Raw genomic sequence first — 72,089 nt, 5'->3', positions numbered from 1 at the left:
CACCCAGGCCAACCCTCCTAGAGATTCAGAGAGGCCTAACATTTTCAGTTTTTGAGACACCTTATCATAATACGTCATATCTTCAATGTAAGTCATGGTAACAAGATTTAACTCCATACACATTTCCTCTTCCTGAATTACCTTTGTTGATGTCATTCCTTAAGTCTTCCATAGTGGATCTGCCCATCAATTGGTAATGTCCATCGAGGTTTTTCACATTCCTTGGGTACTATTGCAGCATTCAGGCTATTTATCTATTCATCCTCATTCTGATTACTTGATTGGCCAACTCTTGTTCTCTGATAATGAATTTCCTAGATAAAATCTCTCTCATAGAAGTCTTTTTCTTTTAAATATAAAGCAGCTTATCGGTACCCCTCACTCATCTATTTAATGTCTTCTGGATGACGTACAATTTCAGATTTTTTGAGATTGCAGTCTTCTATGATTGGTATGCATGTAGCATCATAAAGAAATTGTTTTCCCTCATCTTGGCATCTTCTCTCCTGAAAAATTTCAGTGCATCCCTCAATGATTTCAAAATTGTGTTATATCCAGCGGGAATTTCCTCTACAGTATTTGGTCTGGTCTGGCAGCTCTTAGTATCATTGATTCAGAGGTACAATGTATTTTAAAATGTTATCAGGTCCAACACATACATTTTACAGATAAGAAAACTGAGTCTTATAGGTGTGACATGATTAACCCAGTTACTCAATGTTTGAGATGAGATTTGAACCCAAGACCTCTGATTCCACTAAAGGTCCTGACTGTTTTTGTAAAGACTACTTCTGTCTTGTCATGTGATGCTTTGAGTGCTGCAGTGTTAATATCCAAATGTAGTCATTCATATATGTCACTTCTTATGACATGATAATAGGTCATCACATTAATATATTACATTAATATTAATCATGACTGAATAAAAATAATAACAGCATCACTCAAGGTCTCCAGAGATTGTGCAAATAGTTGAGCCAAGGGAAACAATAAGTAGGTACAAATTGTCCAGAGTGGAACACTCCTCTCTGCACTACAGTTCCCTGAAACTTTGAGTACAGAGCCCGTAGACTTTCACACTGGAGATGAATCGACTATGAACAAGCCTCAAGAAGTCAATGGGATTTTGAAGGTGTTCAGAGTTTGAGCAAACTGAAGAGGAAAATAATGATAGATAATATGTAATGATAGTATGTATGTGTCATTTTTGTCATTTAGCTTTACAATTAACATTTTTAGCTTTGATTCATTACCAAAGTCATTTTTCAAAGCCTTTACATAAATGAGTAACTCCAATAGTCCCACACAAATTGACCCAGATTTATGCAGTACTTTGAATGTTTTCCAAAGCCCATCTGTTGTTCTTCAAGACTCAGCTCAGTATGATTTTCCTTCTTGAAGCCTTCCACAACTATTCTGGTCCACACTAAACTCTTCCTACTCTGAGATTTTCCAGTATTTATTATTTCTATCACACATGCTGTCTAAACATTGTTATGGTCAAGGATCTGTGCTTTCATTGATGTGCGTTTTCCTTTCACCAGTGTAGATCACAATGCTTGTGTGCTTTAATGGATGGTCTGCTGTTTGTCCCACCTCTTTCTCCCTTCTTCTAACAACAAAAAAATCTGTTATCTGATGGTCAATCTTCTGGTGATGTGCATTTCCAGTTTTACCTGGATTGGTCTTTGGATGATAGATGTACTTCAGTAGATACCTTTTGAACTTGGTGGGACCTGCCATGGCTTATAAACTATTAGCATTGCCTACAAGAACCAAAAGACAACTCTACACAAAAATTGGGCAAGCTTTTTTCTACAATGTCTGACAAATAATTGGTGAACACGTGTTCCAGCATTTCAGGAGGAAGTGATTATGTTGGACTGAAGTTATCATCTTGAGCTTCATGGAGGAGATGATTGAACTTGGACTTGAAGCATCAAGGAAGGGGAGGATTCCATAGGCAGGAAGAGTAACAGCATGGAAAAATACTGGAAGGCAGGAAATATAAGACAAGCTTAGAGGGCAGAAAGTAAACTTTCTATTATAGGGGTTCTTACCATTTTTTGTGTCATGGATTCTTTTGGCTTCTCATGATGCATATTGATCCCTTCTCATTTGATTCTTACAATAACCCTCTAAAGGAGGTGCTGTTATCATCCCCATTTTACAGCTGAAGAAACTGAGGAAAACAGAGGTGAAATGACTTGTCCAGGATCATATAGCTAGTAAGTGTCTAAGAATAGATTTACACTCAGGACCTCCTTATTATAGGTCGAGTGCTCTATCAACTGGACCTCTTAGCTGCCAGTCATAATCATTGTGGAAGAAGATAGAATGGATTTGGAATCAGTAAGATATAGGCTCATTTCTTGCCTCTGAATCTTAGCAGCTGTTTGTCCACAAGCAAACCATTTATTCTCTCTGAGTCTCAGGCAACTCCCTAAGACTCGTCTACTAAGTCATAAATAGGTTGCATAAATGGGTACTTTGGTTGTCAGAATTCCACTATTACTACCACTACTATTACTATAGTACTTATTATCCATATTTTCATCATATATTAGGGTATCATTGTACTTCCATATTACCATAGTAATAAAAGCACTCCATTAGTAGTAATTGCTATTATTATTATATAGTACTTAAAGTTTGCAATACACCTTACAAACATGATCTCATTTTATCCTCACAACTACCCTGGAAGGCAGATATAACAATGGAGAAAATACTCCTGCCAGTAATATTATTGACCATGAAGGTATTGAATAAGTAATTGAGAAACAATATACAGGATGGATAGGAATAAGAAGATGTAGGAGGCAGAGATATTGGTCATGAATGCTATGGAAATAAACGGTCCAGCTACAACGTAACAAGGTCTAGATAATGATTGTTGGGTGATGGGAATGGATATTAGCAATATTGAAAAAAGGGACAATTAGGGGTAAATAGTTAGATACTCGGGTACAAGAGAGATGAAAATAGCAAAGGTAACCTTAAAAATATATAACCATCATAATAATAACAATACATTGGGGGAAGAACTTATATAGTCTATAAGAAGATTAGTTATGTTTAAGGTATGTTGAATGTTCCAGTGACAGCAAGCTATGAAAGTAAAAATGGTTAGTGAGGCAGTTGGAGATGAGGAAGTAGAAAGGATGATAACTGTTTTTGCTTTTTTCTTGGAACCTCTACACTCAGCACAGTACCATAACTTGCTTGAAATTTTAGAGGCTGCTAGAATGAACCTCTTCTGAGTAAGTGTTCTTTCTCTCCTGCTGTGGATAAAGTCACTTACCTTGGCAGTATACTTTCCAGGGAGATACATATGGATGATGAGGTTGACATATGCATTGCCAGAGCTAGCACGGTATTTGGGAGGCTCCAAAACAAGCTGTGGGAGAGAAAAGCTATTAGGCTGTGTACTGATGTTGTGGTTCAGTTAAGTCTACTTGTATCAGAACCATTATGCTGACCTCATTGTTGTATGCCTGTGAAACCTGAACAGTCTACCAGTAGCATGCCAGAAAATTGAACTGCTTCCATTTGAATTGTCTTAGGGAGATTCTGAAGATCACCTGGCAGGATTAGGTACTGGACAATGAGATTCTTTATCGAGCTGAAGTGCCAAGCTTTCACTTGAGAGGGTGAGCACAATTCAGATGGGTTGGCTGTGTAGTTCAAATGCTGTATATACATTTGCCTACAAGACTATTTTATGGAGAACTTACACATGGAGAAAGATCACATGATGGTCAGAAGAAGTTATACAAGGACATTCTCAAGGTCTCTCTGAAGAACTTTGGTATTAATTGGGAGACGTGGGAGACACTGGCACAAGGCCACCTAGCAGGGCAATCACATCAAAGACAGAGCTGTGCTCTATGAACAAGGCAGAATTACAGTAACACAAAAGAAACATGAGATGTACAAATTTAGAGACATCTCCCTCCCAAATGGTCATATGGATTATTTATGCCCAAACTGTGGTGGAGCCTTCCAAATTTGTGTTGGTATGATCAATCATCGCTGGACACACCATGCATTGACCCTAACATCGTGATGTCATTTTGGTCCTCTTCAAGCATGAAGGACAAACAAAAATTCTCAAATACAATGTTATCTGTATAAAGTCTCTAATTTTGATTTGCTGCTTGATTGGATAAATGGGTTTGCTCACTTTTTTGCTATTTGTCATAGCCTTTTATATAATCAGCATTTTGGTAGAAAGGAACTAGGCTAGCCAGTGTAAGTTAAGGACTTCTTTCCCCTTTAAGAGTGACAAGGGAAGTGACCATTTCTGAACCCCAACGCAGACCCCTAGACCAGAGATATCTGAGGGATGGCATATAGATATAAATCTAACCTGATGCCCTTCTTGGAGACGGGAGGAGAGATTATCTAACCTTGGCTGTCTGGGACTTTGCCTAGTCCTCCCTTCCAACTGCAATGCAGGAATGTGCCTTGGCTTTCCTCCTCCCTACAGAGGCAGGCCAGGCCTCAGATCATATCCATTCCGCTTTTAAGTCAAGTCTCTACATTTAGATAATCCACATAATGTCTTATTTGTCACCAAATAAATTATATCTGTATGACCTTAGTCAATCACTGGGCTTCAGTTTTCTCATCTCTAATATGAAAGGTTAGCCCAGGGGTGGGGAAGCTGTGGCTTTGTGGCCACATGTGACCCTCTAGGTCCTCAAGTGCTGCCGTTTGACTGAATTCAAACTTCACAGAACAAATCCCCTTAATAAAAGGATTTGTTCTGTAAAACCAGGCTAAACTTTAGCCTAATTGCTCTCTAAAGTACTTTCCAGCTCTAATTCTATGATCTGCTTTATATCTGATCAATTCAACAATTCAGCAAATTCTTATTAAGCAGCTACCATGTACGAGGAGCTCTACTAAGGTTTAGAGGTGCACATACATATATGTAAGGGAGACTGCTTACATTCTACCAGGGCGATACAACATATATCCAGATGAGCAAATGCAAATGAGTTTCAGGGGCAGGTGGGAACAGGAGAGCCTTGTGAAGCATTTGAGCCTGAAGGAAGCTTAGGTATTCCAAGAGGCAGAGAGGGAAGAGAAACGGACTCTGGGGATAGCCTGTCCCATGCAAAAGGCACTGAGGCAGAAGGCAATATGTAAAAACTAGTAAGCCACTTTGACTGGAAAGTGGAATGAGCGAAAGGGAGTGATGGGAAACATCTGCATTTCATTTTCAGACATGTACAGGAATGAGCCAGAGTGTGGAGGGCAATTATACCAGGCTGAGACCGGCAATAACATCGGACTGTCAGTGAAGTTCGTCAGTCAATAGATCATGATGACAGTGACAAATGAATACGTTAAAACTATGATTTGGAAGAAAACTTCCTAATCTAATTAAATTGTTATACCATTAGGACCAAAATTCTGTAACGTTATTTATAGCTGTTTGTTAACATTTCAGTAGTACCCATTCTCATTTCTGCTCCTGCTAGTTTGCCACAATCTTTTATCTAATCATCTCATAGTACGTTCAGAAATGACCTACATATATTGTGTTCCTTCATCAGGCACCTTAACACTGTGTCAGCTACACTCGTTCAGAATAGGTGAACGTTTTATGCCATCTAGTGGTTGCTGACTTAAAAACAAGGGGTTTTTTTAAGTATCAGTATTGGTATTGAGTTACATCACCATAAAAGTGCCACAACTAAGGCTTTGAATTAAAATATATATACACATAGTATATATACATTATATATATAACATATACATATATATATAACTTCAACTAGTCTCCAATTAACAATTGTACCTTAAATGTACAACCGAGCCAAACCAGGTTATTTCATTCCTGCACCCCATTTCCTAGTTTCCCAATCCTATGTACTATCTACCAATAGTATTATGTATAACGCTATTATGTATACTTATGTATATAAGGCTTCCAAGAACCCTGGTTCATGCTGACAGAGGCTGTTGTGTCAAACTTGAGCCTCTAAATTTCCTATATAACAAAAGAGAGGAAGTATACTCTAGAGTTCAAAATCCATGTTGAATGAATGAATGAATCACATCCTCTGTAAGAGAAGATAGAGGTAAATGATTCTACATACACAGGCATAATAATGAATGAGTGACTAAAGAAGACAGCCCTATCCCCTTCCTAGAAAAGGAATTGTTCTTTTTCATAGGATCATCCATCTAAGGCTAAGAAGAACCTTAGGTATTACTGACTCCAACTCCCTCATTTTAGACATAAAGGGCAAATCTGTAAGATATTTCCCACATTCCTTAGGACTGAGACCATGATTAGTTGGGAGGGGATCTCTTCCACCATGCTTGTACTCCATGTAAACCCATGACATAAAGCTATATGACCACATAGGTGGCCATAGTACTTATAAACCCTGGTAGTTACATATAGACCATAATGATATTAAAGACAAGATAAGACCTCTCAGATATCCTTCAGCCTGTCCTTAAGGGAGTCCCTATGTGGCATAGTGCATCTGAGTACACATCCAGCCCCAGACACTAATTATACTTACTAATTTTGTGACCCTGAGCAAGTCATTTAACTGCCCTCAGTTCCAGTTTCCTCACGTAAAACAGAGATAACAGCACCTACCTCCTGGGGTTGTTATTAGGATAAAATGAGATAATATTTGTAAAGGGCTTCTCAAACCTTAAAGTTCTATGTAAATGCTAATGGGGGAGAAGACAAACCTCAGACAAAGATCCCAAGTGAAGCTGGAAGCAGGAATTAGTGAGCTCTACAACCTCGTGCCTGGCAGCAGCCATAAAGAATCAAAACCAGGCATAGTCTGACACATTTAGGTAGGATCCACTAGATTCAAATTCTACCAGAAAAGTCATCGTAGGAGAGACAAAAGAAGTTCTGAAGGTACAGGAAATTCTCAAGGTACAGAAAGAAGCAATTCCAATAGGGAGGAAAAAGGAGAATTGTTTAAAGAGAAGAATATGAATGCACAAAGAATTCATGGCCCAGCTTACATTTTCAAAAGGCACGTACAGAAGATAAGGCGAGGTAATAAAGGAAGAATGAGATCTTGGTCCTCTAAGAAGTATCAGAAGTGCTCAAATTTTCAGTGTGCTTAGTCTGGTGAGGAATGCCTTACGTTCTTTGGTCTTGCTTTCTAAGAATCAGACCAGTTTTATTTTCTCTCCAGGGCTCTAGGGGTACCCCTAAGGGACAGAGGTATCTTTTCTATTGCTATCAGCTCGTCAAACCCTAATTATAGGTGTGATCCTCTCACTATTAGCTGCTTGTGGCAAGGGCTCCATTTAACCAATTAACATCAATTACCTTTTATAAGAGGATATTTATTTCAAGTATATAGCAAGAAAAGAAATACAGTATCACCCCAATACCTTAAAGGCATGTTTTCCTCTATACTACTTCAGTCTCTGGAAACAGTTAATTCACACTTAGCATGGTCTCTACATAGCATTGGTCCCACTCAGTTCACATCCAAATGTGGCATTCTTGATGGATGGGTCCTCCCAACTATTGTTAGACCCAGTCCTAAAGATTACTCTTTACTCCTTGGATAATCAATGCAGTGATAGCTGCAAAACCCAGCACAGACTGGACTCCTGGACTCCTGGATGGCTTCTGCTCCTAACCTTTGGAAACTCCCAAAGTTACAGTTTTTAATCCCTTTACTTAAAATGAAAGAACAAAATCCAAGGCCAGAAAAGAATCAATGGCTGTATTCACATAGTATCATGTTAACCTTGGACAGGGGAAAGGCCTGAGGATTCTTCCCTTACAGCATTATCTCCCTGGATGCCATGAGCAAAGGAGTGAAACTAAGAGAGGAGACCCAACCCAGAAAGAGCAAAGGCCAACTAATGCATTTTGAAGGGACCCCCTCAATTCTAGTTCCTCAACTGTAGCCAATCAAATAGGCTGCTATTCCAGACATGATTAGCAGACCAGAACCAGTTTCAGAATGTCTGCAAATGCTCCAAAAATCTTTCCAAGATAATTCTATTACAGTTACTCTCTCAGAATCAGGCTCCCCATCCTCTTCTACATGGGGAATTACATCAGCTAAGCACACTGGTGCACTCTGTACAGGTTCATAAAGACTTATCTCTTTGGATAATCCCCTATTAAAAAAAACTAAAGGTAATAAAAAAAGGAGTGTTTTAGCTATATTCAAGAATAAAAGGTCAAAGAAGGAATTGGACCACTGTTTGAGCAGATGGGATGATGGCAACTAAAGACAGACCTGCTCAACTCGTATTTTGCTTCTGTTTTATCTGCAAAGTGTTGGAATGATTTTTGGACTGGAAAAATCCGAAGCAAAATATGGCTAATAATGAGTGGGCTTCCAAAATAAATAGATAGCACCTATATACTCTTGGTGAGTATGAGTTACCAGGTTCAAATGACATATATTTCCAGGCACAAAAATGTGATTGCTGAGCTGTTGTTAATATTTGAAAGATCTCAGGGAACAGGATTAGAGAAGGGAAAATGTCCATGTTTTCCAAAAGAAAGAGCAGGAGGGTGAAGAGAATGTTCTTTTCAAGCTATAGGACAGAGAGCACCATTGATTCCTAATAGGATCCTAAAGTCTATTATTAAAGGAATGATTGGTGACCATCTAAAAGAAGTCTTAAAGAACTAGCATATCTTCATTTAAAAACAGCTCAACCAGTCTAACCCCATTTCCCTCCTTTTTTACTGAGTTACTAGACTATAAATCAAGGGGTTGTCACAGATATGATTTATCTAGATTTTTAGGAAAATGTCTTACAAAGTGCCTCATGTTGCAGGATCAGTGCAGTGCAATAGAAAGAAGTGCTGAGCTTGGAATCAAAGGATCTGAGTTCAACTTATAATTCTTCCACTTCCTTCTTGTGTGAAATTAACCTCTCTGGGGCACGGCTAGGTGGTCCAGTGGATAGAGCACTGGGCTTGGAATCAGGAATACTTATCTTCATGAGTTCAAATCTGGCCTCAGACACTTACTAGCTGTGTGACCTTGGGCAAGTCACTTAACCCTGCTTCAGTTTCTTCATCTCTAAAATGAGCTGGAGAAGGAAAAGGCAAACCGTTCCAGTATCTTTGCCAAGAAAACCCCAAAATGAGGTCACAAAGAGTCAAACATAACTGAAACGACTCAGTAAGAAAAACAAAAGAAGAGCATGGCACAGTGGATAGAGCACCAAGCTGGGAGTCAAGAAGACTTGAGTTCAAATACAGCCTCAGACACTTACTAGCTGCGTGACCCTGGGCAAGTCACTTAACCCTATTTGACTCAGTTTCCTCATCTGTAAAATGGGGGTATTAATGGCACCTACCTCCCAGAGTTGTTGTGAGGATCAAGTGAGATAATAATTGTAAAGTACTTAGCATAGTGCCTGGCACATAGTAAGTACTATACAAATATTAGTTGTAGTAGCTGCAGCAGCAACACAGTGTCAGGGCTTAGCACATATCAGATGCTTAATGAATGTTTATTGGCTAACTGACAAAAAACTCTTAGTATGAGGGCTTGGGAACTTGGCCTTCTGGAGACAGAAGTGGGTTTAGGAACAGGTAGACTCTGAGAGAGAAAAGATCAATCCATCATGTTGCCCCAGAAATTGGAGGAGCAGCAGTAAAGGAGCTAACGTCACACCCTGGTCAGAGCTCAGGACCCAGACACCACCCCTGCTGGTACCATTAGTTACTCATCTAGTGTAGGGACTAGTGTATTCAACAGAAAGGAAATCGCCTCTCCAACAGCCCCAAAGTGTTTTTACTTTCCAGAATGCACCCTAAACATAGAGGGACACAAAAGTCTGAGAGGTGGTATAGGGCCCTATGGAGAGGTAGGGATACCCTCAAATGTGAATCCACACCTTCTGGTGGCACTAAAATGGAAAGACTTTAGAACTCAAGTGGAGGGGCCATGCCAGTGAGGGAGGAAAACCCTATCATTTGTTTATGAACTCCTGTGAGACCTTGGTGACTTCTGCAGTTTCTAAGAGGTAAAATAAAAGTTGTCCTGTATCTAAAATATATTTTTAACCTTGGGATCTCATCTGGGAGTTGGTAACATAAAAGCCACATTTGTGGAAACTTAGAAATAAATTACTGCTTTTTATATTTGAGGACTTTCCCTCAGTAAACTCTTGGGTGGGGACAATACAGCAAAAAGGGTGTTTGTGGGGTCAACCCTCAGTATCAGACCAGGTTCGTATGAACCCAGAGTCTTGGGGACTTTGGACCAAAGGTTACATACAAAATTTTCTAGTATAAAACTTTTGAGTGTAGCTTACTGCTGTACCAGACTGTCAAATTGGTCAAAGCAGCACCCTGAGAGATATAGATATAGATGCAAATACAGATGCGTGCATGTGTATATATATATATGTATATAATCACATACATAGTTTTGTGTTGCTTTTGTGAGACAGTTTCATTCATGAGACTCAATTTTATTTTGAGATATAATTCTCAAATTTTATTATGAGACATAGTTCTCATGAAGATTAGATGTTTTTGTCCAAGTTAGGGTGATATAATTAGAAAGGATTTATTCAAGGATACCATCTCAAGAAGTTATGGAACCTTCAAAGGGCCTGGCCGGCTTTGACATCTAGGTAGACTGATTGTTTACACTTATGGTGTTTTTCGCCTAAAGTCATCCCCCTTTTTGTGGAGAGAATCTACTGATTCTCTTCCTGAAAATTCAATCAATATGTGAAGGAGGTAAGAGTGAAGGAAAAGGATGGAGAGATGCAGGAAAGTTGGAGAGGAGAAGAGGAAAAAACATTGCTTGCTCTCCAACCATTGGGATAGGCTTGGTTTCATATTAAGCCTCAGATGCTGACTAGCTGTTTGACCCTCAGCCAGCAGTGTGATGGTAAATGTTTAACCATTGGCTCTCTAGAGAGAAAAAATCTATACCACAACATTTTTATGTTTAATTTGTATTACTCACATTTTCTCCATCACTTGTAAGTCTAGACAATCAATAAAACAATAAATTGAGCCCTAATTTAAAGCTTTTGCTGATTTAGGAGATGCAAATGCTCACACTGAACATTCCCCTGAGGAAGTATGAGCTGGTTCCAGCATATTCTTGGTACAGGTACCCTCTCTCTGACTTAGTTTCCTGATCTGTAAAGTGAGTACAATAATGGTGAGTATAATAATGTAAAGCACTTTGCAAACTTTAAAGTACAATAGAACTGTTAGTTATTAACATTCATTACACCAATGATGTTCAGGTATTCTCCCTCCCCAGAAACGTATGCAGGCTTTAGCTGGGGTTCCTGTTGGAAGTCACTGCCCTGTAGGAATCCAGGTTGAGCTATTTAATAATAGGTTGATTGGGAATCCCCGACTACAATATCACCATCCCTGTTAATAAATATTTCCATCAGCTTAATCCTGAGAAAGATATCCGGAATAAAGTCAAGTGCCTGTGTTTGAAAAAGAAAGTTCAACACTATTCACTTCCACATTTTTTTTTAACTTTCATTATATTTGTACAACTTTGAAAGTCTTCAAAGTCGTTCACAGCCTCTGGCCTTAAATGTTATTGACCAATATCTCTGTCCCAGAAACTCAGGCTTAGAAACTTAGAGTGCTTAGCAATTCAGTTCAACTAATCTTTATTAGGTCCTTACAAAGTAAAAAGCCTTGAAAATTGGCATGCGGACTCTCAGTAAGGAAAGCAATGAGGATTGTTCTAGGAAACCAATTGATCCTTAGACCATTTTAGAATAGAGCTACTGAGACACAGACACTTCACCACAACAGTCAGTCAATAAGCATTTATTACAGGGCCTGATATGTGCTAGCCAGAAATGGGGAACCTGCAGCCTCAAGTCCACATGTGACCCTCTGGGTCCTTAAGTGCAGCCCTTTGATAGAATCCAAACTTCACAGAACAAATCCCCACCTTGAGGCCACATGTGGTCCCCTAGGTCCTCAAGTATGGCCCTTTGACTGAATCCAAGCTTGTATATACACATATACACATACATGTGGCCCTGAGGCTGCAGGTTCCCTCCCCATGTGCCAGGCACTTTGCTAAGCACTGGAATATATAATACATGTATATATGTACATGTATAAGTATGTATATATGCACATGTAAGTATGTATGTATGTACATGTATGTATATATGCATATAGAGAGAGAAATATATACATGTTATATGTCACTATGCTTGTTGGAGATAAAAAGTGGTACTTTCACGTATAAGTATGTGTGTTTATAGATATATATTTGGCTTTATATATGTGTGTGTATATGTATATACATATCTAAATATATATATATAAAGGAAACTCTTTGTGTATATGTATATCTCTGCTTGTCTGAGTTAAGAAGTGATATTTTCACATATATATGTATATATAATCATATATGTATACATACATATATGTATGTGTATATATGTATATATAATTTTTATATATGTATGTGTATTTATGTATTCAATTATACATACACATATATATTTATATATATAGATATATATAAAGGAAACTGTGTGTATATGTGTATCTGTTTATCTGAGGTAAGAAGTGGTATTTTCACGTATATATTGTGTGTATATATGTATATATAATTTTTATGTATGTATGTGTATATCTATGTTTACATATACAATCATACACATACATATTTATGTATATAAAGGAGACTGTGTGCATACGTATATCTATTTATCTGAGGTAAGAAGTATTTTCACATATATATTATGTATGTGTGTATATATGCATATATGCATGTATGTATAATTTTTATATATTTATGTGTATGTATTTATGTTTATATATACAATTACATACACACAAAAAGAGAACACTAAAGGAAAGTGCTACTCCTGACTTCAAGCAAGTAGGAGATGGGTTAGGTCTAATACAAGTACAAGATGGAAAAGGAGAAAGCAAGGCAGTTCGGTGGCTCACAGTGAGTGGATGGAGGGCCAGGCCTGGAGTCAGGAAGACTCATCTTCCTGAGTTCCAATCTGGCCTCAGACAATTCCTAGCTGTGTGACCCTGGGCAAGTCAGTTAACCCTGTTGGCCTCAGTTTCCTCATCTGTCAAAGGAGCTGGAGAAAGAAATGGTGAACAACTCCAGTGTCTTTGCCAAGAAAACCCCAAACGGGCTCATGAAGAGTCAGACACAACTGACACAACCCAACAACAACAACATATGCCAGACATGTGCTAAGTGTTTCACAACCATTATCTCATTTGATGCTTACAACTCTAGGTGATAGGCTTGATTATTATCTCTATTTGGTCTGAGGCCAAATTTTAACTCATGTTCAAATGGACTTTCTGACACCAGAGCCAGTACTCTAGCCATTGCATATGGGTAAGGTATAGCTAGTCATCCACTTGAAAAAGATCTGAGGGGGCCTAAAGTTCTGTAAACTCAATAAAAGTTAATACTGTGGAATGGCAACCCCCAAAATTCATTCAACATTTTAAAAACCTCTTAAAAACTTTGGGTTCAATCATCATATTTTTCTCTGATAGAGGACCTGCCAAGATCTTGAAGAATATCCAGACCCCATCTAAAGTTAATATGGATATGTCCAACAAAAGGGAGTACTACACACTTTGTCCAATCCTTACAACCTCTCCAACTTGTCCAAAATTGGAAGTATGCTGAAAAGAGAAGCGATGTCAGCTATCTCCATGGTCCAAGAAACTGAGGACTCTAATGAGATAAAGAAATGTAGAGGCCGCCCAAAGAAACTGAATGCATTCCATTCATTGAGCAAGGCTGGTCACGAAAGGGCACAGACCTGGCTTTTGAGACCTTTCTTGATTCCATTTCCTATTTTAATGTTATTCCCCTCTAAGTTAGCCTTGAAGCCTGAAAAACAGGTGAAAATCTCACTTCAGATACATCCTAGCTACATAACTCTGGGCAAGTCACTTATATCTCAATGTTCATACCGACTCTCTAAGACTGTAAATTGCAGAAAAGGTGCCAGTCTACTTCAGGTAAGGGCATTTCCTCACCTGGAAGTTATCTATACTAATAAAATCACAGGCCTAGTCCCTACCAATATCCATTGAAAACTATAGATTTATGTAAAAATTTTTATTACAAAAAAAAAAGAGATGTCCATAGCTGCAGTGTAAGCTAAACCCCAGCTCTGCCAAATCTCAGGTTTGTTTGAATAACTTTCTTAGTATTTTTCAGATTTGCTCTTAGAGTAAGGGATACATAACCATCATAGCAAAGAAACAGTAAGTTACAATGTATTTCCTTTTGTGGATTGCCCACTACCCTATCTGCTTACATGAAGAAAGTGAATAGTTAACCAAGTTTCTTTACTGTGTTAGCAGGGAGTTTCATCTTAACTCAAAAGTAAACAGCAGAAGATACTTGCAATGTATCAAAGAGTAGACATGTAGAAGGATGGCCAAGTACAAAATCCTCTGACCTAAATACACAACTGAAAGGGCACAACTGGACCTTTTGAACAGAGGTCAAATCAGACCATTTTCCAAGGCCCCAGGAATGTAAGATCACATGCTAACTAAATGAATAGAGAAGAGCAGTCTTCTGTTCCATTTTGTTCAGTGTTCATTCAGAAGAGAGACAACAGGGATCCTTCCTTATTTTATGCTCTGGCAATGACTTCAGCACCTCAGATAATCTACTGAAAACATTAACAAGCATGCTTGACGATCCAATATAAGCAAGCTTCAGGGCCTTCAGAGAACAGACATAACAATTCTCTGCATTTGGTCTCAAACAAAGGATACTTGGACTGTACCAAAGATACAGTTATGGAGAAAATGGTTATGAGGTGCCTGTGTACCTAATTACAATCAATCAACAAGCATTTATTAAGTACTTACTTAATCTTGTTTGCCTCAGTTTCCTCATCTATCAAATGATCTGGAGAAGGAAACGGCAAACCACTCCTGTATCTTTGCCAAGAAAACCCCAAATGAGGTCACAGAAAGTCAGACACAACTGAAATGATTGAACAATAAAATGTACCCGTGATGCACAGTGGTGTAGTGGACAGAAAACTGGCCTTCAGGTGAGAAAGACTTGAGTTCAAGTCCTGCCTCTGACCCAGACTGATTATGTAACCATGAACAATTTCCTCTACATTGCAGAGAAGGCACCAACTTGTATTGTAGAGGAAGTTCCTTGCCTGGAAATTCCCTGTACCAAAGAAATCACAGATTCAGTCTCTATCCCTATTACTATGTGCCCGGTATTGAGCTAAACTTTGAGGTATGCAAAGTAAGGCAAAAGTAGTCTTTGTGCTCAAAGAGTTTACATCCTAATGGGGGAAAATATGTACATAAATAGATATATAGAAGATGCATACAAAGCTAGTAGATCATCTGAAGCAGGATTTGAACTCAGGACTTGGGGACTCCAAGTGCAAAGCCTTATCCACTTTTCCAATAAGGTGCCATTTCTTCTGGAGGAGTCACTTTCTTGCCCCCTAGTTGCTAGGGCCTTCCCCCTGAGATTGCTTTCCATCTACTTTGTACGCATTTTTTATGTACCTATTTAAATACATATTTTCTCCCCCTATGAGAATGTAAACTCTGTGAGGACAGAGACTGTTGGAAGGAAGGAAGGAAGGAAGGAAGGAAGGAAGGAAGGAAGGAAGGAAGGAAGGAAGGAAGGAAGGAAGGAAGGAAGGAAGGAAGGAAGGAAGGAAAGAAGAATTAGACATAAAAAGGACTATTCAGGTGGTGGATAATTCTTAAAAATAGGCTCTGCCACAGAAGAACAATTTATACAATGATACCAATATTGTAAAAAAAACAACTTTCAAAGCCTTAACAAATCTAATTGATACAAATACCAACAGTGATTTCAGAGCCTTGATAATAAAGAGGCCATATACCTCCTGAAATAGGTACATCAGTGCGTCAAAGTCCATCAGTGCAGATTGAGCCTTTTTTTTAAGTGGACAATGTGGAAATGTGTTTTGTTTGATTACACATATTTGTTACAAGGGCTTTATTTTCCTATCATTGTCATTTGGCCAGGGGAGATGAAAAGGAGAGAAGGCAGATTTTGGTTAATTTCTTTAAAATAAAATTTTAAATTTTGAAAAAATTAATTTTAAAACTAAATCATATTAAAAAATTTTTTAAAGAATGGGTTCTATCTGGAATGAAAATTAATAACAAGTCAAGTATCAAAGGGAGAGATGACCACCCTTTTTGATGGTGTTGTCACTAATCTCTTTAACATCTGGAATGCATTATACTGTCTTTCAGAATCTTTATTTTGATGTATTGCCATTATTCTAAGTTATGTTGCCTGTAAGTTTCTTCTGGATTTTATAGAAATATTCATGATTTAGGGTTATTTTATGATCTGCTATTTTGCTAAAACTATTGATTATCTAAAGTAATTGTTTTGTTAACGCTCTTGTATTTTCTACAAAAATTGTATCATCTGGAAAAAAATAGATTCTCATGTAGTTGAAGACAGTGCTGCCTGGGGACAAAAGAAGAGTACAGGACTTGATTATCTCTCAAAGTCTATGGTAGTTTTATTTAATCAATCATCGAAGTATTTATTAGTGCTAGGCACTGTTCTAGGTGCTGGGGACAATTGGAAGTCACCAAAGTTGGAAAACAAGAGGAGTCACATGGCCACATTTGTGCTTAAGGAAAATTACTTTGACAGCTGCTAGAGGATGGACTGAGATGGCAAAAGAATGGAAGACGGGAAGCCCATTAGAAGTCTGTTCCATCTAATCCAGGGGAGATGTAAAGAGGATCTGAACCAAAGAGGTAGCTCTGTTAATGGAGAAAGAGGGTCTCGTGCAAAAGAGTTGTGAAGGTAGAAAAGGCAAGATTTAGCAGCTGATTGAATATATGAGGTTGAGGGAAGGAAGGTGACAAGTCCAGGATAATGCTGAGATAACCTAGGAGATTAAAAGAATTGTGTACCTTCAACAGAAACAGACAAGTTTAGAAGAAGAGAAGGTTAGGGGAAAAAGAAAATGAATTCTGTTTTTTGATAACTGAGTTTGTCATGCCTCCAGGAAATCCAATCTGAAATGTTTGATAGGCAATTCAACTTTTACCCAGGCTCCTACAGCCAGTACCAGAGCAGAGGTAGGACTTGAATCCATGTCTACCTGAATGAAAGGCCTGTTCTGTCTGCTGTACCATGCTGCTGAAGAGGTATTGAGGGGTCGGAATGGGAGTGCAGGTAGGGGGAAAGAGCAGAGTCTAGTCCTTTGCTCAGTACTCTGTTTCCAACTAGATTTGTTTTCAAGCTCCATTTTAAGGAGCATGGCCAAGTTAGTCGGGTCTTCATTCCTCTGCAGGCTGCACTCCAGACTCTGGATTTTCGTTGCCATGCCCCAGAAACCTCTTCACCCTGGAAGTTACTCTTTGGACAATACTCATTGAAAGGATCCTCCTCCTCTGAAATCTCTCCCTCTAACTGGTAGTTTCCTCTCAGAACCTCCATTTTAAGGAGGACCCTGGTCAGCTATGTCTTTATTCCTCTCCAGGCTGCTCTCCTGACTCTCTGGACTTCTTCTACCATGTCCCTACACCAGGTACTTTCCTCACCTCTTGTCTCTCCAAGTTGCTTTTCATCTTTCTTTTATATGTTGTTTTCCCTTCTTAGACTATAAACTTCCTGAAGACAGGCTCTTTCTGCTTGTGCTAGCACAGTCCCTGGATCATAGGAAATGCTTAATAAATGCTTGTTTCCTTGACTTCATTTAGCGTAAATGAATTTTATCCCCGTTAACTTTTCACTTTGCTCTCCTCCTTTTCCCTGGGTCCTTTACCCTGCACCAAGTTTTCAAAAGATATGGACAGGGGTTCCAAAGGATTCCTGCCTAAAATCAACAAAGATGTGCAGCGATAAGAACACCCATTCAAGGCTGACTTGTTATCACAGGACGCAGGGCAGAATTTGGCTGTTTGAACAACCCCTGGGTGTCTCCTCTACCCCCACAGGTCAGGTTTCAGCTCTAGAACAAATATTTGTTCCAACTCTGAACAAAGTTTGAATTTTGCCCCTTTCTTCTTTTTGATTTTTTTGAATGGAACGCGACCTCCCTGTCTCTCCTTTGAACTTGGCATAGCACATCGGAGTGCAGTCCTTTCCACACTGGCTGCTCTGGGCGAAGCAGGTGAACAAAATGAAACGGCTCATGGGCTTCCTCCTCTTTTTATTACTTTCCCAAGCACGAAGCCTGGATCTCCCTACAAATGGACTCCCTGAAGTGAGTATTTCCACAGAGCGCCTTTCTGAACATCTGAGGCTCTGCTCTCCAAAATGCCTCCTGCATTTGCTATTTATTAACTGAATTCTGTGTGGAATGAAGCTTTCTCATAAAATTTAGTCCACGTTCTCAGACTGTCTCATGTTATGATTACTATAGAGAATTTTATATCTCTTAGAACATTAAAATACTTTGCATGAGAGGTAACGCATTGTTCTCATTCATACATTAAGCGATGAAAGAGAAGTGTGCCAGGAAAATCCATTTTCAAAGCACCAGTGTTTTTCATCTCTAAGGAAAAGCTGTGGTCCAAAGTTCCAGGACCTATGCACCCTCACTGGCATTTGAGGACAGGGAGCAGGGGGAACCGGCTGGCAGAGGACAGAAACTAATTCTCAGTCAGCTGAGGTTCTCTCCCCTACTTTCTGCACTGGCAGGGTACACTAGCTGCAAAAATTTTTAAATGCTAAAAAGAATATTCTGGCAGTTTTTCAATTAATTCACTACTTGCTTAGAAATGATGTATTTGTCAAGCACTTTGTACTTGGAAAATGTGCCAGTTAAGGATTTTTAAACGGATTTTTTTCAGTTAAAAGCATTTATCTTCTCTCCTTTTGACCTTCCTACCCTCCCACCAGAGGAAAAAGAAAAGAAAAACAAAACCTTTGTAACAGATATGCATAGTCAAGCAAAACAAATTTCCAAATTGGAGGGATAGATCCAAAAATGTGTATCACTGTCTGCAAATGTAGACCATCACCTCACTGTCAGGAGATAGATAGCACTCCATCGCTGGTCCCCTGGAATCATTGTTGGTCATTGCATTGATCAGAGTTTTCAAGTCTTCCAGAGTTGTTCATTTTTATGTTATTGTGACAGTGAAAATATTAATATCAATTAATACTATTATAAAATATATCATGTATTAATAATGTATTGTTATAATAATATTAATAATTGTCCTGGTTCTGACCATTTCATTTTGCATCATTTTATTAACATTTGCCTAGGTTTCTCTGAAACTCACCCATTTTTCATTTCTTTTAGCATATAGCCTTTTGATTCAGCAATACCTCTACTAGGCCTATAACCGAAGGAGATCAAAGGAAAAAAAGAGAAAAGGACCTATAAGTACAAAAATATTTGTATCTTGGGTAGAGAAGTCAGGATTCCCAATTAATCCTCTTCCCATTCCCTCCTATTGGTGGGACACAATGCCATTTTAAACTTCTTGGAGACTCATTGTTCAGGTCAATAAAGTATATTTGATTTGGAGTCAGTTCACAGACGGTATATACAGTTTAGACACAATTAAAAATATCTAATGTTCCTGAGATCCACCCCCTAAGGTTTTAGAAGATTTTGGCTCCAACTGATCTTCTAGCAAACTTGGCAGTAAATCTTGTAGGCAGCCAACTAAGACAATTGCCATGTCTACGTATTTCCCTTAAGGAAATCTTCCTAGAAGACCTAAGATCTTGTTCCAGTTTTGCCACTCCCTTGCTAAGTGATCATGGAAAAGCCAGACTTTCTTGCAAAATGAGGATACAGGACTAGTCCCAGGGTGGAGAACCTGAAGCCTTAAGGTCATGTGTGGCCTTCTAAGTCCTTAAGTGCAGCCTTTTGACAGAATCCAAATTTTATGGAACAAATCCATGTAAAATTTGGATTCAGTCAAAAGGCCACAATTAAGGATTTAGAAGGCCACATGTGGACCTTAAGGCTGCAGGTTCCCTACCCCTGGACTAGAAGCTTTCCAAGGCTACTTTCAATTCTAACATTATATGAACTTCCTCTAATATAGCTTTCAGTTATTCCTAGGCTTTCATAGGGAATTACGATGTCATTAAAGATTATTCTTTGATATTTGACCAAGGATGAACCACTTGAAGCCTTCTAATAATAATATCTAATATTTATATAGCACTTTAAAGATTGCAAAACTCTTTACACAGACCAGTGATGGCTTGGAAGATCCTCGTAATGTTAGGATGGTGGAATTCCTTTTTTTTTTTAATGTATCTCAAGAAGTCAGTTAGTGCAGACTGACGCTACGCAATCTCATAATTACAACACTGAAGAAGAATTGTCTTTTATTTTATTCTTAAGAGTCCAAAACCTTCTCAGCAGTCTAGCCCAGAAGCTATTTTCCCCCTTAGTCCCCTATCAGAAGTGCCTTATCTGTTGTCAGTGGCTTAACCTTTGGAATATTTCTTAAAATCTCTTCCAGTTCATGGACTATGAAGATTTGGTGGAGCTGGATCCTGGAAAGTCTCCTTTTGCTCATGAAAATAGAAGGTACCAGGTACAGTAAATGTGAGGTCAAAAAAAGAAAAGCGGTGATCGAGATAATCATCACCTTTTGACTGTCTAGAGAAGTCTGAGTCAGATTGTAGGCTCCTTGGGGGTATATACTCTAGCACCCATCATAATCATTGTTTTTGAGTTATTTTCAACCATGTTTGATTCTTTGTGACCCCATTTGGATTTTTCTTGACAGATACTGGAGTGGTTTGCTGTTTCCTTCTCCAGCTCATTTTACAGATGAGGAAAGTGAGGCAAACAGGGTTAAAGGATTTGCCCAGGGTTACACAGCTAGTAAGTGTCCGAGGCTGGATTTGAACTCAAGATGAGTCTTCCTGATGCCAGGCCTGGCTCTATCTGCTGTACCACCTAGCTGCCCATCTATAACCATACTTTACACATAATTGGTGTTTAATACATGCTTGCTGAATTGCATTATTGGATTCCTAATGCTGGCATCCACTCTATTTCCATTTGCCCTCTGCCGTCACAAACTCTAGATTCCGGTACTCTATGTCTAGTATTTATATATAAGGTAAAAAAGAAGATCCAATTCTAAACCTATACAGCATGTTGAAGTCATTAAATCATCAGTTTGAAACTGGAAGAGATTTTTGAAATTCATTGAATCTACTCCATACATTTTACAGATGAAGAAGAGAGGTTAAATAACTTATCCAGAGTCAGTATCTAAAATAGGTTTCAAGACCAGGGTTTCCTGACTCTGAGTCCAGGGATCAAAACACTTCATCTCCCAGATTCTCAAAAAAAAAAAAAAGGCAGTACATGCGCTGGAAATTTAACCCTGTACCTCCACCTGGGCCATGAGGATTAGACTACTCTACCACCCATGGGCATAATCTGAAGTCCCACATAAAAGAAAATTACCTAGTCTCAGCCTCAGGAGTAATTTAAACTTCTAAGACATTTTATCTGGCTTTGGATCTTTAGGCTTAGCTCAGCCCATAGAACTTTTTAGATCAGGAGTTCCATGCCACAGTTTTGGGCTCTCTCATGGTCCCAAGGAAGAATTGTGTCTCCTACTCTAGACTATCATCTGCTATGGTATGATGGTATTCACCCACCTCTGCACTGGGTTCATTCATTTGTTTCAGAATCCCAGATTGAGTCTTAGCTGCTCAGTAAGCCTCCTGAATCCATAGTAGGTTACAATAATAACAACAATTTTTACTAACAATCACTTAGCTAACCAGCTTTCTCTCTCTGTCTCCACTTCAAGAGGAAAGCAGATAAAAAGACGTATCCTATACAATTACATTTTTCCCAATCATCTCAAAAAATAGAACATAATATTCTCCTGCACTTGCATAGCAATAAACCTGTCTGACATAGGCATACAACTGTGCTACTTCTTAGGTCCATCAAAATGCCTTTCATTGCTAAAAAAAAAAAAAAAACAAAACAAACCACAAAAGTATATTCCACTAATGTACTATTTGTGGGGTATATAAGCTCTTAAAGACTATTTTCTGGCCTTAAAATAAATAATTCCTAACAGTTAGAATGAAGGGTCACCCTCTTCCATTTCTACTGGTCACAGAAGCACTATAGTAACAGGCACCCCCTGTCATTCTCAAAGCTTTCCCATAATACCATTCTCTTACCATTCCTACTATACCACTAGGGCTAGAAATAGGAATGACCTGATTGGCAGCCAGTGGCAGAAAGAAGACATCCATAATAGTGCATAGAAGGTGGGGAGGAGTAGGAAAGGAAAGGGGCAAAGGAAATACTTGCCCCAGAATGTTTCATCATAGCTAGGTATACCCAACACATGCTCTGTGCATTTCCATGAAGCCACCCCAATGGGAGCTGTAGGTCTGAAGCAAATGACACCATCATAGAAGGTTCCTTCATGTCAGTCAGTCAGTCAACAAACCCTTAGTAAGTACCTACTATATGTCAGGCAGGCACATAGTAAGTAGGGATATAAATAAAGGCAAAAGCATATGCCCTCAAGGAGCTCATACTCAAATGGGGAGGAAACATGTAAATAATTATTTACATAAAAGGTCTATACAGTGTAAATGGAAGGCAATCACAGCAAGAAGAGGCTAGCAGAAGGATGGATCAAGAAAGGACTTGGTGAAATTTGAATCTGAAATTGAAATTTGAGCTGAGTCCTGAAAGAAGTCAAGGAAGCTAAAAGAGAGAGGTGGAGAGGAAGAGCATTTCAGGTACAAAATCAGGAGACAGAGTGTCTTGTGTGAAAAATAGCAAGTTAGGTCAGTGTCGTCGGATCATGGAGTAGGTAGAAGGAAGCACAATATTAGAAGACTTGAAAGATAATAAGGGACCAGATTGTGAAGGGCTTTCTTTAAATGCCAAACAGAGGAATTTATATTTGATTGGTCAAGTAACAGGGAGATTCTAGAGTTAATTGAGTGGGGAGTGGGAGGGGAGTACGGGCTATATAGTCAGACAAGCTTTAGGCAAATCGTTTTGGCCACTGAGTGGTAGATGGATTCCTGGAGTTGGAAGAGACTTGGAACAGGGAGTCTATTGCAATAGTTCAGGCAAGAGGTGATAAGGGTCTGAGCTATGGTTGTGGATGTGTAAGTAGAGATAAGTGGCTACAAACAAGAGATGATGTGAAAGGAGAAACACTAAGATTTGTTTCAGCCCCAGGGATCAGGCTGCAGTGGATGCTGGAAGATACAAGATAACATGGTTCTCTCAAAAATGACAGATTGAGTAGCAAATAACTAAAAATGGATTGTCCAAAATCCTGCACACTGAGGCAAGGAAGACTAAGAGTTTGGCAGATCATGTTCACTACCTGGGGATGTGATGGAACAAATTAGATTCCTCACTCGACTTCCATGATCTGACATGCTAAACATGGCCATTAGTCAACCATTACACCTGACCCACTGACCCATTTCCACAGGTGAGTGAACTGAGGCACTGTCTGGGTCTAGGATCAAAGGGTCATAGATTTAGAGCTGGAAAAGAGATCATCTAGTATAAGTCCATTTTACAGGCATGGAAACTGAAACCCAAAGAGTTTAAGTGATTTGCTCAAGGTCACATAGATTTAAAGTGTCAGAGATGGCATGTGAAACCTGGTCCTGCAAATCAACCACTCAAATCAGAAAGAGGTGGGAAGAGAAATTAGTAAAGTCCATGGTCAGGCTAGCTGTTTGGCATCAATTTGTTCTACTGTATTTACATTTTTCAACCATTAGTTTTGGGATCATGAGCAAATAATCACAGAGAGATTGAGGAATATATCCAGAGTTCATACATCTACTGCTTGGCTGACAATGAGTGAGTTTTTTCTACTAATTGTACCTGAGAATTTTATCAGAGCAATCAGTTTTTATCCTCAGAGCTCTAGTTAATTAACATACTATTGAAATATAACTTCTTTTCTAACTTCTTTTCCCAGAGAAGCACAATCAGTGATCATGAATCTGATGAAGTAACGGTAAGTTCACCTTAATTCCATAATTGGGGACAGAATGACCTTTCTAGAAATCATTATCTGAAAATCAAGGGGCAGCTAGGTGGTGCAGTGGATAGAGTACCAGTACAGGAGTCAGGAGGACCTGAGTTCAAATCTCACCTCAGACACTTGACACTCACTAACTGTGTGACCTTGGGCAAGTCACTTAACCCCAATTGCCTCATCCTGGGTCATCTCCAGTCATCTTGATGAATATCTGGTCACTGGATTCATATGGCTGTGGAGGAGAAGTGAGGCTGTTGACCTGCACAGCCCTCTCTCACTCAAAACAAAGTCAAGTGCAAGTCATGTCAATATTTCTCTGATGGCATGGTCCTCTTCGGCAACAAGGGATGAACACACATCTGAAAATCAATTCTGCCATTTTATTTGTCTTGGTTACTGAGAAGGTATTTACTGACTTGAAATATTTCCTTGCATGACCTGGGAGAGACATTATAAGATGTAGTGCTGAAGTATATGGTGTATTTGTAAGTGTGAGAAATGCTGACAGTATGTTTAATATCCTCAAGTTTTGCCAATGACCATGGAAATTCTATGAATATATTTGTGCTTGTTTTCAGACTTGACTGCTGGGTTTTTATTTAAATAAAAACAGCACCAGCTACCTGGGAGGATAAGAGAGGTTCATGTGGGAATAGTACTTTTTAATATTAAGTAGCCTAGCACACTAAAATGATAAGAAAACATCAAAAATTATTTCAGTTATGTTCAGAACTCCATCTAGAAGGGTGCATAGACAAGCCATTTATAGAATGTGAAACAAAAATTAAAATCCTGAAGGTTTTTTTTTCCAGAACTTTCAGTCTTGGGGCCACTGCTGGTAGTAATCAAATGACTGAAAGATGTCACCAATCAATCAACAAGTATTCATTAAGAGGCTATTATGTGCCAGTTTTACTCACATTAATTTCTCCATGTGAGTAAACCTTAACTGTGACTATGATTTCCTATTTCCTATACTCAACAGCTACATGTTGAATAAGGTTGAAGGATTGTTTACTTCCTCTCTATTCTGGTCAAAGGTAGTTCTCTCATACAACAAGATTATCGATCATGAAAGGAAGAGTATGTGGGGGAAAAAAACATTACCATAGAATCTGTGGCCTATAAGCATTTACTGAGTGCCTACTATGTGTGATAAGCTGCAAATATGAAAATAAAATAGTCCTTGCCCTCAAGAAGCTTATGGTCTGCCACACCATGGGCAAGAACTCTGTGGTGAGAACTGACCAGCCATTCCTACACAGTTACACTTTTATTCCTCTCTAATTAAGTCTCTATTTTATCCATCCACCCAGAGCTGATGTTCACAACCTTCTCAAGTGGGTTTCCCCCTCACTTGAGATCAGACCTACATGATCTCTTCTAACTCTAACACTATATAATTCTTCTCTCTTTAGTCACCAACCACTTGTACCACCCCTCAGTAAAAGGACTTGCCTTCTTCGTTGAGAAAATCAAGGCAAACTGTCATGAGCTCCCTTATCTCCTCTATTTTGTGTATGGCTTCACTTGTCCTGTCTGTCTTGACTCCAGTCTCAGAGGATAAGGTTCCCATTCTCTTGCCAAAGCTAACCACTTTCAATTTGTGCCCTTGATCCTATCCTTTTTCAACTGCTTGAGAACTTTCTCCTTCAATAATTCTCTTTTTCTCTCTCATCATCAATTTTCCCCTATCTACTGCCTCCTTTTCCACTGCCTACAAACTTGCTCTATCTTTAAAAAAAATTTCTTAAAACTTCCCTTTAACTAAAAGATCTCTTCAAGTTATCCTTTGGTAGCTCTCCTCCATGTCACAGGTAAACTTCTCATAGGGCTTCTTATCATGGGGTCCATGAACTTGTTTTTTAAATATTTTGATAGTCATATTTTAACATAATCCTATACATTTTATGCATTTAAAATGATTCTGAAAAGAAGTCTGTAGGCTTCATCAGATTATCAAAGGAGTCTGCACACACACACACACACACACGTGCACACACACACACACACACACACACACACATCCACGCTCTTGAAAGAATAGCTTATGCTTGCTGTCTTCATTTCCCACCCATCTAAAGTGAACCCCTGCAATCTGACTTTCAAAGATCCGACACACTATTAAACTATACTCACTAGGTATTTTATTGATTGTTGAACCTGATGACATTTTCTTGCCTTGTCTTCCTTGACTTCTCTACAGCTTTTCAATACAGTTGAGCTCCTACTTCTCCAGAACTATCTCCCTTCGTTTGTTTCCTGTGACACTGATTTCTCTTAATTCTCCTCTTTCACATCCAAACATTCCTTCCTCTTCTCTTTTGTTGATGCATTCCTCATCTTCCTAAGTATGGGTACCCCACAATGCTCTATCCTAGGCTCACTTCTCTTTTCTCTTTACATTCTCACTTCCTCATCTGCTCCCATAGGTTCAATTATTACCTCCACACAGTTGACCACCAAATTTATATATCTAACCCTCATCTCTCCTGAATTCCAATCCAACATCTCCAACTTCTTGCTGGTCATCTCCATTCAGATGAACTACCAGCATCTCAAAATCAGCAATCCTTCTTGTTAGCTTTATCTCACATTATTCTCCTCACTCTGTGTTCCAACAAAACTGTGATACTGTTTCCTGAATTTGACAAACATCTCCCATCTCCATTGCATGCACATGCAATCCTTTATGTGTATGATGTACTTCTTCCTGCTAAATATGCCCTCTCCTTCCTTAAATACCTCCTGTCTTCTATTTCTTGTCTCTTTCAGTTCTTACGTTAGATCATACTTTTCTATATATGCACTGTGTCCTAGTAGAACATGAGCTCCTTGATGGCAGGGACTGGGGCGTTATTATTATTGTATCCCCAGTACCTAGCACCATACCTGGAACATAGTATTTGCTTAATAAATTTTTGTCAAATTGAATTAGGTATCAAGATACAAATATAGGCAGGGAAACTGAACACTAGAAGTTCCATCCAGCCCTTTTTACCTCACCTTTGGGATATGTACCTGAGCCAATCCCCTCTCATATTCCTACCCCCTGCATTCTTCCCTGAGTTACCCCCCTTCTTTTACAGATTATCTCCTGTTTTCTTACTTCTGACCTTAATCTCCAAGTTTATTTCTATATTTGTCCTCTATTAATAAATCTAGAAAGATCCCAAGAAATCTTAAATTAAAAGCCACCTTCTAACACTACATGTAGAAAAGTAATATTTTTAAAAGCACAAAAAAACATTTTTATACTACCCTATAATTTATGAAGTGTTTACCTATGGCTTATTAAGATAAAGTCTTAAATAATTATAGTAACACTATGTACTTTTCCTTTATGTATGGTTATTTCACTTCCTAATCACCTCAGGTATTTATAATCCTTTTTTCTCAACCACAGGAAAATGTTGATGACCAAATAACTCTTTACAGTTATAAAGTCCAGTCTACAATTACATCCCGAGTGGCCAATACTGTTGTCCAAAGCAAAGTGGTGAATAACTCTCCATATCCACAGAATGTAGAGTTAGATGTTCAGATACCCAAAGGAGCCTTTGTTACCAACTTCTCCATGTGAGTAAGCCTTAACTATGACCAGAACTTCCCGTTTCCTCTGTTCTGTGACTTCACATTGAATAAGACAGAAGGATGGTTTACTTTCCATATGCTTTAGTTAAACTTAGTTCTCTCATAACAAGGTGACCAATGATGAGAAAAAGAAAATGTAAAAAAAATCAATTACCATAGATACATAGTATTTTATAACTGGAAGGGACCTTAGTGATCATATAATTCAATCCCTTCACTTATCAGAGGATGACTGAGTCTAAGAGAGATTAAAGTAGCTTACCCAGGGTCAAACAGTGACCTAATAGCAAAGCTTGGATTTGAATCAATTTCTCTTGTCTCATATAGCCTTCCTTTCCCTACTTCATTATATTGACTCTCACCATAAATTCCCATGTCAATAAAATGTGGCTTCATATAAGATGCATTCCCCTCATACAAGTTCCAAAATCATTTCATAGTTCATAAATGACCCATGAAACTCTTTAAATTATTTTAGTATTGCCATAACTACAGTGTTTTTTTTTCAAAATGGAAAAAAACTTTTAAAGTTAAGTATATAATAGAAACCACATGGCTGATTAAGCCATTGGTCCATTTAATTAGATAAAGAAAGAAATAATGAGTGTTGTTGTTGTGCAGTCATTTTCAGTCTTGTCTGACTCTTCATGACCCCATTTGGGATTTTCTTGGCAAAGATACTGAGGTGATTTGCCATTTCCTTCTCTAGATCATTTTACAGATGAGGAAACAGAGGCAAATAGGGTTAAGTGTTTTGCCCAGGGTCACATAGCTAGTAAGTGTCTGAGACCAGATTTGACTAACTCCAGGGCTGGCACTGTATTCACTGAGCCACCTAGTTACCCAGTAGAGTGTAAAATGATCAATTCTTACGTGTACTAGACCTGTGCTCATATCCTGACAAGTAGGGAAAAATTCTAACATGATTATGCACCTTTAAAAAATTCACACTTTTTCGAAGGGATGACTCTAGGACAAATTGTGAAATAGATAAATTCATTTTGAACACAAGGCTGGCTTTACAAAGTTGTCTACCTATATAGTGAGGTTAAAGGGATACTGGCAAGGCCCCCAGCTAATAATATCTCCCTTGCCCAACAAGGTGTCTGATTTCACCATTAAAGTTTCATTCCTTTGGGTTTTGAAGACTTCTTAATTTTAAGAGTTCTCTAATAAAATATAACGTCTCTAAGAAGGGGAGAAACATTGTTATTTTCTAATATCTTAGTAAGGATTGAATATCAGCTGAGCTTAGAGCAAAACAGATTCAGAAGGTGGTAGTGGAGAAGGCTTTTGCAGTCACAAAGGGCTCAGTGAGGGCAGAGACATAAGGTTAAAAAGGAAGACAGGCAGAGACAAACTTGCTGAGATATTTTTACACACGTTTTCTGCACCAATTCCCCATACAATCCCTCCAAAACCCTCTTCCCGCTATCCTAGGCAAACCAATGTGCCTGTGCTACTCTGAGTCCCTCTAGACCTTCAGGGAATCTAATTAATTCACAATGAGTAGTTAAGGTTTTAATGTACTAATCCTCCCAGGCTCATTCACATTTTATAAAACAGCAAGAAATCCAGTAGCTAGCTTTCAGACATCTTCAGTAAGACAATGAATTGGACAGTGCAATAAGATAGGGCATTATAGGGTCTGGGATTTTTAAAAGGGGACCATCCAGCGTCCCTAAAATCACACAAGACTTAAGATGTTCACCCCCAACCTTGGCTCTCATGGTTTGTTGTGTACTTGTTTGTCCAGCCAGACTGACCCTTTTACTATTTTTTACCCACTGCTCTCTGTCTCCTAACACCATACCTTTATATAGTCTGTCCCCTATGTCTGAAATGCACTACCTGCTCACCATTACTTCCTAAAATGCTTAGTTTCCTTCCAAGTTCAACTCAAGCTACAACTTCTATATTAGGCCTTTTTGGATTCCCCCAGCTTCTCTTACCATCTCCTCACAAAACTATCTGCACATATTTTGTATATGCTTAGGTATATACATGTTCTTTCCCCCTTCTATAATGTAAGCTCTTTTGAGCGCAGGATGTGGTTTCTTTTTTTTTTTCTTTGTCTCCAGAACCTGGGACAGCACCTGCTAGGTAAACGATCATGCCTTAGGGACAGAAAAAAATAAGGTAGCTATTAGTTGGTCTCATTGCGTCTGTTTCCTAAGAAGATCTTCTCACTTACAACTGGATATTTCCTCTTCTTTTCTAGGATTGTGAATGGGGTACCATTTATCAGCACAATTAGAGAGAGGACTGTGGCTCGTGGGCTCTATGCACAAGCAAGGGCCAAAGGCAAAACTGCTGGATGGGTGAGGTAAGAGCAGGGCAAGGATCCATTATCTTTTTCTTTTTCCCCATTATTAAACTCTTTCTGTTATCCTTTTCCTACGATTACCCTCTTCTCCAGTTACAAATTATTTGGCCCTTAAAAGGCTATGATACTGTTCTACTTCTCATATAAGACACTAAATCTCTCCATGGTCTTCTCCAAAAGTGGCCACATGAGTAACTATAACTAACTCTATCACTAGAGGCAAGTAGCATAAAAAGTGCCCCATAATCAACTTTCTAAGATAAATGCAATTGATGTGAAAAATGCCTCAGAGATCTTGGGCATCAGAGTTTGGGGCACAGGCCCATGGCAGAAGACATATACCACTGTCTTAATGGAGTTTTGAGTGAATTTTGGCATTCCAGGATATAGTACAAGGAAGGGTCAGCAATTTTCCTTATTTTCCACTTAGGATATCAGGAGGAAAAGCCCAAGCAACCACATGATTCAGGAGAGGCCCCTACTCACAGCTCTGGTATCCAGAATGAGGAAGGTCCTACAGTTGGGACACTGGGTTCTTGATCCTAGCTTTTGCATTCTATATCACTTAGGTCATGGCTTAGAATACAAGGGCAGCCCTTAGTCCCAGCTTCAATCAATGGATCATGCTTCTAAAAGAGAATACTGATGTCCCTTAGAGGCAGAACATCACAAGACAAAATACAGCACAATACAGAAGCTAGCACAGGAAAAATAAGTCAAACAAACCTTATTGTGAGACAATACTCTCAATATGGGACAACTACGTGGTGCAGTGGATAGAACACCAGACCTGGAGTCAGGAAGATTCCTTTTCTTAAGTTCAAATCCAACCTTAGACACTTACCGTGTGACCCTGAACAAGTCACTTCACCTTGTTTGCCTCAGTTTCCTCATCTGTAAAATGAGTTGAAGAAGGTAATGGCAAATTACTCCAGTATCTTTGCCAAGAAAATCCCAAATGGGGTCATGAAGAGTTGGACATAACTGAAATGACTAAACAATAACAATGACACAGACTACACGAGGCAGCCAGGGAGGATGGAAACAAAATCACTGAGATGCCCAGTGATATAAGGCACCAAAACTAGGAAAGCCTGGTGACTTTTCATAAGATTCTTATCTGAGTGAAACAGAAGGCAGGGTCAACTGGGATAGAATTCAACTGGGTTCCAGTCCTAGGTGTCGGAAAAACCATCTGTGAAGTTCCTATTTTAATAAATTATTGTTGCTAACCACAAGCTGAGCTTAACAGCTCCTGAAGGAGCAAAGTACTGTCAGCCCCCTCTATATTTCGGGGCCCAAGATGCTCTACTTTTGACTGAGAGATCTCAAAGATGTCTGGATTGCTCTATCACTAATAGATTATGCCTCTCTGTTAAGCTTGTGATTAGTTTTCCCAGGTTCCTCATCTATTTCCTTTTTCTGTCTTAAGTAATGTACTTGGAGGAAGGATGAAGGAAGGAAACATGAACTTTTTAAGTACCTATTATGTGCCAGACATTGTACTGCTAAGCATTTTATAAATGTTATCTCATTTGATCCTCAGAACAACTATAGGAAAGAGGTGCTATTATTATCCCCATTTTGCAGATGAAGAAACTGAGTCAAATAGAAATTAAGTGACCTCCCCAGAGTCATATAGCTAGTAAGTATTTGAGACCAGATTTGAAATCAAGTCTCCCTGACTCTAGGCCCAGCACTCTATGCACTATGCCATCTAGCTGAAGAATCATTCTATGTTGTTGTATTTGGAATAACGTCTATTTTTATGGATAACACTTTCAGCAGCAACTCTCTTGATATGGAGAATTTCAAAATTGAAGTAAATGTCCTCCCAGGATCTAATGTACAGTTTGAGCTTCATTACCAAGAAGTGAAATGGAGGAAATTGGGATCCTATGAACATAAACTCTATCTGAAGCCTGGTCGATTAGCCAAACACTTAGAGGTAAGAGCTTACTCACGTAATATAGAGTATCCAAAAAGTCTTAGTGAAATTTTAAAAGATTTAATATTTTAAACTTCAATCATCTTAAAGCTTGAGTGCTTTTTCAAAGAGTATGATTGAGAAATGTGAGTTAGGAATCCAAGAAAAGAACCACAAGAGGATTGGATCATCATACCTTGAGAGTGTTCTTGTTTGTCCTTCATCCTGGAAGAGGATCATGGCATCAGAGAGGTAATGCCATGACTTGCAAGTGAATTGGATTTAAGGGAGAGAGGGCTATGCAAAGTCACCAACCTCACTCTATCCTCTGGAGCCATCTGGGTCCAGTGGCAAGATATAGATCAGGATGACTAGAGATGACCTTGAATGCAGTGGGAGATCTTAACTTTTTTAAACTAAGGTCTTTCCCAGGTCTCATTTTGACTGAAGAAATGCCCAGTCATGATTATGGCTAGGTAAGAAATGAGACAAAGAATGGCCTCTTTAACCTAGTCAAAAAAATCAGTCTGGGAGGGGAAGACTTCTATTTACACTCACTCAGCCATCAGCGCCCAAACAAGGACCAGGTGAGGTTTGGGCTGGGACCTATTGTCAGCTAATCCTTGAGAGCCAGAGTGAATTGGGTTTAAGGAATGTCCTTAAGAAAGAAATCTAGCCCACAAACCCCAAGATATCCTGAGAGACATCAGTAATGAAAATTTACATTCCTTTGGGCAGAACACCCACAGGTAAAGGTATGACACCCTATGTGGACACAGGGAGAGGAAGGACGAAGGAAAGAAAGAAGGAAAATAAAAAGGAAGGGAGGGAGGAGCTGCATTGCCCAATTGGAACTGGCCAGTTAGGTCCCCCATGGGGCAGCCAGTAGGACTCATTAGTTGTTGTGTGTCCTTGGTTCTCAAAGAGGACCATGGCATCAGGAAGGTGAATTGGATTTTAAGTGAGGGAGGGCTGTGCAAAGTCACCCAGTCTCACTTTCTCCTCCAGAGCCATCTCAGACCATAGCAAGATATAAATCAGGACGACTGGAGATGATCCCCAGCTTCCCTTTAATAGAGAATTCTAAACCCTAGTCATCTCTGGCACGCACACACACTCTTTGCACCTTCCTGTTAGATTGTGATCTCCTTGAAGGCAGAGACTTTCTTAATCTATTTATATTCTCAATGCTTTTCCCATGGTAAGCACTTAAAAAAGGTTTCATTCATTCAAATCACACAATTTTGCGAACAAGATGGAGAGAGGCAAGTAGACTAGACAGAGACTAGACCGATGTCTTTGGAGCCATTGGGATGGACCCAAAGAATAGTCATTAATGTACATGACCACTTGGAAGGAGGTCTATATTGCAGAACTCCAGGTGTCCTCTTGAAGGCAAGGGCTGTCTTTTGCTGCTTTTTATTTCCTCAGTTTTTAGCACAGTTCCTGATACACAGTAGGCATTTAGTAAATACTTATTGACTAACTGTCCTTGACCCTGTGTGTTCTAACATTTTTATCAGCAAGTTGGATAAAGGCAGAGATGGCATGCTTATCAAATCTGTAAGTTAAACAAAGCTGGGAGAAGTAACCAACACATTGAAACAGAATATAAAATATTCTGACACAGAATAGAAAAAGCTCTCAGTGGGCTAGAATAGTGAAACACATCTAAGAAGAAGTATTATAAGGTCCTTGAGATTATGTCATAAGAGATTATGTCACTTGATGGAGCCGGGCATACTTAGCCTTGAGAAGTAAAGGTAGTTGTTTTCAAACATTTGAAGGGCTGCCATGTGAAAGACAGACTTGCCAGCCACATTAGATTTATTCTACTTGGTCTCTGGGAGTAAAACTAAGAGCAAAGAGGCAGGCTTAGGCTTAATACAAGGATAAACTTCCTAAAAATCAGAGCTGACCAAAAATAGAAGGAACTACTTCAGGAAATAATGAGTCCCTCTTTACCAAAGGTCTTTAGGTAAATGCTAAATGACCATAAGAGGCAAGTAAGGATTGGTATGGACTGGACTAAATGACCTACAGGATATCTTCTACTTCTGAGATTCAATTATTCTATGATAATGTGATGAACTGAATCTAGGGTTCATGCCTGTTAGTGTACTGTGAATTCTACCTATCTGCAGTTTTTCACTGATTTATTTTTCTAAGTAATTTTTTTACATGATTTCCTAATATAGAGTAGTCAGATAGTTTCTCTGCATTCTTAGGAGAATTAGACAGCCTTTAGATTATCTCCCTCAGTTCTGTCCTCCCAACCCATCAGCTTTATTTGCAAAGCTTTCAAACATTCTTCCATCTGGGTAATTTTTTCACTTGTTTTGCCATTTCTCCAATTATTTCCACAATTTTGCTCTCTAGCACAAAAATATTCAGTGAGGTTATTGTTTTATGTATATTATCCATGACTTCCAGATTAAGTTTTGTCATCATTTTGTCTTGGTCCTTATTTGGTTCCTTGGTTTTTTGCTTATTCATGTTGACGTGTCTTGTTCCAGCCTTACTTCTGATGCCATTGTTTGTTTTAATTCCTAATATTTTGCTTTTGTCTTTTTGCTTCAGTTTCAATTCATTGTACTTGAACTTTTACTTTTTTTACTCTTTTCTCAGATTATTCCTCTTCATTTTCTGAGAGCCAATTTACTTTTGAAATTTAATACCTCTGGGTTTTTTGTTTTTGTTTTTTGAGTTTTGGAGGGCATGTCCATTGCCATTTTGTAGAGGGATTTTGAGAAATAGCGCTCTCTTCCAACTTATTCTGCCATCTTCTGAAAATTCTCTTAAAAGTTTTATTTTAAAAAGGACTGTTAATGTTGTAAATGCCCTTTCTTCCTGCTTCTAGGTAGATGTATGGATCGTTGAGCCACAAGGGATTCGTTTTCTTCATGTTCCAGAAAATCTTGGAGACCATTTTGATGGAGTTCCACTTATAACAAAAGGCAAACAAAAGGTAAAATAAACGTTACATTGGTACTAAATAACCTAAGTGCCTATTAGTTTATAGTATCTTCTTCTTGTGTCCTGCAAAAAAAAGGAGAAAGGTTCAAGGCAAGGTAAGATAATATTTAAATGTCATTTTTCCCCTTCTAAGCACTGTGAACTGCCTAATGTGAATTAGTGGAGTATAACTGTAGTCAAGTCCAGATCACAATGGTAAATTAAGAACAGAATTCCCAGAAATCTATTTCCAATCTGGCTCTATTTGGGGATCTCAGTTTCCCCCAACAGGATTTCCCTCCATCAGTGGACTGAGTATAGCTTTAATAAAACCTAAAATTGTCTTGAAATTGTGGTTGATTTTCAACTACCATAGCAGTCATTCAGCTTGTTTCTCCCCCAGTAGGATCAGCAGAGAAAACATCTCTCAGAAAGGCAATATAGCCACTAGTAAAAATAGTTTTCTTATACCCTTTAGAAGGACGATAGAGCAAACTGGAATATGTTTGTATAAACTCCCTATACACAGCACCTTTTAGAAATTTATGCTGGGGCTTATTACCATGATACTAACTAACTTCTGTTTACTGCTTTAAGTTTTACAAAGTGCTTTCCCTACGAGTGAGCTCAGGGTTTGTTGCCTTATGAAATAGGCAGTGTAAATATTTTCACATTCTACAGATGAGGAAACTGAACCTCAGAGAGGTTAAGTAGTTTACTCATAGTCATTCAGCTAAAAAGTGTCAGAACTGAGATTCAAATTCAGAGCTTCTGACTCCAAGTTCAACATTATTTCCACTTCATCTGTGGAATAGTCACTAAGTAGAACCATTCCATCTATGCAAGCTAGAAGGAGTGATCCTCCATCAACCCCATCAATCAAACCAGCATGACTTAACATGAGTTTGTTCAATCTTCTTGAACTAGAGGAAGTTCATATATTAAGCATCTATCATCAGGCATTGTACTAAGTGCTGAGAATACAAAGAAAGGGAAAAAACAGTCTTTGTTCTCAAGGAGCTCATGCTGTAATGAAGGAGACAACATGCAAACAACTATGTACAAACAAGATATATACGAAAATAAATTGGAGATAATCTTAGAGGGAAGGCATGAAGATTAAGGAAGACTGGGAACAACTTCTTGCAAAAAGTGGGACTTCAGGTGAGTTTTGAAGGAAACCAGGAAAGCCAAGAGGTAGAGATGATGAGAAAGAACATTCCAGACATGATGGACAACCAAAGAAAATGCTCAGAATCAGGAGATGGAATGTCATCTGAGGAGAACAGTAAGTAGGATAGTATCACTAGAATGCAGAGTACATAGAAGAGAGTGGGAAGAAGGGAGTCCTCAGATCACTGGTAAGGTAGGAAAAGGTTCGGTTATGAAAGACTTTACATTCATGTTGCTGTTTTTTTCTAGGCACATGTTTCCTTTAAACCAACAGTAGCTCAACAAAGAAAATGCCCCAGCTGTTCTGAGACTGCAGTAGATGGACAGTTGGTCATCAAGTATGATGTGACTAGAGAAAAGAAAGCCGGTGAACTTGAGGTAAGTATGTAAGAACTCTATCTTGGGGAGTCTCCAGAAACACCAAGTCAAGACCTTTCTTGCAACAGAAAAAGACCATGGATTTGGTGGCCTAAAACTCCATTTCAAAGAATTACCAGGTCCAGAGTCTTTAGAGAAAGGTCTAAAATTGCATTTCTCTATTTTGGTTCCTAAATAAGATTCTTCAGATTAAGAGGATTTGCTGATATGGCATCTCAAGGAAATACAATAGAGACAGAAGGTTGTCACTGAGGATAACAAGGGTCTTTAAATTCTCTATAGAATGTTATAAAGATGAAGGAACCAAGCTATGGAGCATAAGGGTCAAATCAGATAGCAAAATTAAAAAATGATAATTCATCAAATCAAATTCAGCTGAATAAAGAAAGTTTTACTAAATGCCTGGTTTTATGCATACAGTCTATGATCTATACATACAGTCACTGTTGATTAAGCACTAGGGATGGTAGAAAGTTTAGATAAAGCATGGGATCTGTTCTCATAGAGTTCACATTCTAAGAGGGAGACATATAAATCAGGATAATACACAATGCAAGATAAGTGAATGAAGAAATCACAAAATTTCAGAATTTGAGAGTTGGAAGGGACCTCAGCAGCCATTTAGTCCAACACATACATGAAAGGAATTCCCACTATGACATTCCCAACAAATGACTCTCTAATCTCTGATTGAGAATTTCCAAAGAGGAGGAACCCTATCACCTCTCAAGATAGACTATTCCATTTTTGATGCCTCTTCTTGTTAACAAATTGTTTTCCTGACATCAAGCCTAAATTTGCTTCTTGGATATTTCTACTCATTGCTTTTGGTTGTGCCCTGTGGGTCCAAACAGAAAAAAAACCTACTTCTTCATCCAAATGACATCCTTTCAAATGCTTGAAGAAAGCAATGATACCACCCCTTCACTACCACCCCAGCTAAAATTACCCAGTTCTTTCCGCTGATCTTCATATATCACCATCCTGGTTGTCCTCCTCTGGACACACTCTTATCAGTATCCTTCTTTAACTGTGACCCCAAGAACTAAACACAGACTCTATATGCTACTTTTTTTTGAGGCAATCAGGGTTGAATGACTTGCCCAGGGTCACACAGCTAGCATGGTGTCTAGGGCCAGGTGCTAGGGCCAGATTTGAACTCAGCTCCTCCTGACTCTAGGGCCACTGCTCTATGCACTAGGGACACCTAGCTGCTCCCCAGATGCTGCTTAATGAAGTCAGAGTACAATGTGAATATCTCCTTCCTATTCCTGGGAGCTACACTCCTGTAATCCAGCCCAAGACTGCATTAGCTTTGGTGGACTGCCGTATCAGATTGCTTGACTCATACTGAGCTTGTAGTTCACTAAAATCCATGTATTTTTTTTTTTTAAGAAACATTGTCTAGACATACCTACCTTACCTCAAACTTGTAAAGTTGACTTTGTACCCAAGTGAAAGACATTGCATTTGTCCTTAGTGAATTTCATCTTATTAGATTCAGCCCAGTTCAAGGGGCTGTCAAGTTCCTTTGGAATCCAGCCTCTGTCATCCATTGGGGGGCAGGAGGCTGACTTCCCACTAATGACCTCTCAATCCTCAAGATTCAAAGTGGTGTTCAGTGAAGCCTTAGAATGGAAAAGTCATTGCTGACAATGGGGATCAGGAAAGGTTCCAGGAAAGAAGTGGCTTCTGGCTTGGGCTTTAAAGAATGGTCAAGAATTTTGAGTAGGGATTTAATGAATCTTTGTTGTGTAGAAAGGAATGGGATGGAACTGAATCTGATGAACTCATTCTAAAGTGGAGTCAATGGCCTTTGCAATTAAGTCACGCAAAAAGTTTCAGAAAACTGGTGGGGTGGGAGGCACATTCACAAAATAATACTTGGCAGACAATGTTTAGGATTTCCCAAAGAATCTTTTGGGTAGCAAGAGGCTTAATGTAGAAGAAATGGCATGGCTACTGTGGAGGTTGCTTGTGAAAATGTAGAATTTGGTTAACTTCAGGATTTTTTTTCTTTTTTACTAGGGTAAGTAATAATGAAAAAGGTTCCTTGGATACTAGATCAAAACAGAATGGCTGGCGCCTATCATAAAGGAGATTTATATTAAATCTAAAGCAATAAAGATTATGATAAGTATGCAGTATATTACCATTTTAAGTAATACTTCAGAGAAATTGCTGAGAAGATTAATGAGTAGTGGTCCATTTCTTTCAATATGTCCATTTCTGATACGTAAGCTTTTTTTAATTTCAAAAGGAAGCAATAGACATTTATCTGAAAAACAGAATGCAATACAATTATGCAGATTTTATCTTTATAGAGTGATCTGACCCACATAAAGATTCAAGATTATTTCTCATTCTATTATTTTTTATATTTATGGCCCCTTAAGAAAAAACAACCCATTGGCCTCTGACCAGAATACAGCAGAACTTGGGAGTAAATTATTCTGGAGGAGTATGGCTTTTCTGTCTAAAGACTGTTTCATGCTGAACTGAGTTTTTCATAATTGTCGATATGATCATTATTTATCCCTGGAAACAGGCCTAGTGACTGGAACTTCATTCTTTTACAGGTCTTTAATGGTTATTTTGTACACTTCTTTGCTCCTGAAAGCTTGGATCCAATTCCTAAAAACATCCTTTTTGTCATTGATGTCAGTGGGTCAATGTGGGGAATTAAAATGAAACAAGTGAGTATTCTATAGGTCATGACTAGAAGGCCAATCATGGGTGCAACGGGCAAGGATACATCTCCTCCCTTCTTTGCCCCATCTCTACAAGGACTGCCTTACACACACACACGCACACACACACACACACACACACAGGGTCATGCAAAATGGCTATTGGACACTGAGAGTCAATCATTGCAAATATGTGAATGTGCAAATCTGGTGCCTTGAAGAACTTTAAGAGTGAAATGAATTGTTTTCTTGGGATTATATGCTTCTATAGAACACTTCAGTTGCAGCCAAGCCAATCTTCAATAATTCCCCTCACCTAAAATATTTTTTCCTTTTCACTAATCCATGTCCATATTTTCCAAAGCTCAAAATCCTTCTCCAAAAAGCCATCCCAAAATAACTCCATCTAATTTATCCCTCCTTTATTCCACATCCCCTCAACATTTAAGAATGCAAACTTATAGAATTTCAATGTTAGAACAAACCTCCAAGGCCATTTTGTTCAATTCATAACCCCACAAAGAATTCCCACCACAACACATTGGATAAGTGGTCATCCAGTCTCTGCTTGATGACTTTAAGTGATGGGGAAGTCATTACCTCCCAAAGCAATTGATCCTAGTTTTGAATACATTATATTTTTAGGAAGATTTCCTTACAACAAGCCTACTATGGCAAACCTTAAAGTGCTATATGAAGCCTAGTTGTTATTATTGTTTATAACTAGCTTTTGTAAAGCGATTTATGTACATTACTTTATTTGAGCTCCATTCCAACTCTGTGAGTTAAGTAATGCAAATATTTTCCCCATTTTACAAAAGGGAAAGTTAAGACTCAGAGTGGATATATCATTTCCTTAAGGTCACCTTGTAGATTGATGGTAAAACTGAGACAGGATCCTAGGAGATCTTCTGTCTCCAAATCTAGGGCTCTTGCTCTCATATTGCCTCTCAAAGATTACAATTTAACTGGAGGGAGAGAAAAAAGACACATATATACCAGAAAGAACTAAAAAATAATTATTTAACAATATGAACAAGTGCAAGCTGACCGTCTGAGAAACGCATGAAAATCAAAAAGATTAGTCTTGTTGCCAAATTCATTTATGTATTTATCCATTTATTGTTCATGTATCGTATGCTTAACACTAAGCTTGGCAAAAAGAGGGTTAATCCCAGAAATAGCTTACAATATTATAGAATCACAGATTTAGAGCTGGAAGGGAGTTTAAAGGTCGTCTCGTCCAACTCTCTTATTTTACAAGGAATCTAAAACCTAAAGAGGTAACAAAGTTAGAAAAAATCTGAGCCAAGATTTGAACTCAGTTCCTCCCATTCCACATTCTGTACCTTTTTTACATTGTATCATATTGCCTACATGAGGAGACAAGTTACACATAGATGAAACCACAATGAATAGGATGTAAAGTAAGTTCTCAGGGAAAAAAGAGAAATATTAGTTGGAGTTGTCATAAAAGACTTCCCAAAGGACAGGCAGAAATGGATTCAGTGTCACCCAAGTTTTTGATTTATATAATGGAAATTTCTCACCCCTATTTTTTAATAGACTGTTGAAGCAATGAAAACCATACTGGATGACCTAAGAGCCGAAGACCAATTCTCAGTGGTGGATTTCAACCACAATGTCAGAAGTTGGAGAGATGAGTTAGTTTCAGCCACTAATGCACAAATCACTGATGCCAAGAAGTACATTGAGAAGATCCAGCCCAGTGGGGGTATGTGGGTTTGACCCAATGCCCAGGGAGAAATAGCAACCAAGTTCAATTCTAGAGACTTCAGAGGGCATTGTGGAATACATATACCTCATTCCTATATGTGTGGATTATACATGCATATATATGTGCATATGCATATATGTATATGTGTTTATATATGTATACACACATGTATGCATGTGTGTATGTAGTCCAGAGAGTTAAAGAACAGAGACACTGAAATGTAAAGAGATCTTCAGAAGCAAAATAGACATTTCCCACCCTAGGGAGGGACTGAGACTAGAAAAGCTCAATTGTATATCATCTTTATATTAACAGTTGTTCTTTAGTCGTCCTCCAGAACTTCATGTTTGGCTGAAGCTCATGGGGGTTGTAGAGAGAGGGAGGAATTAACTCTTCTATGTATATAGCATAATAAATGAAATTACAATCCTTTATTAATTATCCTACGTGAAAAATGTTACACCTCTCAGAAAGTTGAGAATTTAGAAGTTAATTTAAGACCTGAATTTCATGACTTTTTTTGAAGTTTTCACAGCACTCACCTATTTTCTCTACTACTATATGCATTTTTACTCTTCTCAAAGGCCTTTTGAAGCTATTACATATTAATCTAAACAAAAGGCTTACATGATTCCTACTAAGAGTGGGGAGAGGGGGCAGGGAGGAAGTCTTTGATTTAGAATACTTTAAATGACAAAGGAGGGCCCAGAAGGGGCTACTAAAGTTCTAAAGCAATGGGGAAATCCAAAGAAATAGAGAATTCCCTCCTTAAGTGGGAATTTGCCCAGCTTCTGAAATCTGGGACACTTGGGAAGCAAACAGATAGGATCTGAACAGCAGATAAATTATTCAGAAATAGTCACAAAAGAAAACTACAGTCAACAGTGTGATTTTCTTTTGAGAGAAGAGTATGCAACTAAGCAGCGTTGTTTGTTTTATTTAACAGGCACAAACATTAATGAAGCTCTCATGAGAGCAATTTTTATTTTGAATGAAGCCAGCAACCTAGGGATGTTGGACCCCAACTCAGTCTCTTTGATTATTTTGGTTTCCGATGGAGATCCAACAGTAGGTAAGCCCCACTGGGAGTTCTATGATCATGAATATTTCCACTAATTATCAGATCAAACTTTCTAGAACAAGGGATGGGCTGGAACTGAAAGATCTGATGGCATTGCCTGTTTTAGGCTAGTACTGTTCCATTCAATTCAACATTTATGAAATATACTCTGCCATGGAACTTTTAATAAATGTTTGTTGAACTGAATTACGAAATCCAACATTTACTGACATAGTGGCTAGAGAGCACAACTTGAAGCAAAGAGAAACTAAGTTCAAATCCTGCTTCTGATGCATCCTGGCTTCCTGACCCCAGGATTTAATTTAATTTAGTCTCTAGGTGTTCTAGGCAACCTTCTAAGAGTACAGATTGCAAATAAGGAGCCAACCTGCATCATCTGAGAGAGTTTCCTCCACTGCTGAGTACAGGACTTTGAGACAGTCATATAACCGAGTTGTTTCATACATACATATATATATATGTATATATATATAAAATATATATATGTATGTATTTTCTCATCTCTATGAAGTTTTCTCTCTAATGAATAATAAGTATTTTTTGCTCTTGTATTTATAATACCATACCAACAATATAAAAGTGCAAAAACGTGGTGGTCTGTGGTTGTTCAGTCATGTTTGACTCTCCATGACTCCATTTGGGGTTTTCTTGGCAAAGATACTGGAGTGGTTTGCCATTTCCTTCTCCAACTCATTTTACAGATGAGGAAACTGTGGGGAAACAGAGTTAAATGCCTTGTCTAGGGTCATATAGCTAGTAAGTGTCTGAGTCCAGATTTGAACTCAAGAAGATGAGCCTGACTCCACACTCGGCATTCTATCTGATGTTACCCTAGTTGCTCTGGGGTAAAGTTAGGAGAGGGATTAAAAATTCTACCACAGGTCTTGGATGGGGAAATCAGAAGTTCTTGATTTCTAGACTTGAGGCTTCTCAATGGCATAGTCAAGGTCACTCACCTACAAAATAAGTTTACAAAATAAATTCTACTTCCCACACAGCTGAGATGAAGAGTAAAAATCTAACAAAAATGCCTTTCAGTGACAATGGAGGTCATGGAGAAAATAATAGAAAATACTTCATTATGAACAGGAGAATAATTTATACAATAGTAACATTTAGAGAAAAACAAATTTGAAAGACTTTAGAACTATAATCAATGCATTGATAACCCATGAGTTCAAAAGAATGAAGATGAAAATGCATCACCTTCTGATAGAAAGATAATGAAATTAAGATGCAGAAAGAAACATTCTTTTTCAGTCATGACTAATTTAGAAATCTGTTTTTGCCAAAAAATGTAGATATGTATTGAGGAGCTTATTTGAGGAGTTAACTTTTTTTAAATTTACTCAGTTGTAAGAAGTAATGGGAGGACAGATTTTCTTAAATTTTAAATTTCTTAGTTTTTCTTAAACTTGTTATTTGAAAATAAAAAAAGAATTAGAAAACAACAAAGATATATTAAAAATAAAACATTTCATTATAGTGAGATTAAAATGAGTAATTATAATCTTTTTAGTTTCAATTTGTCATTTATATTTCTTTCCAACCAAATTTATGACTCAATAAATCTCTCTCTTCCCTCTCTCACACCCTCAATTTCAGGAGAGCTAAAATTGTCCAATATCCAAAAGAATGTCAAGGGAAGCATACAAGATAACATCTCCCTGTTCAGTCTGGGGATAGGTTTTGATGTTGACTTTGACTTCTTGGAGAGGCTGTCTCAAGAAAACCATGGAGTTGCTCAAAGGATTTATGGAAACCAGGATACTTCTTTACAGCTCAAGGTACCCTTTGTCCCCTTTTTCTTTCCTTGCTCATTGTGTCTGCTGAAGAAGAAATAACCCACACCTAATAGAAGAGAATCAAATGAAACTCATTTTACTCCATACTTTCTGTCAAATTCATGAAAGCTAAAATATTAATAGGTAATATACACATATATAGCACTTTATACATAAAGTTCAGAAAGCACTTTGCATATATTGTTTTGTCTCCTACAACAACCATCTGATGTAGGTGTTCTTATTATCCCCATTTTACAGGTGAAGAATGTGAAGGGGACTACAGAATTACACAGCTAGTAAATATTGGGACAGAATCTGAACTTAGATTTTCCCTGACTCCAAGTGTAGCAGTGCTCCATTCACTATACCATCTAGCCACATTAAATCTAGAAATCAAGGGTTTCTGAGATCCTAACTCAAGACTCATAGAAAGGTTTGCAATTCTTCTCCTTCCTTCACTCCCTTTACATTTCTACACAGATGGCATGGTATGATCAATAGGAAGCCACAAAGTATTTAGCATCCACTAGTGGTGACACAACACACGCACTGTTCTGTTGCTATACTGCTGTTACAAATCCCTGTGTCCTGTCCTTCCTAGGCAATAACTGCCTTAAACAGAAGCCAGGAGACTCTCTGATACAAGAGAGACAGAATCTGATCTTTCTCATTACTTGCATCCTGCTGCAAAAGAGGTCATTAACAACTATGCCACCTACCTCTCTGCCCTTTTGGTCTTTCTGGTGCAGACTCAAGCTCTGCACTTTCTGACTCAATTTCTCCTGAAAACCATCCTAAGACTGAAACTACTTTCCCACACTGGCTAAACTCTCACTCAGTCTCACTGAAATTTATAATCGAATCACAAACATTCCCTCTCTTATGCTCTCAGGTCAATCTCTCAGTTCAAATCTAGCAATGCCAGGTTAAGGCTATTTCCTGCTGCTCCTAATCAGTCCAGTAGAACTGCAGGAACCTGCAGCTTCTGGTGCACTCCTATATCACTCTCTTCCCCTCTCAGTAACATGCCAGGTTGCCTGAAAAAAAAGTGCAGAAGGAAAGCATCTGTTAAAAAAAAGAAAAGGAGCCCTTTTAAAGGTGAAAGTACTGCTCCTTGCCACTCTGTCCTTTGCATCATCCAACCCGGGAGAGGAGAATTAACATGTCACTTGTGTGACCTCAGGCAAGTTACTCAATATCCTTCATTCTGAGCTTGTCAGCTGTAAAATGGGACAGCTGGCCTCTAGGTGCCCTTGCAGTTCTAGATCTCCAATCACAAAATGATGATTCTTACTCAAAAGACCATGTCATTATTAAGGTCAATACAAAAGAGATGAAACTACAATTTGTAAAGTCTTATAAGTATAAAAGATCAAATTCCTTTTTTTATTTTGGAATAATGCTTTTTGGAGATTCTTACTAAGGTTAGATTGACTGGCAAAACAAAGAAAATACTTTTCCCCAGGAATGCCCAAATTTAAACCCTAAATTATTTTTCATTTTGGGAAAAATAAAATGTATCAGTTTGGGAAAGTTTTTCCCAGATGATTTTTCTTTTGAATATACTATCATGTCAATGAGTTTCCTGCACTTGGTTCAACAGAGACAATGCCAAGATGGTAAATAGGAGAAAGTCTTCATCATTGACTCTGTGGTAGATTCCTTGGCAAGTCTCATAGCCTCCCTTTCTTTGACTCAGTTTTGACACCTGGCATAAGACTTTGTCCCCAAGAATAGGACCTAGACCTGTGACTTCATCAGTAGGGAAATTCTAAGTAAGGAAACTCCCTTTATAAATGCAGATCAGTCCCTTCTCTATAACTTATAATACTAGAGTTACCTAGAGTACTGAGAGGTTAGGTAACTTGCCCAGGTTCACCGTCACTATATGTCAGAGATGGGACAGGACTTCTTATGTGAGAAATATTACCCATTTAAAGTATCATCATTTTATATTGTGAATGAGCTAAGTTCTTTTATTATTTTATGCATTGTTCCTAGAAGTTATGAAGATCTCAAACCCAGGTCTTCTTGGCTTTGAGTCTGAGCTACTATGCCAAGCAGCTTCTCATAGTAGGCTATGTAGGCTTAATAATATATGCATTTCTTTCTTCCCCTCCCATGTTACAGAGATAGATGCAGTAGAAAGACTGTGGGAGTGTAAATAAGGTGACATTAACTGAAAGTCCTCATAAAATGCGCCATAAACATATTGATTGATATAAAAGTAATGATTTTTCTTTTTTTTTTTAATTTGCAGCAATTCTACAACCAGGTCTCTACGCCATTGCTACGAAATGTTCAGTTTAACTATCCCCAGGAGGCTGTGACAGATGTTACTCAGAACAGTTTCCATAACTATTTTGGAGGATCAGAAATAGTGGTGGCAGGAAAAGTTGAAGCTGATAAGTTGGACCATGTGGAAAGTATCATCACAGCTACCTCGGTATGTTTTCTTTGCTATAATACTGAAGGTTTTTGTCAAAATTCCAAATTTTCTTCAAGACTTGATTCAAATATCACCTTGTATGTGTGACCTTTCCTCACTTCCCCAGCTGCTAATGCCCTCCCCCACAATATTAATTTTACATATACACGTCCATGTTTTCTCCTCAGATAGAATATAATTGAGGAAAGAGGTTGTCTCCCTTTTGTCTGTATTTCCTCAGTGCCTAACATAGTACCTGGCATATAGTAGACACTTAATAAATGCTTATTGATTGATACCTTACTCCATCCAGAATTAATAAAAGGAACAACAGTATACGAACCTTCTTCCCAATCATGCCTAATATGATTCCTTCCATGAAACACCAATCCCAATATGTAAAGAGATATCATATAAGTCTATCTTTTCCCAATTTTTTTCACCTGAACTATGGCAAAGTATGGTCAGTTTTAGTATGTTTCTACATTTTAAAGAACTTTGGCATATTGCTATTAGAAAAGCTCCTTAGGAAAGGAAAGAAAAACTAAACTATAAATAAAACCTTCCAGTTGCCTTCATAACTTCCAGGAGCAATGAATAAAATAATTCAGTTCATTCGTAATGCCAAGAGATATGATGACACCCTAAATTGACTAATTTATTTCCCAATAATATTTCTCACATAACAATGTTAAAGTAACAGACATTGATATCCACAAATTGCTAATTTCCAAGAAAAAAAGTATATGTGATACAATAGCATATATGACATTGCAATATGGTATCTGCCATTATTTATTAAATAATTTTAACCATTTTTTTGCCAATTTGCCTGTTAAAATGTAGACTTTTTAAAAAAATTTGTCTTCTATTTAAAGTTAAACAATAAACCACAGAGCAAAAGACAGAGAGATATTTTGTGACCACGTAAAAGTTCATTTCAATAAAGGTTGAAGGGGCCTTTTACCCTGGAGAGAAAAAGACTCAGAATGGATATGATAACTGTCCTTAAGGATTTGAAAAACTGTCCTATGGAAGAGGGATTAGACTTCTTCAGTTTATCTCCAGTAGGTAAAACCAAAAGCAACGGGGGAAAGCCACCAAGGAGCAAATTTAAATTTGAAGTCAAGAAAAACTTCCTAACAATTAAAGCTGTCCAAAAAGAAGAATGGGTTTTGTTTTTTTTTTTTTTTCAGGAAACGGCAGGCTTCTTCTCCCTGAAGGACTTCACACAGGCTAAATAACCACTTGTCAGGCATGTCATGGTAGAGATAGGTTCCTCTTGAGCATGGGTTGGGCTATTAGTCACTGAGGCTTCTTCCAAATCTAAAATTGGATAATCCTGTGATGTAAAAGTCTCTATAAAGCTTGAGAAAGAATTGGTGAATGGCAACTTCTTTTTGGAAATGGTCCTGGTTTTGCACCAGTCTTAAAGGAATTACTAGATATTTTAGCAGCTACAACTTGACTGAAAGGGAGTAGTTACTATTGCCTTGCTTTGTCCAGCTGAGGCATAGACTTGCACCAATGAACCATCCAGATTCAATTTTTGATAATTTCTATTTATTGAGGTGGAAGGAAAGCCAACAGACTGCTAGAAACTGCCACTAACCTTAGTAGGAAGACTGTAGGAGACAGGAATTGCAAGTGCTATAGGCAAATTCCTGGATGCTTAGCCTGATGTCCATAAATCAAAGGAAAGACTAGGCCCCTGAGGCCATTCAATACAAGATCTTCATTTTACAGAGGAGGAAAGTGAAGGCCAGAGAGTTAAGTGACTTGACCCAAGGTCACACAAGCTGTGAGGTCCTAGGATTTGAATCCAGATCCTCTGGCTCAAGAATCACTGTGCTGTACTCTCCTGACCCTTCTGGTGACTATTGCTCCTCTGATAATAGTCTAGAAAAAGTTTATAGAAGATGCCACAAAGGCCCTGATGTAGCAACAAATGAATTCATAGAAGGTGCCACTGCAAATGGAGTAGGCTTTCTTGAAGATGCAGGCTATGTCCGTGTGGCAACACCTGTTGGTACTATTCCAAAAAAAACGGTGGATCGCATTACTAGTTAGCACCTACTAGTGGCACTGCCCCTCAGGACATGCTCAATTAATAATTCCAATTAATAATAATAACCAATATATGTACATATATGAGTGTATATGTGCATGTATGTATACGTGTGTGTGTACCAGATACTATGCTAAGCTCTATAATCACTATTTGAGCCTCACAACATCCCTGCGTGTACATGCTATGATTATCACTCCATTTTACAGATGTGGAAACTGAAACAAACAGAGGTTAAGTGATTTGCCCAGTCACAGTACAGTTAAGTGTCTGAGGAAAGATTTGAACTCCGGTCTCCCTGACTCCACACCTGGTGGGTTATCTGCTGTGCCACCTAGTTGGCAGTCCAGTAAAGCACTTCACTTTTCCCCTCCCCTGCCTTAGAACATAGGCAGAAAGTCTCTGCTTACCCCAAGGGGACTATGTAAAAAGCTGAACACTCAAAATTATCTTCTATCTACTTCTGACTTTCATTGACTCATCTCTGGGTTCCTCAACTCATCTGGAATCATATCTTGTCATTTCAAAATCTGCCTCCATCCTGAGGTCATCTCTTCTACCACTTGTAGCACCATGTATCACCAGTTTTTCCAACCCAGTAACAAGTGGGGAGACTCAGCCCAGTATTGAATTGTACGTACGGATGGATACAGGCATTGCTTTGGAGGGTGACTAGGATTGTCATTGCTTCTTTCTCCTCCTTACTCCTTTGTCTCTAGAAATTTAATCAGTCACGTTCCATTCCAACAATCAGCTCATTCTTTTAGCAGAGGGCAATGTAATGGTTCCCTCCTCTGCTGCTTTAGGGAGTTTATATTAAGTAAAAAGTTAGGAATACAATCAGATTTATTAATTATTAATTAGTAATTAATTAGTAATTAGATAATTAGTAAAATTCATAAAATTTAGGAAGAAGGGTGACTCTCTGCTTTAATTTACATTTATGTATCTCTAGTTAACCGCTAGCCACTTTGTGGTTAAGATAAAAATTCAGATTAATGTTTAGGTAAAGAAGTGAACAGTGTATGTTACAGACTTGGAAACAGATCCCAGAAGGGGAAACTGGGGTGGGGGTAGGAGGAATAGACCTTTTCTTGGAACTGTTTTCAATCCTTGAGGAACTGAGTACAACTAAAGGCTTCAGCCTTGAGAGCTGATGACCCTCTTTGATCTCTCCCTTCTTTGCCACATCTTAGTCTTCATTTTCTCTCCCTTTGTTTGTGACTCTTGTGCTGCCAATTCTTTCTGGTTCAGCCTTTGAGGTTCCCAATCCTGCCTCTCTTCTACCAAAATTTTTCATTGATTCCAAACTCCTAGTTTCATACAAGCCCCAGTTACTCTTACAGTCCTGTTCATATTTAGTTGATATATCTGTTTCATTGAGTCATCAAGATATGTTCTCACCTGAAATAGTTCTCAGGCCTCAGTGGGATTCAGTGATTGATTAATTGATGGATTAGTTCAATCAACCCCCACCCTTCCATAAATCAGGCAGCAGGTAGAGAATATCTGCAAGTACTCCAAGGTAAGGGGGGGAGGAGGGGAAGGGAAGGAGAGAAATCCATATACTTCACCTGCACATTGACTAAGCACACCGTAATTGGTTCACTACTAGGAAGCTCTACACTAATAAAAGCATATGCATTAATACATACCAGGGTGGAGAACCTGGGACCTCAAGGCCATATGTGGCCCTCTAGGTCCTCAAGTGTGGCCCTTTGACTGAACCCAAACTTTACAGAACTTGTTCAGTCAAAGGGCCACACTTGGGACCTAGAGGATCATATATGGCATGGAGGCCTGAGGCTGCAAGTTCCCCACCCCTGCATTCACTCCAGTGGAGATACATACTTCTTTTAAGAAATAAACTTGCCTAACTTGCACTTAAGATTTCGGTGTCTGATGAAGTTTTACAATGCAGAGGCTACTTGCTTGAACCACAAGAAAGAAGAAACAAAACAGAGAGAGAGAGAGAGAGAGAGAGAGAGAGAGAGAGAGAGAGAGAGAGAGAGAGAGAGAGAGAGAGCGCAAATAGTATGTTTTGATCTGCTTCTGACATATACAAGCTGTGTTACCCTGGGCAAGTGATTTATTCTCTAAGTCTACAAGTTGCTGAATAGTTATTAATCATTTATGGTAAGGGCAGTTTCCTCACCAGGAATTCCATCTCTCATGGAAATGACAGATCTGGGTCAAAGGACCAAGACTGCTATTTGATGCCTCTGGGAGGAATCAAAAGCCCAAAACTGGTACTCAAAATGTAGGGAAGTTTTCAAAATTCACATTTACTGACCCAGCATTTCCACTTCTGGTAGTACACCTAATCCTTAATGGGATAGGGAGGGATTGTTTGATTCTTTTTGCTCCTTTAAAGTCTTCCATTAAAAAAAGAATATTACTGTCACCACTATCACCACTCATAGTGACTCTACACGCTGTAGACACAGAAATGACAACTGATGGATCTACTTCTTGGACTTAGTTCAATTGAATTTTCTATCCTCCAGGCCAATGCACAGTTGGTCATGGACACTCTCGCAGAAATGCAGGACTTGGACGCCTTCTTGTCAAAGGACAAGCATGCAGACCCTGATTTCACCAGGAAATTATGGGCTTATCTAACCATAAACCAACTTCTGGCTGAAAGGTAAGCAGGAAAGAGCAGTTCCTAAAGGAATAACTGTTTTTGTAGGGTATTTTCTTGATATACAATTCAGAAATTTTCAGTAATTCCCAAAGAGAAGAAGGTACACAGGAGAAGTGCAAATTAATATAACATATTTTGGATAAGTATTTCCTCTGGCACCTAACACTGTGTATGGTATATACTAGGAGTTTAATAAATGCTTGTAGAGGATTGAAGCTTCATCCTAAATGACTAATGAGTTGGATCTATTCTTGAATATTAACATTTATAAAGCACTTTATAGTTTACTAAGTACATCCCGTAAAACAACTCCATAAGGTAGGTAGGTAATATAAATTTTATTGTTTCCATTTTACAAATGAGTAAACCAATGCTTAGTGAGGCCAAGTGTTCTATGTCAAACAGAAGAGTCAAAGTAGGGATTTGAGCCCAAATCATCAGACTTTATGACCAGGACTCTGTCCATTATATGACCCTGAAAGCATTACTGAACTGAGAAGTTTAGAATTCTGATGTCAGAAGATTATAAATCAAGATTGGCAGGGTATGTAGTGTCCACCTAGTCAGCCAGCCAACCTTCATTTTGGGCTATACCTATACGCTCCAATCCATGCATATGGCCATCTGCCATAGTCTTGGAGATTACCAAGGAAGGAGACTCCATAAACTTTTTTGTTATACTATTCTAATGTCTTATGGCTACTCCCATTCACTTCTGTTTTAATCATATTTCTATTGACATCTTTTGTTTTTATATCACTTTAAGAAGGTGATGAATATATCTGAATATATCCCCACCCACTTCCTTAATCAGCAAGCCATTCCTTGCAACAAAGATTTTTTTAGAAAGAGGAATTTTTTTTAAAAAAGACAACCAACATAACACAGTTTATATAATATTCCATACCTATAGTCCCCTACTTTTGCAAGAAGATGCATTTTCTCATTCTGTAAGTAGTAATAAAATTGCTATATTCAGAATTCTGAGGAAAGCAATTGACCAATCATGACTTCAAAAGTTCCCCTAGGTTATTGTATCAATTTTGTTTCCAGTTCTTTGCTACAATAAAATGTGTCATTTTCTTATACACAAGTGTCCTTTCACTCTGTCCTTGACCTCACTGAGGTATGCCCAACATGGTCAAGGAGTTTATACAGATTAACAATTTTTTAGTTTGTCAAAATTATTTCCCATAGCCAATTCACAGCTCTAACAATAGTCTATTACGATATCTACACCCCCACAATGCCTTTAGTTTCCTTTCCTCTTGTCATCTTTGTCAACCTGATGGGTATGAAATGGAAACTTGGGGCTTTTATTTGCATTTCACTTATTAGTGATTTGGAGCATTTTTTCCATATGTTGATAATCTGCTTCTATTTGAGAACTTTCTGTTCATCTCTTTTGACCATTTATCTAAGGGGGGTTTGGTTCTTCTTTATATTTGAATCAATTCTTTATTTTTGATTTGTTCAAACTTCATCTGAAATTGCTGCCAGGGTATTTTCCTTCTAGTTGTAACAACGTTTATTCTGCTCACATAAAAACCTTTCAATTTTATATAATCTAATTATCCATTTTATTATTTATGATTGTCTCTATCCTTTTTTTAGGTAAGAATTCTCTCCTTAACCATAGCTGAAGAAGGCATCTCCATTCCTTCTCCTCTAATTTTTATATGACCTTTTATATTTAGGTTATATATCCATTAGGAACTGATTATGGTATGCTGTGTGTAATTTTTTTTAACTAACCCCAATTTCTTCCAGACCATTTTTCAGTTTTTCTAGCAGATTTTGCAAAAAATGGAGTGATTTGATTTATCAAGCACTATGCTGCTGTGTTTGCTTCTGTCTTGTTTCTCTAACCTGTTCCATCAATCAACTTTCCTGTTTTGTTTTGTTTTTTAAACAGCAAAGCATAAGTGATACAATGCCTGGTACGTAGTAAACAGTATATAAATGTTAGCTATTATTATTATTACCTAATAATTTTTATGGTTATTGCTTTAAATTATGTAATTTAAGATCTGGTCATGATTGGCTTCCTTCTTACTTTTTTTCTAATGATTTCCCTTGAGAATCTTGCCTTTTGCTCCTCCAGATGAATTTTGGTATTATTTATCTAGTTCTACCAGTTAACCTCATGGCAGTTGGATTTTTATGGCATTCAATCTATAAGTTTACATCGTATATATAAGTTTATAAATATTGTCATTATTAAGAGTCAAAGTGAAAAGTGAAAGTGGAGTTAAAACCTAGAAATAACTCAGGAAAATTAGGAGTATGGTTGTTTCTTGACTGATGCACTGTAGAGTGACTCTGTAATGGAGGTAAGGTTATGAATCACAGACTTTGGTTTCCCTGATGAAATCAAGGTGAACAACATTCATCCCCTTTTATAATGGCAAAAAGAGCTAACTGAAAATTAACAAATAACATACCCTGCAAACTGCCAAAGATGACACAAAATATCAACAGTCAATGTTGGAGGAGTTGTGGAATGATAGGCGCCCTAATACATTGGTGTGGAACTGTAAAATTTGAAAAAGTAATTTGTAATTGTGCAAATAAAGTAACTAAAATGTCCCTACGCTTTGAACCAGAGACTCCATTAACGAGTTTGTACTCCAAGGAAGCTACTGGTAATAAGAAAATCCCCATATACAGCAAATATTTATAGCAACACCTTTTGTGATAGCTAAGAATTGGAAATAAAGCAGATGCCCATTGACTAGGGGATAGCAAAACAAATTGTATTACGTGAATGTAATGCAATAATACTGGCCTCTAAGAAATGATGTGTGTGATGAATATAGAGAAGCATGAAAAAATCTGCATGAACTGATGCAAACTAAAAAAGCAAAGCCAAGAAAACAATACATAAAATAACTACAATAATTGTAAATAGAATCAAAGACCAAAAAGATGAATATAACAAAATCATAAAGAATAAGCAGGACTCGAATAAAGAAATATCAGAAGTCATCCCCAATTCATCTTTTTGTGGGTGTTATACATTGTGCATGCACTTTTTTTTTCTTCTTTTAAAAAAATACTATTTGTCATATGGAATGACTATCTGGGAGAGAGAAGAGGAAGGATACTGGGGATAACTATGATGATACATAAAAAGAAGACATCAATTAAAACTTTTTTAAAATTTAACCATGACAGGAATCAACTGAGCATTTCCCAATAAATGTAGGAGCCAACTTGAGTCCAGATTTGAATCCCCAAAACAAGTCTTTAATACAGTTTGGAATGTTTTGGTGATGGTTTCTTGGGTTTTCTTCTTGCCCCAATATAGGAGTATGGCTGTCACAAACCTTGACAAAAAGAAAATAACAAGAACCATCCTGCAGATGTCTTTGGATCACCATGTCGTAAGTCCACTTACTGCCATGCTGATTGAAAATCCTGATGGGAATGAGAGGATGCTGGCAGACTCTCCGATGGACCAAAGAAAACCTTGTTGTCAGGGTCAGTGTTCCTTCTAGTCCAGAGGCAGAGACTATCCCTTTGGACCTGGATCAAAGGCTAGGTCACCCTGTGTCACTTCAAGGCCCAGCCCTACTGTTGCAATTTTTGGTCTATGTCAATATACTCTAGCTGTTCAATCTAGTGCACTTTGGAATAATCACTCTATTGGTACCTTTTACTTCCTTTGCTTAGTGATTGATATCTGTGAAACCCATTTGAGAAGCATCTCTACATATCACAGTAAATGCTGTCTATATTTTCAGCCTTGCTAATGTTAGATGGCCAGTTAACACTAGTGGTTTGATATTCAAGAAGAAATCTTGTGATGTCTGTCAGTTAGTCGATAAACACTTATTAAGTACCTATTATGTGCCAGGCACTGCTGTAAGTACTGGGGACATAAAGAAAGTCAAAAGACAGTCCCTCCTCTTAAGGATTCATGGTGTAAAGGGGGATATGCAAATAACTATGTAAAGATAAAATATATACAAGATAAATCAGAAATAATCAACAGACAAAATTCACTGCAATTAAGCAGGATCGCAAAAGCAACCTGCAGAAAGATGAAATTTTTGCTGGGACTTGAGGGAAGCCAGGAGGAGGAAGAGAATTCCTCTCATGTGGGGAAAGACAGTGAAAATGCCTGGAGTCAGGAGTTTCTTGTCCTAGGAACAAGGTGAGAGTCACTTGACAGAAGGATACGTCAGGGTTGGAAGGATAGGGTATAAGAAGATTATACCTTTACCACCATGTTCTCCAAAGTCATTTTTCTCCTTTCCATGATGATCAAATGATTTGAGAGTGATCAAGCTCTTGGAAAAAAGGAAAATGATTTGTATCTGAAAGTAATTTTATATTTTAAAATGGGAACATCTCTCTCCAGCAGGGCAACCTATTTGAAAAACAAAATCAAGATTAGAAGACTGCTAGATAAGGATACGGGATTGGGTCAGAACCAGGAAAATTTGTACAGAGCTAGAAATGACCAACTGACTGAGATGAGTCCTCTTTCTCATTCACTATTGAGACACTTCCCTTTTGTGCTTGGGGTGGCTGATAATATCTTTCATCAATGCCTCCTAGCTTCTGTTCCTGATTAACTGAGTTAAATTAATTAATTAGATTGATAAATTAATCACAGAATGGGGAATCTCCTTTTACCACAACCACAAAGTTTAAGATTTGAGACCCCTCAAAGCCTACAGATTTGTCTTGATTTCAGTTCCACTGCAAGTGCAGTTGCCCAGCACTAAACAAACAGTTCGAAGCAAGTATGTTGTGTTTTTCTTTACCATGTGCCTATGTTTTCTCTGCTTATGAATTCTATTTAGTTGTCTCATATATACAGTGAAAAGGAATTACAGTGAGTTTGCCTCTCCAGTTTTACACAGAACTTCTCATACTAGTGGTGCTTTATGAGAGGAAATAATCCCTGATTTTTCAAGGATACAAAGATTACCCTTAGGGAACCTAGGTGATACAGCGGATAGAGCATCAGTCTGGAGTCAAGAAGACCCAAGTTCAAATTTGGCCTCAGACATCTACTAGCTACATGACCTTGGGCAAGTCACTCAACCCTGTTTACCTGTAAAATGAGCTAGAGAAGGAAATGGCAAACTACTCCAGTATCTTTGCTGTGAAAATCCTAAATAGGGTCATAAAGTGTTGGATGCAACTGAAATGATTAAAACAACAACTGGGATCACCCATATATGATGATTTCCAAGTTGCCAAGAGTCAAGAACTAAAAGGTATACATCTAGTTGAGGTTCTAGTTCTTAGAGTCATACCAACTCCTAACAGAAACAGCTGCTATAAGAACTTATGCATCATCCTAGGAAGGTGATACATAGAGCTAGGTATGCGTAGCTAGATAAACAGATTTCCCTTTTGCTGACCTCCATCTTTTTTTTAAATTGTAGAAATCATAGTATCTTAAAGCTACAAGGGACTTCAGAGATAATTTGGTCTAATGACTTCATATTATAAATAAATAACTACATCTGATAATAATCTTCCAACAATGATGATAACTTTAAAAATACAATAGTAGCTGGCATGCATGGGCATGATTGAAAAGGGGAAGGAATATAGGGTAAAAAATAAAAGGAGAGGGTCTATAGAGATACTGTAAATTGAACAGAACAAATTTTTAATTGTATTTACTACAAATAATTACAACAGTGTGCATTTGAAATGTGTTCTTTGGTAACTAGAATCCATTTTTCTATCTACACAGGTACCTTATTATCGAATGGCAAGAAGACTACTCAAAGTTCAATCCCATCTTGGGCCAAACCTGCACCAACCGAGGGTCCGATGAGTGCAAAACAAGCTGAAGTACTTGTAGCAACTCCTCCTCCTCATGTAATGAGAGGTAAGAAGATCTTTGACCCCTTCCCTTCACCTCCCAGATCTCATTTCAATTGCAATCTTAGAGAGTTTTTATATTTCTCAAGTCAAGACCCATATTCAGAAAACTGGAGAATTTTTCAAATTCAACGTGACTTCCTTCTAGAAAAAAAGGAAATAAATCTTGCCCCAACTATATGAGAATGAGGTGATCTTTTTGAAGCAGAAATTGCTACACAACTTAAAGATCGAGGGGTAATAAGTTTTCTTATCTGAAGATACTTCAACTTCAATAGACTTCAATACACATTAAGTATCTACTGTGTACAGATGAGTATAATAGGCAGTAGAGGATATATAAAAGTTAAATAAATAGAGCCTTATTGAATCTCTCAAGAAACTGACAGTCTAGAAGAGGGATATGACACAAACACAGACAACTGTAATACAAAATAATATCTAAGTACATAGGGGAAGTATTAACAAAACTCCTAAGTAAGAAAGACCATTATGGAATGATCAAAGAAGACTTCATAGAACATAGAGCATTTGAATTGGGTCTTAAATAATGGATTCAATAGAACTAGATGGGGAGAATAAAAGCATTCTAGGTATTAGAAGAAACACGAGTAAAAGGGGAAGGGGAATAAGCATTTATATAGTGCCTAATATATGTCAAACACCATACTGAGCACATTACAAATATTATATCATTTAATACAACAACCCTGTGCAGTAGGTGATGTTATTATCCCTATTTTACAGTTGAGGAAAATGAGGTAGACAGAGGTTAAGTGATTTTCTCAGGATCGCACCATTAGTAAGTATCTGAGAATAGACTTGAACTCAGGTCTTCTGGTTCAAGACCCAGTGGTCTATCCACTGAACCACTCAGCAAAAGCATGGAAATAAAGAAGCACAGGATGTATATAGAAGACAGAACAGTCTACATTAGGTGGAATATTATTATTATTTTAATGTAAGCTATATCATATATTTCATATAATTTTATAGATAACACAATTTATATAGAATATATTTTATATAGAATATTAATCTTTAATAATTAATATTAAGGAATTCAACTTGCATATTTATTTGCCAAATTTCAATAAAAAACCTTTGTAACACTGGTGAATAGGACTGAAAAAAAATAAGGATCATGATTTAATAACTATGACCTATAATGCATCTCTTCCATTTGGATTTACATATCTTGTTTGAGGAATCTTCAACTATGATAGCCATTAAAACCAAGTACTGAAATGCACTGAACATAGAACCAAACTTTTGAATCTATTACCTATTAAACCAAGCTTTTCAAAATAACAATAATACACATTTGTGGAAGAGTGCACCCTCAATTTATGTAAGGGATGTTTTGTATCTAGTGTTTTTACTGTCCCATCTTAGTGTTTACCTTTGCTAAGAGATTAACTGTATCTAGTGACATCACTATTGGGAAGCACGCCAGTGGAATTTTGTTGAGGATTAGCATTAATATTGCAATCCTGCAGGTTCTAGAACCCTAGAATCCAAAGTAGCACCCACCATCTGTGGACCCAAATTGTTCTGTTTCAGCTAACACAGGGAAGAAATTGATTAGAGGGGAAAAAATTTATCATCTCCTCTCCCTTCTCTTTTATCTATATAACAGGACCAGAGAAATTATAACCACCATCAGTGGCTCTTCATTGATTATAAAATAAAATCCAAATTTCTCATCTCGGTATTCAAGGCCGTCACTAACCAAAGCCCAGTTTTTCTCCTTTCCAACTACTTCTATTCTTGAGTATCCTCTTCTAACTGAACATGGACAATTAATCATCTCTTTAATTATTTTTTAATAAATGTGTTGTCTCTTTTCACCTCTGCACTACTACTTCTGTATAAGTGTCCTCCTTTTCTTCCCCTTTATAAATCCAACTCATACTTCAAGCTCCAATTCAAAGCTAAACTACTTTTTTGGAGCCTTCTCAGAATATAATGATTCTATTTTTTCTTCCAAGTTGACTCCATTAGCATAGATAATATCTGTATTGTTTATTTGGCAATCAATTATACATGGTACTATTTTGTGCACTATTGTGTTGAATTGACAATTATCACTTGTATCATTAATTTTTTGTGCATGTTTGTATCTTATCTCCCTAATTATATTGTGAGCTGCTTGAAGGCAGGAAATATCTTATACTTCTAAGTAGTATCTGTTGATTGAATTAAAGCTATGAGAATAATAAATTCTCTTGAGAAAAGTTGATAAAGAGGAGCAGAAGGCAAAAATCAAAACTTTGAGAAATGTCCATAGTTGAGAGGAAGGGGTTATGGGAAGAAATGGAGATGGAGAAGAATTAGTCAAAGCATTAGGTGTAAAACCAATGTAGCACCAGAGAGGACCAAAAAAAATGGTGGTATCAAGGTAGCTCACTTCTCTTTGTTCTTGTACATACTTTAAATGGCAACTGAGGTTATAATATCTTATTTAGTGATATGGGTTTTCTACTTATTTTGATACTTTTATACTTACCATATAGTACTTAAATATTTTGGTATAGTTACTCCTTTCACCAAAACAGCCTACAACTACTATATAACATTAAAAAGACTGAAAAATTTATCACCTTTGAACAACCTGGAGATGAGCCTTTCCAAATTCTACAGACTGTTCCATGAGCAACAGGGATATAATAAATCAGGAAGTCTATACTCAAAGTCTTTCCAGTCCTGTAAAGAAGTTGCCAGAAGTCAAATAACCCAAAATTCTCAGAATACTGAGGTGCATCATTAGGGGACTTTAGCAGTGATAGAGACATATTTAATTTGTTTTTTTTTTAAATCTTTAGATACTGACTTGTTTATAAAGCATATGCAAAACTATTTAAGAAGATACTGAATATCATTTTAGCTTTGCTCCTTTCCCATTTGCTTTTTTATTTTCAATGTTTATTTTTCAGTTGAGAATGACCCACATTTCATCATTTACCTACCAAAGAGTCAAAAGAACATTTGTTTCAATATTGATTCAGAACCTGGTAAAATTCTCAACTTGGTTTCTGATCCAGAGACAGGTAAGTGACAAATAAATTACATTTAAGCCAGTCAAACTAAATCCTGCATTTGTTATGCTTCATTACCACTACTCAATAATCATTTTCCTTATGCCACCATTATAGAAACTTCTTATTTCCCTAACTCACAGAATTATTGGGAAATTATATTATTTCATGTAAATTTTGCATTGATTTATATGTGTGCATGTTGTCTCCTTCAATAGAGCATAAACTTCCTGAGGACAAGGACTGTATCATTCTTCAAATTCATATCCATAGGACCTAATATAGTATCAATTAATTCATGTTGATTGATTGATTGATGGTAATGCCTTATCTTTGTTCATAATGCTTTATAGTTTTCAAATCATTTTTACATATATTATTTCATTTGATATTAAATGACCCTGTATGACAAGCTAGACAGGTATATTTTTTCTTGTTTTATAGAAAGTTAGAGAGGCTGTTATATGTTCAAGGACATGTAGTCAAGGTCAAGGTTAGTAATAGTACTAGAAATGATAACTAGAATTCAAGATTCCCAGTTCTTTCAACTACATTCCTAAAGGTTTTGAACTTTTAGAAAGAAAAGTATTCTGAGAATAGCATAATCAGTTCTGTTAACTTTATTACTGGAAAAAAAATGTTTTTGTCATTATCAAATATCAGTTATGGGTAATATATTTCAGAGATTTATCCTTTTTCTGTACTTAAACATGGAGCAGCTAGGTGGTGCAGTGGATAGAGCACCAGTGCAGAAGTCAGAAGGACCTGAGTTCAAATCTCATCTCAGACACTTGACACTCACTAGCTGTGTGACCTTGAGCAAGTCACTTAACCCCAATTGCCTCATTCTGGGTCATCTCCAGTCATCCTGATGAATATCTTGTCACTGGATTCAGATGGTTCTGGAGGAGAAGTGAGGCTGGTGACCTGCACAGCCCTCCCTCACTCAAAACAAAGTCAAGCGCAAGTCATGTCATCATTTCTTTGATGGCATGGTCTTCTTCGGTAACAAAGGATGAACACACGTACTTAAATGTATTTGTGGAGCAAATCCAAGTAGATATTCCTCCCACCAGTGCAAATCACAACACAAGTATGCCTTCTCATCCTGATCAATTATTGTACTTGACTTCCTAAAGGATACCAGGCCAGCACTTGAGTTGTCCATCTACTTTCCCCCTTCTCTCATGATATGAGCTACTATCTTTTCTTCTAATCTCACATTTCCCAGATGGCACCAATAAGTTGAAATCTACTTACATCCACCATGAGTCACTTCCTTGAACTTTGAGTCACCTTTAACTTTGGAGCTTTTAGACTTCGACATGTTCCACAATTCATAGTTACATAACATCACTAGGATTGTTGTGTCAAAATGATGGGCAGCTAGTTGGTTCAGTGGATAGAGTTCTGGATTCAGCAAGATTCATCTTCCTGAGTTTAAATCTGGCCCCAGACATTTAATAGATGTGTGGCCCTGGGCAAGTCACTTAACCTTGTTTGCTTTAGTTTCCTCTTCTGTAAAATGAGCTAGAGAAGGAAATGGCAAACCATTCCAATGTCTTTACCAAGAAAACCCCAAATGAAGTCATGAAGAGGTGGACAAGACTGACAACAACTGAACAAAAATGAGTTTTAGAGCATTCTGTAACTGTTAAAGCACTGTGCAGTTTCCCAAATCAACCTAGCCCTCTCTGTTCTACTGAATTCTGAGCTTTGTTATTCCCCTGCAGTTCCTGAGCCAGATATAGGTACTGGTGTACTCATTCAAAGGATGTCTCTTTTAATTGTATGTTCCCGTCTGGACAATAAGCATTTTTCATCCATCTAGTTTCTCCTATCAGTTATTCAGCTGACCTCTCTTGAGTAATCATGTATCTCAACAAAAACACTTTATAATGTTCTGCAGCTTGATGTAATCACCACAATATCACCCACAAATAGGGACTTGGGCACACTTGACATCATTAGTATCAGATCTCTCATGTTAAATCATCAGTATTAGACTTGTTAAATCTATCAAGGATTCTTATCTGATCTTAACATACAGAAGAGACTCCTTGTTGAGGGAGAGCCTTTCAGACTGCATTTTTGTTCAAGTCAAATGCTTTTTCATAGTCACCAAACCCATTTGGGATTTTGTATTCTTTGAAACTTTCAGTCACTTGTATGACTGCAAAGATAAAATCTGCTGGAGAAAATTGTTTACAAAAACCAAACTATTAGTTTTCTTCCCATTTTTTTTCACTAAAGAAACCTCTATATGTGTGTAAATCATTCTCATTAGAATTTTACAAGGATGGAAAAGGAAAGTACATGAATCAACAATTATTGATGTGCAGTCATTTGCCTTTTGGGGGGATATAAATATCATCTGATAAAAATATCATGTCCATTCTTTTGATAACTTCATACACATTTGTAGATGATAAAAGTAATAAAAATAGCTAACATTTATACAGTGCTTACTTTGTGCCAGGCACTGTACTAAACACTTTACAATTATTACCTTGTTTGACCCTCACAACAACCCTGGGAAAGCAAACAGGTTAAATGACTTTCCCAGAGGAGCCAGCTACTGAGTATCTGAGGACTTGAACTCAGCTCTTCCAGCACTAACTACTGTGCCACCTAGCTGCCTTTAAGGCTGTCAGGATTGTGCGGCTTACATCACAGACTTCTTTAGCATATATTTGCCTGGTCCATCCATTCTTCCTGATAGCATCTTTTTAAGTAACATTTTAACTTCTTCATATAGCTTATGAAAGAATGAGTTACTAGCATCCAAATGTAGCTTCTTCTGTTACTGACAATGAAAATACTTTCTTATAAAAACACTGACAATTTTGCCAATGCTTGTTGTTCTCATTTTCATTCATGGATACTTGGAATAATTTGGCTCAGTTGGGTCTCATGAATGTAATAGTGTTACTGTGGAGTTATTTTAAATTTACAGTTATCTGTGATTTGAAACATAATTTCATATGACCTATGTGATATTTCTTATTCAAGTAAAATATGCATATTTAAGTTATTACTAATAATTATTATATATTAACAATATGTAATTTTTGATAATTATAACAAATACTTATATAGCACTTGTATAGGGCTGTGAAACACTTAGACTACAATTTCATATGATCGATGTGACTTTTCTTATTCAGGTCAAATATGTGTGTTTATCTTATTAATAATAACAATAATTACCATTTATATATGTGCATGTTATATGCATCTGTGTATGTACACTTTAAATTTTATTAATGAAAAAGTGAACATTGCTTTTTCCTCTAGAATTACTTGTTTTGAGATTGTCAGTATCAACATTCTCAACATTGTCAGTTCTTCCAATAATAAGTTGATTTGTTAGTTATGTAAATCTCACATGTAGACTACCAATAGTTAATATTTATAGAGATTCTAAAACATGTGATTCTTAGCATTCTCTGGACCCCTGCTGATCATTTCCCTAACATCATTGTGTAAGTGGAAAGTGGCTATATAACTGAGAGCAGTTTATAAATATTTTTTTCTTTCAAGGGTTGCTTTGGTCAAACAATTCGGCACCTACTTCTCTTCCTACAGATAATGAGCTTCTCTTTCCTTAACTGAACTGATCCTTAAACAGCTTACCCAATCCATTGCTAGGACCATACTTGAAGATTTTTCCACTATGGTAGAATTTACCAGTCCTTCTGATCCAAGCTGGATTACCACTGTACCATAAAAAAGCACTGGAAAAGGATTTTATGAGAGGAGGCATTACTTATAAAGGATATTAGATATTAAATGTTCCAGAGTTCTTTTAATATAGAGGAAAAATTTCCCCATATTAGTAATTTTTAATCAGCTCTATCCAGACTTTGTCTCCTAATCAGTTGCCTTCCCACTCTGCCATGAAGTCCTGCTCTCCTGATTGGGGACTCCTTCACCTGGAACACCACTTCATGAAGAACCCCATCCAATCTCCCTTTATTCTCTTTACCCATCTCACTCTCCATATTTCTCCAGCATCTTGCCTCCTCACCAGTCAACCTGGGAAAACCTCTGCTCTGAGGCCCTGCTCTCCTGATGTGATCTTCAAGTAGATCACTGTTACATGGGGGACCCCAGTCCCACTGGCTCTCTAGGCTCCTTTATCTTCTCTGCTCCTCCCCAGCAGATACCTCCCACCCCACACAATTTCCAGCTCCCATTTCTTTAGATCTTGTCCTCTCTTAGTGGAATGTTAACTCCTCAAGGATGGTACCTATCATGTTTGCTTGTAATCATATTCTCACCACTTAGCACAGTGTCAGGCATATATCAAATATTAAATAAATGCTGTTTCTATCAAATGTTCACAGAAAAGAAGAAAAATAAAGGGAATATTACTTTTCTTTTTATAGGAGTATTAGTAAATGGACAGCTCGTTGGAGCCAAGATGCCTAAAAATAAAAAACTAAGTACCTATTTTGGAAAACTGGCATTTTATTTTCAAAGCCAAGACATGAAAATTGAAATTAGTACAGAGGTGATCACCTTGAAAAATGGTCTCCATACTACCATTTTGTCATGGTTGGACACAGCTCACATTGTTCATAAGAAGTAAGTACCACTGTAGCACATTTTTTTCCACTTATGTTTTACCTTTGAAATAATTTAGTCACTCACATATAGATATGCCATTGACCTAAATATGAGATAAAATGACCTAAATAATTGCTGCATTAACAATGTCTTGCAAATGGTTTTTAATAGAAAAACTATGAGGAGCAGTGGTAAGAAATGTACATGGCTATTGTTAGGGATGAATGGAGTCATTCTCTAGGTCTGTCCAGAAATAAAATTAATCTTATTTTGGCCTTACTTGTGTTAGGTTGCTTGTCTCAGTGAAAAAAGAGAAGACTGTGAATATCACCCTGGATGGAGATATGTCCTTCTCAGTCTTACTTCACCGTGTTTGGAAGAAACATCCCATTAATGTAGATTTCTTGGGAATTTATATCCCTCCTACAAACAAGTTTTCACTGAATGCCCATGGACTAATAGGTAAAGTATTTGTCTGAAAATGGTAGCTACCATCAAGACTCTAGGTATTATTAGGATTTTAGATGGCTTTTTTCTCCAGAGGCTACAACTGGAGAAATCCAAGAACAAATTATTGAATATAATCGAGATCATGAAGATTAAAGATGAAAGTTACAAAGACATAAATTTAGACTGGATGTAAGGGAGAAAACTTGCTGACCGTTAGAACTTACCCAAAGGAGAACTGGTTACCTTGGGAGGCAGTGGGCTCCCTCACACCCTCACACCTCACACCTACCTAAGCAAAGGCTGTAACTTTTGTTGAATATATCATAGAGGCTATTCTTGTTCAGTTATGCCTTTGACTAAGTGGATTCAAGTCCCTTATATCCTTGAGATTCTAGGATTCTGGAAAGAACCTGGCAATTTAGAGGAGAAGGAATGAGAGCCATAGCCAGGGACATTTCAAAGGTCAAACAAAGTTTCCTCAGAGACAAGATGCCATAATCACAAAACAGAACAGTTTAAAGAGGCATAATATATCCAGGCAGATTTCACCATCTAGACCATATCTGGTTGTTTAGACAGTTCAGTCAGTTCAGTTGTGTCTGACTCTTCATGACCCCTCATTTGGGGTTTTCTTGGCAAAGATACTGGAGTGGTTTGGCATTTCCTTCTCCAGTCCATTTGACAGATGAGGAAACTTAGGCAAACAGGGTTAGGTGACTTGCCCGGGGTCACAGAGGTAGATTTGAACTTCGGTCTTCTTGACTCCAGGCCTGACACTCGATCCACTGTATCACCTACCTGCCCAACCATATCTGAAATATGATGTTTAGTTCTGGGCATTGTACTTTAGGAAGAATGCTAATATACAGATGCTTCGGATGCTAGAGACCATGCCATCTCAAGATTGGCTAAAGAAAATGGGGCTCGTTAACTTGACTAGGAAAGATACAGGATATTTGATAGCTGTTTTCATGTATGTGAAGCAATACAGTATGGTGGAAAGTGCTGGATTTAGAGACAGGGATCTGTGTTCAGTCCTGGCTCTGACACTTACTACCTGCATGATTGTGAACAAATCACTTCAGAACTCTAGGTCTCAGTTCTTCAACTGTCAAAAGGGGAGATTGTTTTTTCATATGACTATAAATTGTTTTGATTTCTTCATCTGAAAATTACCTATTCATATCCTTTGGCCACTTATCAATTGGGGAATGACTCACATGCTTAAAGATTTCATATAGTTCTTTATGTGTTTGAGATAGGAGACCTTTTTCTGAGAAACTGTCTATAAAAATTATTCCCTGATTTTTTGCTTTCCTTACGATCTTGGTTTCATCTCTAGGGCAAAGAATAATGAAGAGAAAGAAGAAAAAAAGAAAAATGAAATTTACATGATAACTATCACATAATTAAAAGGAATACCAAGTTGTACATAATAGATTTGCAGTTTCATTTGCAAACATCTTTTTTTTCATTAGACTATGTTATGGAAATCCTTGTTTTATTCCATAAATTAAAAAAATAATTTAAAAAAAAAAGTGGAGTTTAGACTAGGTGACCTCTCAGTTCCCTTTAGTTATAAATCGATGACCCCTTGTGAGAGAGATGTTAAATTTATTAAATTAGAATCATCATAGACTTGGCCCCAAAGAGATTTATAGGATCTATGAATGGAAGTTTCAGAAAAGCAGATTTTGGTCATGTCAGGAAAATTTTCTTAACAATTAGAGCTACCCCAAAATGGCATGAGCTGTCTGGCAAATGCCTTATCACTGGACACCGTTTGGCTGGATGTTCACTTAGGGCTGTTGTGGAAGATATTCGTATTGAGGTATTGGTTGGATTAGATGATCTCTGAAGTCCCTCTTATTACTTTTGAATAGGATAGGTAAAATTTTAATATTAAAGTTTACAGTTTTACACTGAAAGTATTTAGGAGGTTGTTCCATCATTTTGGTTGTGTCTGTCTCTTTGTAACCCTATTTGGGGTTTTCTTGGCAAAGATACCACAATGATTTGCCATTTCCTTCTCCAGTTTATTTTACAGATGAAGAAACTGAGGCAAATGGAGGGAAATGATTTGCCTAAGGGCCACACAGCTAGTAAGTGTATGAGGTTAGATTTGAACTCAGATATTCCTGACTCCAGGGGAGGACCTTTGTCCACTGCACTGTGCAACCTAGCTACTCATTTAACAGCTAGATAAGATTAACTAGTTCACAAAGGCAGAAAGGTTACATTAGAACAATGGGTTTGGTAATGAGGTTGACTGTTTTCCTTTAGCCTTTCAATGATTCTGTACATTTAAGGATCTCATGTCCTAAAGAAAACTTTTCTGTCTCTCAAGCAACAGAAGCCTGTATTTTGCAGGCTCTCCTCCTCCTTTTATTTCAAGTACACATCAATGCTTTACTCTTCATTTGTAACCTAACAAACCTATTTCATGCTCATATCGGTCGTGAGATGAGTACCAGAGGGAAGGAGCAGGCCTCTAGCTCTCTGATAAAAAAAATACCTATCCCACCCTTTCTCAAGTATTAATCTTATCATTGCCAAGAGATCATTTCCCACCCTACAAACTCCGGAATGAGTGCTGCAAACTAACAGAACTCACATGGAACAATCTAAGTTGATGAAGCACAAACACGGATTAGCTAAACACATAAGACTTTGACATTTGTTTCTTTAGGTCAGTTCATGCATGAGCCAAAAGTACACATCTTCAATGAGAGACCTGGTCAGCATCCTGGGAAGCCAGAAGCTAGTATGGAAGTGAAAGGCCACAAGCTAACTGTCACCAGGTAGGCCTTTGGATTGAACTGCTTGGGCAAGAAAAGGTCCTAACAGAATTGAATTTCCACTTCAAAATGAAGTAGAGGCAATGAAAAGGTATCAAATCTTTCCTGCCTCAAAGTGATCAAATCTCACTAGAAAAGAATAAATATAGAACTTATAATTTTTGCACTATGAGAACCAATGACAGCTCATCTTTAAATACAAAAGATGACTAGATATATTTGTGTATTACAAAATGCCAAGAACAGTTAGCAAATTATTCAGTTACCCTTTACTCACCAGGATAAAACCTAATCTAAATGCTATCATATATCTCCATCAGGGTTTTTCCCTATATTAGGTATTGGCTGAGCAGTGACCTGTACAGGCTGCAAAATTCAACATATTTATAAGATACAAACAGAGTGTTTCATTAAGCATGAGGAATAGCCATAATCAAGAAATAAATTTTAAGAAAAAGAATGATGTTCATAGTTATCTTCCTTGCAAATAAAGGATCATTTCTGAATTTGTTCATTGTCTTATCAGTGGCTTTGAGTCAGTAGCTCTTATGGACCCACTTACAAGAGAAAGAAGAAATAAAATGAATGCAAGGCCTCAGGTTTATTCTTCTTAAAATTAGTGAAGAGCTGGTCCATAGTCCCTTGGAATTTGGTTTCTCCTTTGGTTCATTTAATTTCCTGCCTTTACTGGAAAGGTCCACATCCCAATGTCTCTGTGTACGATAACTGGACAATACAGTTGGGCACTAAAGTAGAGACATTACTTTTTCATTGCTCTTTCACCTCCCCCTTCTGCCATTCCTCACTTCCACCCCACACTTCAGATACCCCATGCTCCTAGGGTGAGCACAGTAGGAATAATGACAACTTCCAACTAGCATCAAGAAAGGCAGAAGTATGTGTCTTAAGTCTCCCCTGATCCTTGACCTAACTGCAGTTCGTGTCTATCTTTACAGGGGTTTGCAGAAAGACTACAGAACGGATATGGTGTTAGGAACAGATGTTCCTTGCTGGTTTGTGCACAATAGTGGGAAAGGTTTCCTTGATGGACATTATAAGGATTACCTTGTCCCTCAGCTGTATAGCTTCCTCAAAATACCTTTAAAAAATGTTTAGATAAAAGCTTGAAATGATTATGTAAAGAGATAAAATTTCTTCCTATTCCTTATTTTTGTCATTTGTTTTTTGCATTTTGGAATATTAAAAATAGACAAACTTGGCACTAAGAATATAAGAACTAGTGGAAGTTGGAGAAAAAGAACCATCTTTCCAGGAAGTTTCAGGTTTTAAACTAAAAAACCAGCCGTCAAAATATTTGAAACATAAATTCTTTCTTTGTATTGGTCCCCTTTTTTTTGCAACATATTTTTTTTACACAAAATAAAGAACAATACTATTGAAAGTATTGTTGGACATTGGTTTTTTCCAAAAAATTGAATTACCAAGTTGTAGTCAAAATAAGGTCTGATTAAACTAATTATTTCAAGAAATACAATTTTTTAAAACTCCATTATAGTCTTGTCTTGAGTTATTAATATTTTATTGAAAGAATATAAAAACACACTAGTTATAACTAAATTTTCCACCATTAATTTCCAAACAAAATCCTGCTCCATGACAATTATATTTCCAAAGTAAACATACTTGACCATGTTTTTCTTTGTTAATGTTTTATTATATAAATATGCATTTGTAAAGGCAATTTCCTCTTGGAAAGTTCCCTACACCAATGTAATCACAGGTCTGATGCAAAAAAAAAAAAAAAAAGAAAAAAAATTCACATGTGTGTATTCATAGATATATATAAGGGAGGGAAAATTTGGTCTCCTCCTTATGAATATAGCCACAGAAAACAAAGAATAGATGATAGAGATAATGAGGTGTTAAAATCCAATGATTCCTTTATGAAGTGAGTAGAATTCCCTGATAGAGTTAAAGGGAGCAACCTTCTTGTATAAGCAAAAATTGGACACTGCTTTGAAAGTTTTAATTTTTTTTTGTTAAATTGTATTTTTTTTCCAATTATCAAACATTTTCCCCCCTCCCATCTATCCTCCCTCAGTTCCCCAAGAAAAAAGAAAACAAGAAAAACAAAGTAACGAATTGTAATGAATATGTGGAGTCAAGGAAAACAAATCCCCATGTTTGTTCCTATGTCTGGTTCTACGTATTTAGTCCATTATCTCTCTACCAGGATGGGGGAAGCATTCTTCTTCACTCTCCTCTAGACTCATGGTTGGTCACTACGTTGATCAGAGTTCCCAAGTTTCAAAATTATTTGTTTTCACAATGATGTTATAGTTGCGACGGTCCTCATTCTGCTCACTTCACTCTTCATAATACCCTATGAGTTTCACAAGTTTTCGCTGAAACCATCCCCTTCATCATTTTTTAGAACATGGAAAGTATTCCAATTACATTCATATACCATAATTTATTATTCCCTTTACCGATAGAGGGGCAAATCTTTAGATTCCCATTGTTTTTGCCATTACAAAAAAAAAAAAAAAGACTGCTATAAATATTTTTAAGCATATAGGACTTTGTCTTCTTTTTTTGATCTCTCTAGGATACAGATCTAATAGTAATATCAAATGATAAAAGGTTACACACAGTTTGGGCGTATAATTCCAAATTGCTTTCCAGAATTGCTGTACCAATTCATAACTCCACCAACAGTGCATCAGTGTGACTATTTTCATGTAACTCCTCAAATATTTGTCATTTTCATTTTATGTCGTTTGTTCTTCTTGATTGGTGTGAGGTAATACCTCAGAGATGCTTTAGTTTCCATTTCTCTAATTATTAGTAATTCGGAGCATTTGTTTCATGTAGCTATAGTTAGTTTGGTTTTCTTGTTTTAAGAACTCCCTTTTAATACCCTTTGACCATTTATCAATTGATAAATGGCTCTTAGTATAAATTTGAATCAGTTCATTTGCGTCAATAAACTTGATGAAAAGATTTGCCCCCCCCCCCCCCCCCCGCTCCTCCCCCACCCCAGGTTAACTGTTTCCTTTCTATTCTTAGACGCTTTGGACTTGTTTGCACAAAACTACATTTCAATTTTATGTAATTAAAATTGCCCATTTTGTCATCTGTGAGCCTCTTTATCCCTTGTTTGGTATGTGTTCTTTCCCTAAGTATAAATCCAAAAGGTAATTTCTTCCTGATTCCTCAATTTTATAAAGTGACCTTTTATATATAGGTCATATATATATATTTTGGAGCTCATGTTGGTATATGGTGTAATGTTGGTCTAAACCTAATTTGTACTAGATTGCTTTCAGTTTTCCTAGTAATTTTGTCAAATGGCAAGTGCTTTCCACAGTAGCTGAGGTCTTGGGGTTCACTGGATACTACGTTATTTGATTTTCTATATGTAGTATAACTAATCTTTTCTGATCAACCTATGTTTTAGCCAGAACCAAATCATTTTGAAGATTATTGTTTTGTATTATAGTTTGAGATCTGCTAGGGCTCTTCTTTCCCACATTTTTTTTCATTATTTCCCTTAAGATTTTTTACCTTTTGTTCATCCAAATGAATTTTAGCATTATTTTTTCTAGCTCTCTAAAGTAATTCTTTGGTGATTTAACTGATAATACATTGAATAAGTAAGTTAATTTAATAATAGTGCTTATTACGTTCCAGGCACTGGGCTAAGAACTTTACAAATACCTCATTTGATCCACATAAAAACTCTTAAGATTCCTCCTTTAACCGATGAGAAAAATAAGGCAAACTGAGGTTAAGCAGCTTGCCCAGGGTCACACATCTAGCAAGTGTCCAAGGTTGCACTTAAACTCAAGTGTTCCTGACTTTCAAGCCTAGTACTCTATCCACTGTTCTACTTCACTGTCTCCTTTAATAACACTGTCATTTTAAATATATTACTTTAACCTACCTATGCATAATGATTATTTATCCAATATCTACTCCTTTGCAGTGGCAACTGCTAAATCTATGTCTTTATTTCAACAAATTTTTATTTTTATAGTTTTATTCATATTGCTCCTATCTGTATTTTAATAGGCAGTCTGCCAAACATTTTATATATTCATTCTGCAGTTTAAATGAAATCTATTTATTCCTGCTAGATTTTATTGGCAAAATATAGAAATGTTGATCTATTATGTGAATATATTTTATATCCTAAAATTTCGCTGAAGTTAACTGTTGTTTTTTAGTTGACTCTCAAGGGTTTTCCAAGTATACCACTATATTATTTACAAAAAAACAAAAACAAAAAACTTTTTCTTTGCTTATTTTCTCAATTTCTTTTACTTGTTATTACCATTGCTTGTATTTATAGTCCTATATCAAACAGTAATGTACATCTTTGCATTACCCCTGACCTTATTAGCTTATTAGATCAGCACAGAAGCTTCAACTTACTTCATTTTTCCAACCTTGACTGGTCTGCCCCCTCAGGCAGACTGGTGGCCCTCTTCTCCTAGGGACTTAGTGGCTTGTGCCAGAATTAGTGTGAACACCCAACAAGCTTTAGCCCTATTACAGTTCAGGATCCCCAAATTTAGACAATTCATCAGCCTAAAGGTGCCAA

The 72,089-nt window shown here is 37.5% G+C and overlaps 1 protein-coding gene across 2 annotated transcripts; it reads left to right on the top strand.

The window, feature by feature from the left end:
• The first annotated feature begins 17,454 nt into the window (after positions 1–17,454).
• Positions 17,455–68,690, top strand: ITIH2 (inter-alpha-trypsin inhibitor heavy chain 2). Of its 2 annotated transcripts, none has more exons than XM_072653411.1 (22): positions 17,455–17,562; positions 18,100–18,240; positions 20,471–20,545; positions 23,957–23,995; positions 27,426–27,598; positions 29,835–29,939; positions 31,728–31,887; positions 34,727–34,834; positions 36,244–36,372; positions 38,952–39,068; positions 40,629–40,797; positions 41,747–41,872; positions 43,487–43,668; positions 45,929–46,114; positions 50,672–50,811; positions 54,122–54,294; positions 56,534–56,671; positions 59,601–59,714; positions 64,094–64,292; positions 64,564–64,736; positions 67,414–67,525; positions 68,479–68,690. In XM_072653411.1, exons 1-22 carry the CDS (start codon positions 17,548–17,550, stop codon positions 68,636–68,638), a joined length of 2,934 nt encoding a protein of 977 aa, XP_072509512.1. In that variant the 5' UTR covers positions 17,455–17,547; the 3' UTR covers positions 68,639–68,690. The 2 variants fall into 2 exon arrangements, with proteins under 2 accessions (XP_072509512.1, XP_072509511.1); XM_072653410.1 differs by having other exon boundaries at positions 31,725–31,887.
• Positions 68,691–72,089: the final 3,399 nt, after the last annotated feature.

Source organism: Notamacropus eugenii, chromosome 3 (genome assembly GCF_028372415.1).
Source record: "Notamacropus eugenii isolate mMacEug1 chromosome 3, mMacEug1.pri_v2, whole genome shotgun sequence".
NCBI lineage: Eukaryota > Metazoa > Chordata > Mammalia > Diprotodontia > Macropodidae > Notamacropus > Notamacropus eugenii.
This window is presented reverse-complemented; position numbering and strand designations above follow the sequence as displayed.

What these genes read in the sequence shown, in the direction of transcription:
- ITIH2 (XM_072653410.1), top strand. An exon ending in GGTTTCTGATCCAGAGACAG is followed by an intron (nt 59,715 to 64,093) that starts GTAAGTGACAAA and finishes TTCTTTTTATAG; the next exon opens with GAGTATTAGTAAATGGACAG. An exon ending in GAATGCCCATGGACTAATAG is followed by an intron (nt 64,737 to 67,413) that starts GTAAAGTATTTG and finishes TTGTTTCTTTAG; the next exon opens with GTCAGTTCATGCATGAGCCA.